This window comes from Mytilus californianus, unplaced genomic scaffold (assembly GCF_021869535.1).
Source record: "Mytilus californianus isolate M0D057914Y unplaced genomic scaffold, xbMytCali1.0.p SCAF_28, whole genome shotgun sequence".
In the NCBI taxonomy this organism is placed as follows: Eukaryota; Metazoa; Mollusca; class Bivalvia; order Mytilida; family Mytilidae; genus Mytilus; species Mytilus californianus.
In genome coordinates this window covers 2,402,132-2,474,220 of record NW_026262677.1, presented here as the reverse complement: position 1 = coordinate 2,474,220, position 72,089 = coordinate 2,402,132, and the positions used below count along the sequence as shown (strand labels likewise).

General features: G+C 33.8%; 1 protein-coding gene across 1 annotated transcript; it reads left to right on the top strand.

The window, feature by feature from the left end:
- Positions 1-53,059: 53,059 nt before the first annotated feature.
- LOC127732795 (N-lysine methyltransferase KMT5A-like) lies at positions 53,060-70,141 on the top strand. The gene is made up of 6 exons (XM_052241971.1): positions 53,060-53,232; positions 59,608-59,833; positions 61,111-61,177; positions 65,578-65,640; positions 69,618-69,689; positions 70,056-70,141. The coding sequence occupies exons 1-6, from the start codon at positions 53,060-53,062 to the stop codon at positions 70,139-70,141; spliced, it is 687 nt and encodes a 228-aa protein (XP_052097931.1).
- The last annotated feature ends 1,948 nt before the right edge of the window (positions 70,142-72,089 follow it).

Here is a 72,089-nt window from a genome sequence, read left to right as displayed (position 1 = left end):
AAATTGTTCTGTTTCTTACCATTTCCTCAGCCTTTACTATCTCAGTTTTTTTTTTAGAATTGTACTAAATGGTAGGGTTCTGCTATACCTCGATAAACGAACAATGTATTTAGTTTGATTCAATACCGATAATTCTTATACACACAGTAGAATATTACGCTGGTAATTTCCCGTTTGAGGATGCTAGAGTAATGATGCAAACTTTAGACAAACTATGTACAATGTAGGCCGTAACGAACTATTATGATATCCTAGTAAACAAAAACACCATTAATTTGGCTGAAAAGGCCCCAGTTGCGGGTATTTGCATTATCCATAAGACCAATAAGACTGATCACGAGTGTTCTCAGTGCAAACCGAAAACACAACAATAGCGGCAAAGGGCATCTTTTGAGACGACGGAATAACTTCTTTAACCATAAGTTTGACAATTTTCTTTTAATTCCTCCAATATCCCTAAAACTCATTATTGAATTATAAATGTTTTAACTAATTGTTCAAGCTTTTCAGGGGAGACATGTGAAGTATCACACTATCTTAACCCTTTAAACATGCCAATTGTATATATATATATACATTGTATAAATGTTATTGTCTATAAAGCAAACAAAAAAAACCGGTTTATTAAAAGGCTTCCACCGGGATAAAGTATATAGGGGTTGATGGATAGGTGCTTATAGTCCAATGACAAATATTACATCCTGAATTTCTGGTATGATTTTCCATTAAAAGACAAAGATGTACAATACTCAGTAGTAAGCTTTAAAGTGTCTCGATTTTCAAACTGTTAAATAATTCAAAATGGAAATCAAGGCTTTATCTTTACTATAATAAAATATGAAAACAAGAATATGTGTCGATAGAACACGATGCCCCGCACCCACATCCATTTTCAATAGTCAATTAACCTAATTTGGCATTTAATTTGGAAATACTTCACCGTATGGTTTCAAATTTATGTGACTACAACTTCATCATAAACTACCCTCACCAAAAACTTTAACCTGATCGGTGATGGACGGACAGAGGACGGACTCAAAAACTACCGTTAAAAAGGGGGGATGGGGACATTGACATAAATGTAGCTAAACAACAACGGAATTACTGTGATGCACATTTAGTAAGAGCACGCTTCTAGCTTAAGACATACATGATGCGATGGGGTTACATTTGTTTTTTAGTGATGATCCCCCCCCCCCCCCCCTTTCCGATCGGCACTGAGCATAAATTTGGACTAATTCAAACAAGAACAATTAAAGAGCCGGTGTCACAGAGTATTAATTGACATATTAGCTTTTAAGTATGCCTCCATAGATTTCGAGTGAACTTATGTTGTGCAAGCTGCAAACCAACACTGACTCTGAGACTTTTTTATAAGGTGCTAGTTCAGAAGGTAACACACACTCCGTGGGAAGATATGTCACTCTACCCGGACTCGTTATTCTGACCCCCTAAATCAACCAGTTTTTGCTCTTACTCCGTTAATCTACACATGTGGTTGATAAATAAGTAGCATTACAACTGTTCGTTTTTTTAACTCGTGAATCGAGGTCAGAACATTCGGCCCCGTCGGCGATTTCAAAACGCTATACTATCAACGAGACGGTCCGGTTAAAGGGGGAACTGTGGACAATATGAAGGCAGTAATCAAGACAACGACGCAAAATCACAAATCTAAAAAAGGCCGTCAGACGTCATAGTAATCTCGAACTAACAGAACATGGATCCCTGCTTATCATACGGGAGTCTGAATTCAAGCGAGTTCAGCATGGAAGCCTGTTAATAGAGATTGGTGCCCAATGAGTCGATACTGGAGCCACGATATCATAACTGGAGCAATTGATTGGTGCCTGAAACCCATCACTTAAATCTTTATGGTGCCCAGAGCTCCTGTTATGACCAAATTCTCTGAACTTCCAACCAAACAGAAATTCAGGTTCACGAATTGCATTTCTTTTTTAAAGAAAGCAACTTGTTCTACAATGAACGTTTTAATCAAAATAATATTAATTAGACTCGGAGAGTAATCAAGACAACGACGCAACAAAATTAATGGTTTATTCTGGCTATTCCTACATTTTGAATTTTATAGGTAAAATAGTTAAATTTTATGTTGGAATTCCCAGAATTTGTATGTAAACAAAGGGATTATGTAGGATTATGTTGTAACAATACTTAACTAATGAACTAAGGTAAATCCAGGTAAATATTGTGGAAAATAAAGAAAAAGTATAGTTTCTATTACAATATTTTATCTAATGATTTTTTGCACATTTTGTGTAAATAATATTCAAAAACACAAAATGAATTTATAGGCACAATGTTATTCACAAGCAATTGAAATAATTTCGGTGAAATTTCAAAACATTAATAAACACAAGTAAATGAAATTAATTGAAATATAAATATATTAAAAATGTAGTAATTTTTGTTTGAAACTAGGCACTAAATTTTGAAATACACTACATATTCATTGAAACAAAGCACCAAAAAGTACACTAAATTGTCATTAAAACAAACCAAATAACACAGAAATTAACAACTATAGGTCATCGTACGGCCTTCAACAATGAGCAAGCCCATACCGCAAAGTCAGCTTAAAAGGGCCCCGAAATGACAAATGTAAAACAATTCAAACGAGAAAACTAATTTATGTGCCAAATAATGAACAAAAAACAAAAATGTTACACAGCAACAAACGGCAACCACTGAATTGGGACAAGCACATGCAGAATGTGGTGGTGTAAAACTCATTTGATCCAATCCTACCCTTACCTGGGACAGTGTCGTAACAGTACAACATAGTACAACATAAGAACAAACTATAAAAATCAGTTGAAAAATGCTTAACTCATCAGATGGATACACAAAGAAATACATCTGACAAAAACACAGAGTAGACGTGGACGGGTACTTATACATCCCCACAACAAAATGACTCCAAGTACAGATCTGAGAGTACTCGCAGTTACTGACAGCTAGTTCAAATCCAATAACAACTAATAAAAAAATCTTGCATCTAAGACTAAAATATCAATCCGTACACATCCAACATACTCATGGATTTAGTAAAGACGTTATAAAGTCTGTCATCTATTTCCCTGTATTTTCTCTTTCTTGGAACACGTTTCCCAACTGCTCTGTATTGATAAGTGCGAGAGCATGGAAGGCTTCTTCTTGTCTCAACAACTTGATCATGCTGAAGATGTTTGGGTGAGGTGCATAGACCAACCTTCTAGATGATTTGTTGTTTTAGGACTTTCTGCCAGTTTTTGTTTAAAAAATCATAATTTATTCAAATAATGAAATTTATTAAATCTTTGAAGCTGAAGTTGAAAGTGTTGGTTACTATTAGATGTTTTAACTGCCTTTTCTTTTAAACAGTTTTTTCCAGACTTTTAAATACTTTTTCTATTTTATTCTTTAAAAAAAATCATTTTCCAGATAACTGATTGCTTTTACTACCCTGCCTTTTTAATGATTTTATTTTCAAGAAATTCCACTTAAATATAATATTTAATACATGTTTTCAAACAACAACAAAAAACACATTTTTTTACATAAATTTCATATAAATAATTATTTTTATTTAATATCCACAGATAAAGTTACATGTGACATAATTAGACTCTAATGACTAAAACAGCATATTTTGCAATAACAACATCTATTGTTCATCCCATAATCTCCCATGTAGGAATAGCCAGAATAGTAAAATACAAAATGTAGGAATAGCCAGAAGACACCAAATTAATAGCTACAAACTATTAAACTTGTAGTTGAGACAGCGTTGAGGTTTTTACTTTAAATGTTGCAGAATTTTCCATTAGTGATCCTTTGGTATTTTTCCCACAAAGATAAAGCTATTATCTTCTTTTTAGTTAAAAGAGGACAGTCAAAACCATCACCAAAGTCATTTTATTTGTATTTTAGTAAATCAGACACGCGAGAGGAAAAAAATCTATGTAAAGTTCTTTTGGAATAAAATGGCTAAAATGAGTATGCTCCATTATATCAGCGGAAACAGTTACTGTTGATTTTGTAATAAAAAAAGATCTGTTGGTTGTTCGTTTGTGTCTGTCTCCTCATTTCACAGAAACAAATACAAAAGAATTTCAAACATGTATACGGGTTTGCCATGGGTTTGTATTTGTTAGTTTAGAGCAGTATGATACACAAAATTAAGATTTGAATTCGAATATAAAATAATGAATTAAGGAAAATGTAAAATGTTAAAACTGGGTAAAGTATTTTTTTTGTATTTAATTATTTGAATGACTTTTTAACAAATTTAAAATTAGTATTTTTTTCGAATAAAGAACAAATATAATTAGATACATAAAATATAACTTTCAAATATAAAAGTTCTTATGTGTGGCTTCAATGCATAGATGTTAGCGGCGATCGATTTCTATCAAAATTACTTACTGCACTTTTCTTGTATCCCTGGTGCTTTCGACTGGAGAACCGTCACACACAAGCATCGCCAAAGTTGGCACTCCTCGGCGGGCGGGGAGCAAGAAGATGAACTGCGGTTTATTTATATAAATATTACCACTTATGTCGACGCTAGGGGCCGTCTTGACCTTGTTGTAGGGTATGCATGATTTGTTCATTGTTGAAGACCCTCCATGCAGCGACTGTCAAGATGAAGAACAGGAATAAAAGCCATGTTCATTGATAATGTATTGTGTGTGATTTTGTCCCATGCATATTTACTCCATATCCCTTTATTTTCCACTAAAACAGTTAAACCTGGGTTTCTTTTTTTATCTTAAATCGAAGAAATAATATTTTGATTTAAACTTTGAATTTCCTAACATAAATTTGTAATTGAATACAAAATTTATACTTTCAGTTTATAGAATTACCAAAACAATTTGAAAGTAAGTCATGAATTTATTAAGATATACTCCGTTCTTATATTTCATATTTATTGAATTTGTATGGAAATATTTTTCGATAGATAAAGGGTGTGACTATATTCACACAAATCTATGGCTATAATAACTACATATATACACGTTTCTTTAGACTTGCTACAATTCCCTTTCTGTAATTCTTTCTTACTAATTTTCAATATGTTTACTGAAAACTGTCATGAATGGCAAACTCTTAGTTGTAGCAGTAAAATTGTTAAAGGGGTAAAATTGAAAAACAAAAAAACAAAAAAGGTAGGGCATGTAGCAAGTCTAACGTTAATTAATTGTTGAGCTTAATTGTATATAAAAACGAATGCCGGGGTAAACTATATACGACACTGTTATTGTTAAATTTGCACTGATAAGAGTTAGAAAACTTTAAAATTTTAGTAAAAAAAAAAGGAAAAATAAGTTGTCATATAAAAAAAGAAGAAAGGGGGTTCACATCACAAGCGCCTGTGTTTTGATTTGCTTGGTTTGCGGAATTTACGTTCGCAAGGTTAAAACACTTTAACCAAATTTTATAGTTATCTTAGGAAAGTCACATAAAAATTATCATAGCATATAGACATGTACGTATGCTTGATTTTTAAAAATCACCGTAGTGGTAATCCGACAGTTCAATAGCCCGATGGTTCGATGTTCCGACGGTTCAATGGTCCAACGTTTCGATAGTCCGACGATTCAGGAGTATGTTTGCTTCATTTGTATCGAGGGTTTCTGTTATCCGTTTATTTATAAATAAAATGCACCACTAACTACAACTTTTTTGTGAATTATACCATTTACCCTAACAGTAATGCAAATATTACAATAATCCCGTTTGAACTCATTTGAAAGAAAGTTTGTGCACGGATCGACATCGTTTTTTTCTGAGAATAAAATTGAATTTTAATGTAAATCAGCAATATTTGCATTACTGTTAGGGTATACCAATGCAACTACATGTATTCTAAGCAACATTAACACATTTTGAATAATATCACGCCTGTTTTCTATTGCGATTTTGTTTATAGCAGTTTATCATGTACGATTTTATGATATACCAAATTATAATACAATGAACACACAAAATAAACTCCATTTCACTCATTCATTACAATCAGACCTTGTTTCGTTAAGCTTTAAAATGTTATGATAAACTATAATGCAGCACTGTACTGTGGTTAAGTTAAATAAACTCCATTTCACTCAGACCTTCTGTTGTTAAGTTTTAAAATTGTCGGATTGTCGAGCGAACCCCGTCAAACTTTATCCCTGAAATTGTGGGCAATTTTCAAATTATGATAAGAACATTTAAAAAAAATGCTGGCTTTAAGCTTATGGTAGAAAGAAAATTCGTTGGATATCTGCCAAATTGGATTGGGGGTACTAATGTCAACAAATGAAATAAATAGCATGTGTAATTGTGCACACATAGTCTTTTATTATAGGTTTAAACGTCTTTTTAATAGAATTTATTTGTGTGTAAACTGGTCCAATTGACTCACAAATTAATAAAAGTCAGAAGGACTATTATGATATGTTTGTTAGTGACTTTGTCCAGTTTATAAAACCAATAAATTCCTTTAAAAAACGTTTAATCCCTTAGTAATAATTCTTTGAAATTAGCAATGCAGAATTTAAGTGAAAATGATTTATTATTTAACGTCGAGCCGGTTTTGTTTTATCGCTGTCATCTTGTTTAAATTGGTAACAAAAGTAATTCCGCCAACGTCGCCTATCGCTTACTCACAAACTTTACATAAATGTCACTTTCTTTACACCCGAATTCAATTCATGTGTAGCGCATGAATACATTTCAACGTTATGTTTCCATAGGCAACGTAAGTAGTTTCGGCAACATAGTTTATCGAAGTGTAAACCTAGGAAGGAAACTCTGACGGACCAATCACATTCAAGTATTTGTTGATATGTAATTCATATAAGAGTTATACATCAATAACCTCTAGAAAAAATTAGTTTAATCTTATAATAAATTCCGTTAAGAGCCACGACCAGAAGCCCTCTCGACCAATCATTTGAACGTATTCCGTAATATGCAAAATCATATAAAAGAATTATTTTGTGCTTATTTTGTGCACTTTCAGATGCATGGTTAAATATATAATCAGGGAAATTTTGCATACATGTAGTTGGTCTTTTAAGTGGTAACAACACTATCAGGAACTAGATTGTGAAACTATTACACGGGGAATATGAAAACCCTTACAAAGCCAAAACTTCAGAGAAAATTGATTGATCCGTATACTCAGTCCGTATGAGGTTTCAAGTTCATGTGATATAATCTGCATTGTACACTGGGGGAGGGGACACTTACTACAGGGGCGGATCCAGAACCTTGATGTCTGGGAAGAGGGGGGGGGGCACCACGAAATCAAAATTTAATATGTATTTAGAAATGTATATATGCGAATGTGGATGGTAATGGTGGGGCCTCAGATCATTGTTTCTATAGTTCTATATCTTTTATTTTTTTTATTTTACCATTTCACTCTATTCTTTATTCTTCTGTCAATTGGTCTCTATTATAATTGTCCTAAGCATGCATATAATATTTGCCATTGGACGTTAGGCAACCAACAAATAATATTTCATCACCTCTTTATTCTGTTATTTATATTTGTTCTCTGTTCTGTAAACACCATTTATATCCTCATAAATGGCGACCCCATGAATGTACATGGTAATTGAAACAGGAAAAATATACTGTCATATATAACTGTATGCTTGGACTAATAGATAAACTTATTAGTTCCTGATTATATTATAAAGTATGTCTTTATAACATACAATTGTGTTTTATTAACGATTATATATTAGACAATGACAATCCAATCCTTTTTTGTGGAAGAGGGTTAGGAAGTTTTTTTTAAAAACAAATTATTGATTTCCTTTGAAAATAGGAAGGGATAAAAATCTTGTATGATCAAGTCTGTTGTTGAATAAAGTCACAAAAAAGACAGTTTTGAAGGAAAAAAAAATTCAGAAGAAATGGTAATGTGAGGATTTTTTTATGAAGACGTATCCCATACATCTATGCTAACGGCATACTGTAAAACATGGTATGGTACGATGGTATGGTATGTGTTATGGTATGGTGGTATGGTACGAATACCACAATACCATGGTATGCATGAATGGTACCATGGTATGGTATGGTACAAATTACTATACCATGGTATAATTTGATGGTATGAAGCATGGTATGGTTTTTTGAAAAGTTAATTAAGGTAATTTGAAACATGACTTTTTTTTAATTTGCTGACATTATGTATCTGGTTTATTTTTATATTACGAAAAAAAAGAATGTGAATGTAGACAAAACAGATCACTTACATAAAGTTGTGAACAGAAAACAAGAAAAAACTCAATTTTAACATCTCAGATAACCATAAAGTTAAGATAAGATAAATAGTATGTCCCAGCCTGGCACATTGAAAATTTCTGTCAATTATTCTTTGAAATTTTGGGAAGTGCTGCATATCTTATGATTATAATCTAGATAATGTAGTTAAAGTTTTATTGCTTAACCTTCTGTCAATGACCAACTTTTATATTGTTTTGAAATATGACACTTTCAACGGTTGCATATTCTGTCTGCATGTATGCCCAAGAAAACACATTTAATAAAAGAACAGAGTTCCAATGTCCCCCGCATTGCACATATTTTATCTATCCAAGGTACAAGGGCAATAATTGAAAAAGCACTTTTTTGTTCTATAAAACTTTTTATTAATATCTTAAGAGAAATGAAGGCTTCAGAGAAAATGCAATGTGATTACCATTATAGTTTATATTTCCAAGGGGCATAACTCTTTTAATTATTTGATCAGAACTTATTTTAGAAAGTGTCAAAGACTTTGCTGATATAAACCTATGATATAAGTTTCATAAAATTCTGGCAAGAATTGAACACATAAGAGCGATAGCATTGCAATTTTCAATTTAATCAATATTTACAAGGGGCATAACTCTTTTAAAAATAATTGATCGGCACTGATTTTTGAACTCTTCAAGTACATTGATGATATAACCCTATAATATAAATTTCATAAAAATCTGGCAAGAATTGTACACATTAGAGCGCTCATTTTCCATATAATTTATATTTCCGAGGGGCCCAACTCTTTTAAAATTTATTGATCAGCACTGATTTTCAAATTTGTCCAAGACATTGCTAATATAAACCTATGATTTGAGTTTCATAAAATTCTGGCAAAAATTGTACATATGAGAGCGCTAACAATGCAATTCTCCATATAATTCATATTTCCAAGGGGCATAACCGGTAACTCTTTTAAAAATAATTCATCGGCACTGATTTTCAAACTCTTCCAAGACATTGCTAATATAAACCTATGATATAAGTTTCATAAAATTCTGGCAAGAAATGTACACATTAGAGCGCTAACAATGCAATTTTCCATAAAATTAATGTTTCCAAGGGACATGACTCTTTAAAAAAATACTTGATCGGTACTGATTTTCGAACTCGTCCGAGACATTGCTGATATAAACTTATGATGTAACTTTCATAAAAATCTGGCAAGAATTGTACACGTTAGAGCGCTAACAAGACCGGACGGACGGACGGACGGACGGACGGACGGACGGACGGACGGACGCCTGGTATTTCCATGTCCCCCGCAAAGCGTTGCGCGGAGGACAAAACATGTAAATAAAAAGTGAATGCATCTCCTGCATCAATTAGAAAACATTCCAGTTTTGCAATTAATTAAAAAAAATTGAAATAAAGTTGTTTTAAAAATCACACATAATAAAAGAAGACACATTCCTTGATTGATATTGTGTATTAACTATTCCTTCATGCAACAATTTTCACATATAAAAACATGTGGTATCTATCAACTAATATTGTATTATATGAATGACAGTTTAATTTGAAAGTATGTTGTTTTCTAATTGATGCAGGAGATGCATTCACTTTTTATTCACATTTATTAAATGTGATTTCTTGGGCATATATGTAGACAGAATATGCAACTGTTGAAAGTGTCATATTTCAAAACAATATAAAAGTTGGTAATCGATAGAAGGTTAAGCAATAAAACTTTAACTACAGTATTTAGATTATAATCATAAGATGTCTGTTTTATCTACGTCCACTTTCTTTTTTTAGTAATATTTTCTTTTCAAAAATAAACCAGATACATAATGTCAGCAAATTAAAAAAATCATGTTTCAAATTACCTTAATTAACTTTTCAAAATTTCCTAGTTCAAAAAACCATACCATGATTCATACCATCAAATTATACCATGGTATAGTAATTTGTACCATACCGTCATACCATACCACCATACCTTAACACATACCATACCATCGTACCATACCATGTTTTACAGTATGCCCTATGCTAACATTCTTGGCACTAAATGTTTTTTTTTTGTTTGTTCATATTTGTTTAAAACACAGATTTTGGTTAGTAATTTCTTTCCTGATCAGAAGATTTCACCTGTTAATCGGTGTCAAAACCCAATAAAAATATGCGTTCTTTTCCAATGTACAAAGTTTACGTAAAGAGACATTGCACACAGATGTCAATATTTACACAGCCACGGATAAGTTGTCATTAATCACGCATGTTGAAGCTGGGGTTAATTAACGACCAGTTAAGAAGTCAAATCAAGCTGTGATTAATTTCCGCTCTAGATAAGAAGATTCAGTAACGATAAAATTATGTTAAAAAATTTTGGTGACCTGGACTGGGGCGGGGGGGGGGGGGGGGGGTGGGGGGGGGGGGGGGGGGGTGGGGGGCACGTTCCCCCCTATGCCTTCGGTAAATTCGCCACTGTACTATGTAATGAGTGGTAGAGATAAGCTACTCCAATAGATTACTATTTCATGCTCTATCAGTGGCCGATCCAGTGTTTCCGAATACAAGGTTTTAGTTAAGAATCTACATGTTTTAGTTAAGAATCTATGATCAGTGCTTGCAAAATTAAAATGCAAACATACAAGAGTTTCTTTCGTGAAGTCTACATAATGGGTCAAATACCATCATATGTTGATTTATTAAACAATTAAGATGATAAAGCAGCAATATGCAAAATACGCATAAGGTAGAGACACTAGTAGCTAGGGTCGCGCAAAATTTCATAGCTTTTTAAATTAGTATTTAGAGACAGCCTATGTTCCAAAACAGGAACTTTTCCATTGCATTTATTGGAGGTACCCATTTGTCTATATTGGGGCTAAGCATTTTGTATCCGCAACTCCTCGGCCTAGACCGTTTGTCATAATTTAATGAAACTTCCTCAGATTATCAATCATATAATGTCATTGTGCACCTCTTATTTTGTTTTTAGATTTAATCTTCTTTTTTTTCCAAACCAGGGACTTTTCCATTGCATAAATGGGGGTACCCATTTGTCTATATTAGGGGGTATCCATTTTATATCCGCAACTCCTCCTAGACCGTTTGTAATAATTCAATGAAACGTCCTGAGATTATCAAGCAAACAACGCCATTGTACACCTATTTTGTTTTTTTGATTTAATTACTTTGTTAAAAATCATTTTTGGGGTTTGTTATACCAAAATATGGTCATTGCATTTGCTTTATATATGGCGGTACCCATTTTTTATCCGCAACGCGACGCCTAATACAACACTTATTATAATTTAATAGTTCTTAATATATGATTTGCATATCAACAAATACTTGAATGTCTTTGGTCAATTAGAGTTGCTTTCCTAAGTTTACACTTCGATAAACCATATTGCCGAAACTACTTGCGTTGCCTGTGGAACATAACGCTGGAGTGTATTCATACGCGACACATGCATGACATTTCCGTTCGTTCTTCCGTCCGCTACAATAAGTAAAACCTTTGTATTAACAACTCCTCCTCAACCAATTATCATAGTGAAATAAACTCGCGTAAATTCTTACCCATGCAATGCAATTGTGCACCTTTTATTATACTCCCGCTTTTTAAAATAGTGACGGGGAAGTCCGTCCTTCCGTCCGTCCGTCCTTTCGCAATATGTTTCACTTTGTATCAGAACTCCTCCCTAACTATTTATCAGAATGAAATGAAACTTTCTCAGATTCTTTATTATATCATACCATTATGCACCTCCTATTTTGTGTTTTGTTCAATTCATTTCTGGGGTATCTTATACAAAAACATGGACTTTGCCATTACCTTATGATGGGTGTTCAAAAGGGGGAGTGGTACCCATGCATTTAGTACCCGCAACTCCTCCTTAACTGCGTATCAGAATGAAATGAAACTTTTTCAGATTCTCAATCATATAATGCAATTGTGCACCTCCTATTTTGTTTTTGTTCAAAATCATTTCTGGGTTTCTATTTCAAAAACATGGACTTTGCCATTGCCTTATAATGGGTGTTTGGGGTACCTGTTTTCTATCCGCAACTCCTCCTTAACTGCTTATCAGAATGACATGAAACTTTTTCAGATTTTTAATCATATAATGCCATTGAGCACCTTTTATTTTATTTTATTTTTTAAATCATTTCTTGATCTTTTATTTTAAAAACATTGACTGTATCATTGCCTTAAAATTGTTAGGGGTGGCATTTTGTATCCGCAACTCCTCCTAAACCACTTATCAGAATGAAATGAAACTTTCTCAGAATTTTATTCATATAATGCAATTATGCACCTCTTATTTTGCTTTTGTTCAAAATCATTTCTGGGGTTTCTATTTCAAAAAAATGAACTTTGCCATTGCCTTAAAATGGGTGCAGTACCCATTTTTTATCCGCATTTCCTCCTTAACCACTTATCATATTAAAATGAAACTTTCTCAGATTCTTAATCGTATAATTCTATTATGCACCTTTTACGTTTTTGTTCAAAATTATTTCTGGGGTTTCTATATCAAAAACATGGACTTATAGTCATTGTTTTATAATGGGTCTTGGGAGGGCTGTATATGGCAGCAGTCCTTTTGCGCCAATTACTCTGTTTCAGGGGTATCAATTGCGCCAATTTTTTTTTCAAATGTATCAATTGCGCCAATATTCGGAACTCATTTGCGCCAATTTACCTTAACACATATTGATCGTACATATTAAAGATTAATATTAATTTATTCTTATTTTTGTCTTATAAATTTGTATTCGTGAAATAATTGTTACTCTTGTTGGTGAAAGGTGAATATAAATAATAGGATTAACATTATACTAAAGGTATGTATATAAACCAACAGGTGAACACTAATTATAAAAAGTGTTCAGTGACGAAAAATCAGTTTAAGAGAAGTCTTTGCTTGGACAACATGGATATTACTATAAAGAAATTAGAATCGAATCGAGGGAAGCCAGTTGTTGTTTAAGATGGCCATAACTTTCGTCAGGCTTTTATTAAAAAAAGTGGAGAAATAAGATGGCGATATACTAACAAAAACTGCAGTGCTACAGCTTATACCGATGAGCAATGTATAGCTGTTTTGAGTGGAAACCTTGCACATATACATGAGACAGACCCACAAAAGTTAGAGCGTCAAATACTACGCACGGCATGCAAAAGAAAAGCAACAGAAAATATATCCGAAAGACCAGCATTGATCATATGTTCGGAGCTATTTCATCTTGAAGAGGAACATCTGCAGAAAAATGACTTAAAGTGCATTAGACAGTCCATGTACAGAGAGAGAAGAAAACTGTACCCTGCCCAACCAAAAAGTTCAGTAGATTTTCAAGAAATTTTAAGTGGAATAGGAGTAATCACAAATAAGGAAGAAGTCTTTAGAGTTTGTTTTAGTAAATGATATTGGAAGTGGCATTGTTATTCTCGGTTGTGAAGCTAACTTGAAATTTCTGTGTATGCAGGCAGAAGATGTTTTTGCTGATGGAACATTTAAGTGTTGTCCGAAGTATTTCCAGCAATTGTATACAATACATGGATTCAGGAATGGACATTATATTCCACTTTTATATTGCCTTTTGCCTTCCAAATCAGGAGACTGTTATTGAAAAATGTTTTCTTTGCTTAAGGAATGTTGTGAAAGGTTTAATCTTCAAATGAATTTTGCATCTATGCATGTAGATTTTGAGGAGAGAATGCACGTTGTCGTGTGTTAAAGAGTTTTTCCCAGGAATTATCATCAAGGCATGTCGTTTTCATCTTGGCCAATCATGGTGGCGTAAAATACAAAATCTTGGACTAGCAAAAGAGTAAAAAAAAGTTAGAAGTGATAGTAGCAAGTGGTTACATATGTTGATGACAGTGCTTTGTTCCCACCATCCATATGGGCCGAAACCCCATCTACCGCAAGACGTACTAATAATTGAGCAGAGGCATTCCGCAAGAATTATAATGAACTCTTTTATTCATCCCATCCTTCCATGTTTGTGTTTTTGGACAATATAGTAAAGTGTCAAGCTACAACATACATTAAATTGCGAAGTACGCATGCACCAGCAGTTAGAACAAATTCCAGCCTTTAACTTCTTAATCAAATATATATGATGTCCGACTGTACATAGTTTTATGTTTTAAAGTATTCCATTAAATGACTTAAAATGACTTTAACTCCGCCAGTGAAAACTGCCGGTCCCAAGCCCGGATAAAGGAGGAGGGAAGTCATTTTTCTTTTAATTGGCGCAATCGTATATTTTATTTTTGGCGCAAATGAAACTATGTAATTTTAAAACAGGTGGCGCAAACGTGGCATTGGTTAAAAAAAGTTGTGGCACAAAAGGACGCATTTTTGGCGCAAACGGATCTCTCCCCTTGGGAGGTGGTACCAATTTTGTGTCCGCAACTCCTTCTTAACCACTTATAAGAATGAAATGAAACTTTCTCCGATTTTTTATCATAAAATGCCATTGTGCACCATGTGTTTTGTTTTTGTTCAAAATCCTTGCTAGGGTATCTTTTTTTTAAAACATGAACGTTACTATTGCCTTATAATTGGTGGTGATGGTGGTGCGAGGGGGGGTTCCGCAACTTCTCCTTACCCTCTTATCAAAATGAAATGAAACTTTCTCAGATTCTTAATCATATAATGTCATTGTGCACCTTCTATTTTGTTTTTGTTCGAAATCATTTCTGGGGTTTCTATTTCAAAAACATGGACTTTGCCATTGCCTGTTAATGTGTGTGGAATACCTATTTTGTATCCGCAATTTCTGCTTAACCTGCGATTATAATTTGATGAAACTTCCTCAGATTCTTTATCATATAAGGCCATTGTGTACATTCTATTTGTTGTTTTAATCAAACTCATTTTTGGGATTTCTTTTTTCTAAAACATGGACAATGATCTGTTCACGAGATGTTCTATTCAAAACAAACACAGCTACTGAAACAAATTGATTTGCTTTTGCAACTGAACAAGAGATCTTGCTTTTCATATATTGCGTAGGTAAAAATGTAACCTTTTCCCTTATTGTTTGGGTTTCATGTGGTGTGTAATGTAAGAGTGGAATACCAAAGTGCCAAAAGAGAAAACTTGGTTGATAAAAACACAGACGGGAACACCAAGAAAGATGACAGACGAAAAAATTATGGAACTTTATGACCTTATCATATACTTTGGATAATTTTCCCGACCTATTCACATATTTTCAAGCTTGAAAAGGTGACCCCCCGAGGTGCAGCTACTAAAATTTGACAAAAAGGCCGGGTTCAGATAGTTTACTATTTCATGTACCAGTTTGAAGCAAATTTCATCATGTGTAGTTTTGATTTAGCCTGTCTGAAACCACACTTTTTAAGTGTGCTGCAGAGATGAAAAGAAATGAACAGAAAGAACATGATGAACACCTGTATCAAGAGACGTGATAGCATAGGCGAAGTTGCCTCAGTAAAATAAATTTAAAAAAAATCCTTTTTAATCTTTTAAACGATTTCAACCTAATGCTATATAAACGCAAATATACCGACTTGTATCGTCTGGTTGCCGTTATTGATTCATACCCTTTGCGAGTTCAAGACTTATGGAAACATTTCCCTCCCCTAGTTGGAAATCCCCTTTGCGGTAGTTTTCGGTAAAAAGGAGTTTTAAAAAATCGACACAATTGAAGCCGACAGATTTATTTAATCCTACCCAATTGCAAGTAAAATCAGTAGAATAGATGATGATCCAACTCCAGGCGCGTAGCTGCCTTTACGCAAAAAATCATTTGCTTGCACATTATTTTCACAAAAAAAATTATTCTGAAATTGAATTACGAATGAGTAGTAAGACAGGTCAACCGGGCTAACTATCCAGCTGACACTCCAAGTCAGTATTGGAAGCGAGCCTTGGATTTCTCCTTTCTTGACTATTTCATTGAAGAACTCACAGGACGTTTACTGGATAACTCTGAACCTTACTTTATACCTGCATGTTTGGAATCTTTGACAGCAGAGTGTATAGACAAACTATACGAAACATTTAGACACGACTTGACGGACAATCAAGAAACATTCAGCTCTGAGGTAAAGAGATGGCAGAGACGCTGGTCAGGTCCAGATGTTATAGAGAAGCCCAAATCTCTGATGTCGTCTCTAGCAGTGACTAATAAGGAACTATATCCTTCAATATTTGCAATCGTGTCAATTCTATAGTTACAATGCCAGTAAATTCATCAACTACTGAATGGTCATTTAGTGCATTACGGCGACTAAAAAAAAGAGGGGCGAAAGATACCAGAGGGACAGTCAAACTCATATATCGAAAACAAACTGACAACGTCATGGCCAAAAATAAAAAGACAAACAGACAAATAATAGTACAGATGACACAACATAGAAAACTAAAGACTAAGCAACACGAACCCCACCAAAAACTGGGGGTGATCTCAGGTGCTCCGGAAGGGTAAGCAGATCCTGCTCCACATGTGGCACCCGTCGTGTTGCTTATGTTATTACAAATCCGGTAAATAGTCTAATTCGGTAAGTCACATTCGTGAAAAGGGAAGGGTATTGTAGTTACGACATGAGGAACATATCCGATATCATCTGTGAAACGGTTATTCCATAACGGTCAACCAACTCGTGATGGCGTCCGTAAAATTTACGAAGGGATGACTTCAACTTCACCATTTGAAACTCTTGGTTTAATAGCTTCCTTGTGAGCAGCAATCCTCTATCAAGGAAATCATGATAGGAAACACAAGCCCGGGAATATCGTATCAATTGGGAGATATATACTCCGTATGCAGGCGCTACTGGAATGTTGCTACATAGAAATGGAAAGTTCACAATTGGGAAGCTGAAATCATCTCTTTTGTCGTAAAGTTTTGTTTTCAACCGACCCTCATTGTCAATTTCTAGATGTAAGTCAAGATATGAGGCAGACTTAACTGTATCTGTAGTATCCTTCATCTCTAGTTCGATGGGATAGATTCGTTCATCAGAGAACATCATCTATATAGCGGAACGTAGAGTTAAAGGATATTGCTAACTTCTTATCTCTCTTCCTAAGAAGCTCCTGTATGAAGTCAGCCTCATAATAATAAAGAAACAAGTCGGCAAGAAGAGGGGGCACAATTGGTTCCCATTGGAATTCCGACAGTCTGTTGAAAAACACGTCCTCCAAACGTAACAAATATGTTGTCAATCAAAAAATCAAGCATCTTGATAATGTCAGTTTCAGAGAATTTTTTGTTTGAATCAGAGTGATTCTTTACAAAGTAGGATTTATCCCTCCCCAAGACAAGATACTTGTATCTACGTTCGCCATTCTTTTTAATGAAACAAAGTAATACCAACTCTTTCAATTTGTCCTTTAGTTTGGAATTGGGAATACTTGTGTAAAGTGTAGAAAAGTCAAATGTTTTAATACTATTACAAGATGAGAGAGTCTTAGATTGTATGTACTCTAAAAGATCTTTGGAATTTTTTAGTATCCACATCTGATTCACGCCACCTCTAGAATAGGCAGTTTCACAATAACTTTGGAGCCCGGCTTTGATTGCTGATAAAATAGATGTTAATAATTTAGAAAGAGGTTTCGTGGAGCACTTGGAAGACCCAGCAATATACCGTTGTTTGTAAGGACACTTATGTAGTTTAGGTATCCAATACAGTGATGGAAGATCCAGTTCTTCGTCTTTGGTTGAAATTCCAAAGGAACATAGAACAGACCTATGATTATCTAGGATTTCCTCCTTGGTAAGTGTCGTGAGGGTATATGTTGAGTTTCCAAGTGAATTGTCAATACCTAATTCATTTATCAAGCAGTTTATGTGATGATATTTACACACAAAAACGATGTTGTTTGGGGCTTTATCTGCGGGGACAACAACATATTTGTCATGGAGGTAGGACAAGTGTTTTGCAACATTTGGGTCTTTAAAAATTGATGTAGCGTGGGTATTGATATGCCCATTTAGTTTCTTAATTCGGATTTGTATCAACGACCTCACAGCCTTAATCCATTCGGAAAGAGTATCTGCGTCTTCTTTCTCGCGTTTAGCCCCTTGCCTGGCATAAAAACTTATCTCCGTTCAACCATGGTACAGGACAGACTATCTTCGTTGGCGCTCATACATGTTCACAGAGAAATGAATATCGACACTGAGAGAGCTCTGCAATCATTTGCCTTGGCAAAAAATAGGTGTATGGACTTTGGATATTAACTATACTATAAGTCTTACATGCAGTATTAACATTTAATAATACAGGCTCAATACATGCAATAACCTTGCAAACATCTTAGATTTATATCCCTCACTTATAAGTCAAGACTTAAAAGTCGCCGTTTGATTTCGTATTTCCATTGTCCGTTCGTCTAAAAGACTAAAAATACACCTTGGGTATAACCGGTATCTGTGTCTCAAGTGACCTTCTACCGTTGTCGTAGAAACCCCTCCCTCGATTCGAAAATGATCGTAGTGATAAACGCTACGGTCGGGTGTCTTGCAAGAAGCCGGACCTGCTCACCCTTCCGGAACACTGGAGGTCGCCACATTTTTTTTCAGGGCTCGTGTTTTTTATCTGTATTTAGGTTTCAATATTGAATGTTTTTGTTTGTTCTTTTGTGTCTTATCTGTTCCCGAGTTGGTCATGTGTCCATTGATTGCACTTCTATTGATAAACGCCTCGGTGGACTTGTCGACTGATCTTCCCGTTATATAAAATTTATTTTATATTTGAAAACAACCATGTTAATAAGGAGTAATGTGAATTTCATAAGCATGGCATACCTGGAAAATGATCGAAAAATGATAATTTTCTGCATAAAAAGGTCCCAAAATTTTTCGCTCCGCTCGGCGATACAATTCTTATGCTTGCACTTTATTTTAGGCCAGCTACGCCCCTGAACTCACAAGTCTTCCCCGATCGAATCACTTGCGTGAGAATAATTTCTAGTATATGAGGTTTATAGAAAACAGAAAAAATGACCTGAAATTAATTCTAAAGAATAGAGATTTAAAATGGTGCTAATTTAAATATAAAAGAAATGAAAATCAAATTATGGGCGAAAAGAATAAAAAATAAATATTTGAAGACCCCATTCAAACCCTATATAACCGGTAACGTCTAAAATTGAACTTGTGACATCGTTGTGTGTTGACATTTTCCCCTACGTGTAGTACTTCAAATACACAGTTTCATTGACTTTTTACCAATCAAAATAAAATAAAAATCAATCAACATGCACAGAAAATAACTTATATGTTGCGGTTCTCGAGTTTTTTTCTCGCTATTTTAAATTTATAATTTTTCACTTACAGTTCATACATAATGTCAGTTTATATATAAAAATGTCAACCAAATACTGTTTTCATTTATCATGAAGACTTCAGAATAACGTAAATGGTTGTCATTTTCACAATGGGAAAAAGTTCTAAACCATTTAAGAATTTGAAGACCTTCCAAAAAATACCAGGACGAAACACAACCAATACAAGTGCCGTGGTGCACTTTACATGTAACATGTGTTTATTTCCTAGTTTATCAAGAAATTCTGCTGTTCAATCCGTCCGTCGTTTTGAGATGATTATCTATTCGTTGATTCGTGACCCACGACCAAGTGAGTAAATGATCATCACAAAAATTATTTTGAATCAACCTTAATCGTTGCGTTTGTTTGTCTGCATTGAAAATTCTGTACAAGTTTCTTCTGGCCATCGAGCAAGGTCCTGTTTTCCTTCTGATATAACGTTGAATCTTATGTCACAGTGAGGTACAGCCACCTATATTAGAGTGTACGACGGCTTGGAAATATATCGGGAGATTATGCATTTGAGCTGGCTTTCAGTTACTGCTAGCAAGTCAGGAAACTTGTCAGTGGTTGTCTTCACGTTTTTTAAAATTATTATAACTTTTGAGTTGACCGTAGATTAGATTGTATCGGTTTAAATCATACACAACTTTATACTTTATATAGACTCAGTCAGGACAATTTTGAACTTGACATATCCATCTCCTTTATTCGTAAAGAATTTAAAATCTGGGAAGTTCACTGAAAGAATTCGATTTAAAAAAGTGGTAAATGCTTTTGAGAAGATTTATGTATTCATCTGAACATTGCAGGTACCAGTAATCAACTTATAAACTGGTAGTTTAACTTAGTTTAAAGCATATTTAATTTAACATTATTTTGATGAAATAAATTAAACAACAGCTATCATTTTTAATAGATTCTTCTTGTTCAAATTGTAAAAACATATTTAGCTTCTGGGGGCGAAGCCCCCCTCCCTCCTCCCCCCCCCCCCCCCCCCCCCCCCCCGACCCCCTGCCTCGGTAATAACAGAAAGCAAGCTAAGCCACTAGATAATTGATCGTCCTCTAATTCGTTTTATAGCAAAACGGTTTATCCTCCACTGTTACATGAAAGATTATTCGTGTGCAATATCTTTATGGAAACAATAGAGGTCTTTACATTCAGTCATCCAGAAAAAAACAACAGAAGAACAAACATTTAAAACTATTTTGAAATAGGTTTATATCATCAGACATGTACCATGTAACATAAGTAAGCAGCCAACGAATAAATATGTATGATAACACAGTTAAACATAAAAGCTATCAAGTATGAATTTCCAATATGAGAACAGAGGCGTGACATATACAAGATTGTGGGCCAAAACAATCAAAATAGATGAAAACGTAGTTAAGCATGGATCAAACTGGCAGGCAAAATATACCGAGAAAACCGTTTAACCTTGTAAAACTCACAGTGTCAAATCCAATCCCATGTAAGTAAAAAAAAATGTCGTTGTTAGATTATTTGTTAAAGAAGACCAAATATGAAATAAATTCGATACAATCATGAAAGAAGATTGATAAACAACAAAGGTCATATTGAGAAAACACCTATGGGACGTATAACAAACTGACAATAAGATAACATACTAGCTGGAAAAATATAGAATTTAATGTAAACTGTCAAATAATTTGTCATGATAATATGCTTGTTTGTTTGCCGCAAAACTCATGAACTTTTTTCAGTCCGGAGAAGATTGTCCCTCTATTATCTGGAATTCCTTCGTAGCAGCTGATTTGATGCACTGTTCCATATCATATCGGTCAAATACGTCAACAATGGAACTGACACTGGAAAACACGATAACAGAGAATAAACAACACTTGTTGTCAAATCTGTTGACACACTTTTACATTCATTGACTGCAATAATACCACACTATGATTATTTATGTATGCTGTATGCTGTTCTAATACTACAAACGGGTCGGTCATTCCCTCATTAAGGTGATCAATGAGCAGTTTCAGATGCTCTTCGACTCTTTTCATGGATGCCTTTTATGCTCCCCCGTGAGAGTCTCGTCATTTAAAGAAGCAGGATACTGTGATATCATTTCAGAAGTCTGCCAATACGTGCCCAGTAAAAAGTAAAATCACAAAAATACTGAACTCCGAGGAAAATTCAAAAAGGAAAGCCCTAAATCAAATGGCAAAATCAAAAAAACAAACACATCAAACGAATGGATAACAACTGTCATATTCCTGACTTGGTACAGGCATTTTCTTATGTAGAAAATGGTGGATTGAACCTTGTTTTATAGCTAGCTAGCCTAAACCTCTCACTTGTATGACAGTCGCATCAAATTCCATTATATTGACAACGATGCGTGAACAAAACAAACAGACACAATAGGTAAAAGACTACCTCAAAAGAGAAGACTTTTTCCTTATCATGCCTTTTGGGTCTCTTATGACAGTTTTCAAAAACGCCATTTTACTCCAAATCTCACTGAACGCACTATGCTATTGGCTAATGGCAAACTCTCCTGACTCAAAGGCTTCTTTGTTATCTTAGGGACGACTTAACTTATCAAGGATGCATACCTGAAGACATCTCGAATAATTTCTTTTTTTGTGATGGAAAGATATGGAAGCATAGTAACTTAGCAAAGGTGCCTTTCAATTTGACGTTATAATTTCTAAATTCTCTCTTTCAAATTTAGTGGCCATGCAGCGTCATAGTTAATATCATGAAAACTTGTGGTATCAAGTTTGCCACTCCCCGATCGTTTCATGAATGTTTCATGTCTCAACTTGTTTGAAACATAGTCAATAGTTTGCAAAAATTAGGACTGACCTAAAGCTTAAGACATTTATGGTATAGTGAAAACTGTTGCCATGTCACTTGGTTTGGCATCAACGGCGTAAACGATTTTAATCTATTTATACTTATAGCATCTGAAACAGAGTATCAAATTTATGTGTATACAAAGCATTTTTTGAGGAAACAATTGCGCTTGTTTTGCGTATCTGTTAGTATGATTGATATGAAACTTTGCATGAATTGTTGGATTAACATAACGTTGCGTTACAAATTGTCAAAATGCACGGAAAACGCAAAACAATTTCTACAAGTGAAAATTCTTATTGTGTACCAAAAAAAGGGGGAGGGGGGTATTTATAGAGGTTAGTTTTATTAAATCAAACGTGAATTTTCTCTACCTTATCTTCATTCGTTGACACAACTAAATGTTTGTTTGATTAAGTAGGCTTTGTTTTGTTTTTATCGATAAACAATAAATTATTATAGATATGAAATTTTATTTTCAACTAACCAACTATGTATATACATTATAGGTACCTTCGGAAAACCGAAAATTTCAAGAAAGTTGTCTTATTATAAATTGTTTACGACCCACTTTAATTGAAAATATAGATATTTTTCAATCGAGTGAGCATACTTTTATCCATATTATTGCGGTACATTAAACTCCGAATTTATGCATCTTTTTAGACATCATCTACTCTACTATAGAGACACAATCCGCTTTGACGTAAAACTCTCATATTACTGCAGTGGTGTTCGCATAACACGTGATATTTGTAATATTCTATAATTGCAAAGCTGCGTTGTTTTGAACATACGACAGTTTTATATAGTGATACTTAGTATTAATATTCGCTTTTTTGTGAGTCTATTATTCGGATAGCTATAAGTTCCGAGTATTTCTGCAATTTGTGAGAAAGTTAGAAGAATAAGGTTTTGTGAATATCCAAAATGTGAGTATATATTAATTTACCTATCCATTGTTCATTACTTTTCATTGGTTGCATCGTACACGATAAAACTATTTCACGAAATTGGTGAACCAATGCACCCTCATAGTTCATACTGTATCACTTTTAGGCATATTATTCTCTTTTGAATTTATTTTTCACTTAGACAATTTAGAGATGTTGTTTTGATTTTTAGTTTTCAAGATATTTAGACCTACATGTATACATATATATCAAATATATGTTTTCGGCTAGTTAAAAACGATTCCTGCCTTTTAAAAGGTAATTATTGGGTGAATTCTAAGAACGGTTAGAAAATCATTTATTCAACATTTTAACAAAAGAGACAGATACCTTAGTGAAACAAGAAAGGTGTGTTCTGTTGATACATGTAGTTGTTCTTAGTAGTATAATATAATGCGCAGAAGCCTTAAAAGCTAGACACAGGACGCTGACACCACACCTTAGAGTTGTATAAACCACCCTCCAAGGGTGACAAAGAGACGCCAAACCTTAGTGTTGGACCATTCTACCCTCCAAGATGGACACGACGAGGACGCGACTAGTGACGGCCAAAGGTAGTCGCGAATAGTCACGTCATATCCTATTGCTGGAACATCCAAGATGGATGGACGACATACCTTTGAAAACGGACGTGAACCCTTCTCAGCTAAATGTTAACCCATTAACTTAACACTTTTATACCCCCTGAAGTCTGTGGTAATTCTGAAAAGGAATAGTTTGTAATGCACAACAAATAAGATTCTTTTTGAAAGGTTTAGGGGCCCTTAAAAGGACCGTTGTGAAATTCCCATCTAAGATGGGAAAATCGTAGAAATTGTAACATGGTAACCGACTATCTCCACATAGCAGGTTATTTGGTTGGTCGAAATCCAGCTACGATCTCTATACGTGACACCAACCAAGTCATGGAATTTACATAGCAGCTTCCTGGATTCATGAACTCCCTGACAAGTTTCCATACTCATCAGCTCTTTAGTCACTCTCTTGAGACACATTTCCATGGTGTCCTCGTCCCAAAACAAAGATTTATACGGAAACACTTCAGAGTGGACTTCAACATGGCGATTGAAAATGTGGTTCCTAACAATATACAACTGCATTTTGGAATTGCGTAACTTTAGTTTAAAAAAAAATCTAAATTTTGAAATATAGTTGGAGTTATAAATCTCCTACCCACTCAAAGCTTCCATTTAAATACAGAGAAGGCGTGGCTTGATTTTTCTAAACCGATTTTATGTTGAGAACATGTTAAAGCATCTCAAAGATCTTTTTTTCGTTTATGATATCTTAAATCTGGGAACAGTATGTCAATATATATGTTCCTGCTTAAATTTACGCTAATAAGAGACCAGCCATTAAGCTCTTTAAAAGACGACTATGTAAACAAAAAATAATACGCTTAATTCTTTTATGGCTAAAACATGCATTTTTAAAAAAAAATTAGTAAATTGATTTTGACATATTGCGATTCTTGAAATAGTCTTTACACTTTTTCTTGCTACAAAGTTCATTTCTTACTTATTTATGTGTTCTCTGTCTGTAAAGTATTAAAACACCTGCTATTATGAAACTATAATTAAATATGTTCATTCTACAGATACGGATCGATGCAATCATTGAATTAAGGCAACTCTCTTATTACAATTATTTAATAAAATGTGTATATATATATATATGAATGGAAAAATAAAATTGAAAATTAAATATAAGGGTATTGTATCAAATCAATCTGTACACCAATACTGTTGACATTTCTATCGAAGTGTAGCAAATGTATTCCAAACATTTCAATTTAGAATTTACTAGTATAATAATACTCGGAGAAGCACGCCAATTTTACAAGAAAAAATGCATGTAACACTGCAACACAAATCATTAAAGTGTGTTATATAAAGATGGGAAGAGGATTCCTATAACCGATTAATAAATAAATAAATAAATGAATGAAATGCAGAGAATGATTAGCAGTAAATGAAAGCAGGTGTGTTGCAAAACAAATTACAGTGAATAAAAATTGTCTATAAGCTTTCACCTGATGTATCTATATTACTATTAAAATGAATAGAGTTGAAATTGGGTGTCGCGTTTTCTTCTTTCACATAAAATCCACGAATATTGTTTTATACCACAAATTGGTAATGACCAGCCTAGTTTATTATGTGTTCATTTCAAGATCTTTTTTTGGGGGGGGGGGGGGGGGGGGGGGGGTCTTTTGGGGTTAAAATAGGAAAAAAGCCAGTTCGGATCGACCGTCCTTCACGACGTTCGGCTCCGAAATTTACGTGCCGTCACCATTTCCGTCATTGCACGTCTGCCGGCAAAATTAAATTTTATTTCGTAGCAGATACGGTAAATATTGACCTTACACTGAAACACTTTGTGATACACATTCCCTTGACGCTCTCAGCAATTAAAAACAGATTTTTACACGTCAATAGCTTTTCCTTCCGGGGAACCTCATGGGGTGGTGGGGGGTTACTTCAGTTTTCGGTTAAAAATGGGTACCGAAGTGTTAAAATTGTGATTAAATTTTCGGAAAATCAAGATTTCATACTCCATCTGTATATTTAAGGTAGCTAGATCTATATAGGTATATATTTCCTCAGATAGAATTTTTTTATACTTTGCCAAAATAAAGATTTTTCTATGCTTTTTCCAAAAATATAATAAAAAGTATGGATCACGGTGCTATTTTTCAAGCTATGGGTCGTACGAAATTGCACAAATTTGCTTAGATTGTTCATGAAAAAACACATTTTTGTGCATAAAAAGAAATCTATGAGATAGAATTTGAAATAAAATATGAGAAGAAAGATTTTATAATATGCTTTAAGAAAATAAAAAGAAAAAATGGTGTCACCGAACTTGTTTTCTTGCTACAAGTAAAAAATTAAAATTTCCCTATCAGTCCAGTATCATTTTTTTTACTAAGAGTTATCTCCCCTTAAATGGCCAAGTTGAAAAAATGAGTCTAAAAACACAATTATTTGGTATTTATTTAAACATTTTGAATAATGCATTAAATATTCAAGTTTTCTTTCATTAAATAAACAGTCTAACCTATAAATTGCCTATCTGTCTCCAAATTTGCAGATTTGGGCAAAGATCTAGACCGATTGTGTACTGCGATTGTACAATCCAAGATGGTGGTATACCATGAATCTACCTTAATACATTATAGGTTTGACAGCAATAAACCAAATACCAAATAACTTTGTAATTTGTAAGAAAGTATATAATATAGATAAAAGGCAAGTTTTATGACAATCAAAGTTGATTTGACATAGTTATTTTGTCTGTAACACGCTTCAAGAAGATTCAAGATCTTAATATCGCCTCACACCAAAACAATATCTTCAAATTATGAACCATAGTATATTTCCCAGGTATTTCCTAGTATATATATATATATTTTGCATGTATTTTTTTTTTAGATTTAATCCATCATTTTAAAATGTTTATTGTTGTTGAAGTTTTAGGTGCACCAAAAGGAATGTTTAAATATGACAATCAAAGTTGATTTGACATTTTAGTAAGAATAAGAATAAGAGAATAAGAATATATTTATTTGTCAATCAAGACGCCCATGAAGAGCAGAATAATTGATACAAATTGTGATATTATACAATTATAGCCTTTGTATGAGGTTGATACGAGGTTATATCGACCTGAGAGAAGCATATGGACTGAGGACGAAGTCCGAGGTCGATATGCTTCTCTGGGTCGATATAACCTCGTATTGACCTCAACCAAAGGCTACAATTGTTATATTATTAATCAACAACTATAGCATGAACAATGTAAAATTGGGGATTTCTAGAATCTATTTTTAGTAACATGCTGTATGCTCTGTGCAATATGCTGTTTTTGACCTACGAAAAGCTAAACACAACAGTATTGGCGTGCAAACTGAGAAAATACAAATGTACATGTGATCAAGTTTTAACGAATCACAAATCCTTAAAAATATTCGATTAATAATATATATATGTATATGATTAACATTGATTTTATTGATTACAGTGATGAAAAAAATAAAACAAAAAAAAACAAAAACATTTGTTATGGTCTATAAAGGACTTGAAATCATATACAATGTCCATTGTCAGTGACCTAATTTATGGATATGTATGCACAACCCAGTCTTCTTTGTTGTTATAGACTGAATAATTTATATCTAATAAAAATAACATACATTATAATAGTTTTAAAGAATTTGACATCTAATTACAACCAGAGATGTCTGGAGTCAGTATAGTTTTTTTCTCACATTCTAAATCAAAAATTAGATTATGTATTTTCTTAAGAACATATTTATCTTCACATGACATAAACCAAATAAATTTTGACTTCAAATCAAGGTTTTTTAAGTTGACATATTTTTTTTCAAGTTCTAAAATTATATCTTTTCTTTTGTTTTCTAAAATTGGGCACTGTAATAAAAAATGTATTTCATCTTCTATATCTCTTTACATAATTAAGTCTAAATTGAAAACAACTTTCAAACCTATGATTGCGTTGGATAAAAACCGCAATTTTTATACGTGTGCATGCAAAACAAATTTCTTGGTAGAGGGGTCTAAATACAGCACAAACAACATTTTCCAAAAGACCAAAAAAGTGAAAAAGTATATTTTAACAAAACGCATTTGACTAGCAGGTCGAACAACGGATGTTCTTAAACCCTGCTGACTGCCATTGGCGATTGCCAAATAAACGAATCACCAGATGTAACAAAATGGATCTTAACTATTAATTTAATACCAAACAGAAAACAATAAACTTGCGGAAAAGATGGTATACAGCAAATAAAAGGTGCAAAAATTAGTACACCATATCTGGATTTTGACAATTAATGTCTCTTCAGTGATGTTAGGAATCGAAACAGTATTTGGAAGGCCATATAATTTACCTCAATTTAGGATAGAATTTTGAAGAGGCAAAATAGGATGAACGGATCATATAAACCAGAAGGCAAATATAATAGAAGCCCAAACGAAAAAATATAAACAAGTCTAAATTGAAAACAACGTTCAAACCTATGATTGCGTTCTTAAACCCTGCTGACTGCCATTGGCGATTGCCAAATAAACGGATCACCAGATGTAGCAAAATGGATCTTAACTATTAATTTAATACTTTTACATAATTGACATATTCTCTCTTGTACCTGAAGCCCCTTATAGCATCCAATTTCTATTTCTAATTTATGAGCACTAATTCTGAATTTTGTTAACAATTGTCTTTGATTAAAATTTTCACATAAAAGATAACTCTCAAATGTTCCTGTAAATATACTTTTAAATAACCTACATGTTCTCAATTTGTTTCCATGTTGCTGATTTACTCTATCATCAAATATATCATTTTTCCATATTTTATTGTACTTTAACTTGAACTTATTAAAAAGAAAAAGTCCCGGGTATTGTTGTTGAAGTTTTAGGTGCACAAAAAGGAAATATTCTAATGCTTTCCATTTGTTATAACAATGATTTTAATTGGTCATTTTGAGGGGGTGAATTTCACGTTCTACCGTTCTGCAACTAAGGAAAATCACCATTTTGAAATTGGAATATTTTTGGCATATAATTTCTCAAAATATAAACAAAATAGTTACATTTTATACCTCAAAATATCAACTTTATCAATATTTAAACCATTCTGAAGCGTACAAAAAGTCTAAAATCGTCTGGTTTTAATTTTTGAAGCTGCGAGTGTACCTATGACGTAACATTGCAGGGGCGGATCCAGGATTTTTGAAAGGGGGCATAGAATCGAAACTTTCTCCGAGCAGAGTGAGGCGAAACAATTCTTGACCTTTTTTGGCTAAAAAACATAAAATAAGTGTAAAATGCACTTAATTTAACGGTTCCTGACGTGTGGCATGTATATTTTAGTCTGATTAATCATTTTAAACTCTTAATTAGAAAAAAAAGAAAAAAAAAATCAAAGTAAAGGAGGGGGGGGGGGGGGGGGGTACGCCTTCTACGCCCCCTCTGGATCCACCCCTGCATTGTTTTGATACCAAAGATGATGGCAATATTTCGCGGAGATATCTCTTTTTCTCTTTTTGAAGCCAACACAATTGTTTAAGTTGAATTTCCGACTACAATAAAAAATCTTATTCAAAAGCTAGGTCACAGTACGGCCTTCATCACGGAGCCTTGGCTCACACCAACAATAAGCTATATAGGGCCCCAAAATGGCAAGTGTAAAACAATTCAATTAGAAAAAGCAACGGTCTAATTTATATAGAAAACTAGAAACGAAAAACACCTATGAACTGCATCAACAAACGATAACCACTGAACAACAGGCTCCTGACTTAGGACAGGTGCATATATAATGCAGCGGGTTTAAAGGTTTTAAAACGTGCCAACCTTTTTCCTGACCTGAAACGGTGGTGTAGCAATACGACATAAAAGACACAATATAAAAAATAATTAAAGAAGGCATAACTCAACAAACATGCACAATATATACAGAAACAACAACGTATACACTGAACAGATAAGGTTGATTCATGACACAAGTGCATATAAAACATGGAAGTTACACGTAATTATAAAAGTAGACCTTGAGTGTCAATGAAACAACAAAATTTCGCGAAATAAAACATGACGAAGAAAGTACGGCAAAAATATTAATAGACACATTTTACAGGTAGACTTAATGAATTTTTTATTCAGAGTGCAGAAAGTAGTTAAAACAATTTATTGAAGCTAATGTAATTTAGAGGTTTTGGCATTAAAGAAGGTGTCAACTTTGGCCATTTTCTGCTGGGATATGGGTGACTATTTTGCAGAAAAACTAAAAAACATGGGGTCTCACGTGCTGGTATCAGTATAAAACTATATTATTCTACATTATAAAACCTGTCAACACTGGTTTTCTAATCTTAATGTTCAAGGAGGGTATAGAAATCTGAATAACTAAACATATTTTTTGTGGACAATTTGTTTTTCGTAAATGAAAGGTATTTTTTCGACAGATCGTCATTATTGTTCTAGCAATTTTCATGAAATTGCTTGAAATTATTAATGAAAGATCCCTTTTAATCATTTTGACTCTAAAATGGTTAATTTTTCTTTTTTTTAAGTACAAATAAGGGGAGGGGGTATAATTCATCAGTGTTATCAGCATTTCCAATCAATCATATTAAATTATCTGATGCATAAAGATGAGATGAAAGGAAGACAGGGTAAATTATCATGTGCTCATGGTATAACTCTTTATGTTGGCATACTGACCATTAATCATGTATACGAACATGTGCCTATATATAGTATTAAGCCTATTTATTAAATTTGTAGAATATGATAACTTATTGATTTAATATTCCAGGGAAAGAAGAAGTACAAGATTAAGTAACAAAGCAAATGAGAATACTGTAAGTTTGATCATTTCACAATTTCTTTTCTAACTTTGTGCCAATTCTTAAATTGGTTTTTAGCACACTTCCAGCTGACATTCAAGATTATCTTGGAATGAGTTTTTTGTATCTGTTTCTGGATAAAAAGTAATAGTTAAGTTCATTTTTTTCTGCCTTTCTTTTCTATTTCGGGTAATTAAGAATTGATTTAAAAAGCTAAAAATAGTCCAGTAAATTTAAGATAATGCTTTCCCAAATATATTTACATATGTGCAAAAGTAAATTTACATGTGGACCCGACTAAGTGCAAATGCATATTGTGCAAATTACACACATATGGGCAAATCGGTCAGTCAGAACAGGGTCGCTGTAATTTTTATTATAGATTAGACAATGTTAGATGCAAGCCAATGCAACTGGCAAGTTTCCTGTAAGTTAAGTTTATATCTTTTATACACTCTACAACCAAAATGTTGATCACTTGTGTATGTTTGTACGTATAGATTCCTCCAATTAAGGAGCACCCCTTAAAAGCTGCGAGGGTATAGAGGAATCCGTGTACACACCCTAACAGGATTAATGAAAATGTGTCACTAACTATGTGCAAACCACCACCAGGACAATCCCCAAAACACTGAAGGGAGTGTTACGACACCAGGAGGTTTGTTATTAGCCGAAGTACTTGGAGAGAATCGCAGCCCCAGGCTGCTCGGTTGGAACAAACAAACCAAAGACATATCTGAAGATTGATCTGGTGGAGACAGCTTGTGCACTTCGACCAACAGAGGCTTCTGAAATACTCATTTTAGTTTAAACTTTGGTGTGATATTTGGTACCCGTGACACTAACTTGTACTTCTTCCAACTCGTACCCATTTTTTGTCTATAATTAGGCATGATAATTTTACTTGTAAAAATCTTTGTTTATATAAGTAATTCAAAATAATTAAAGGCATGTTGGTAATTTTACAAAAATTGCACAAAAATGGTAATTTCATAACATAAGATAGATAAAAATGCACATCACAATCAAATATTTCAGTTGACAAAAATTTACAGAGGCATTTTGTTTTAGTTTTCGTAGTGGCTACACTTATGTTGAAATGTTACAATAAAAAAAAGTTATTGTTGCATTGGTCACTAATTGCGGAGTGCTTGGTTGGGATAGGAATCGAATAATTAAGGACTAAAGGTTTACAAATATTGTCAAAAATCTGATGTATATCATTAATAAAACAATTAAAAATAGTAGGGCTTAAATTATCCCCTTGCTTAACACCTCTTTCCAATGTGAAGGATTTAGAAATTTTATTACCAATTTTAATAGAAGATTCTGTTATTAAAGTTATACATAATTACCTCATATAATTTTTCCCTAAACCATTATTTATGAGTTTACATCGTAACCCATTATGCCACAAAGTGTCAAATGCTCTGGGTAAATCAGCAATACAGGCAAATATATCTTTTCCTTCTTTTTATACGACCGCTAAAAAATTTTTGTGGTCGTATATTGGTATGACGTTGGCGTCGTCGTCGTCGTCCGAAGACACATTAGTTTTCGCACTCTAACTTTAGTTTAAGTGAATGGATCTCAATGAAATTTTACCATAAGGTTCAATACCACAAAAGGAAGGTGGGGGATTGATTTTGGGGGTTATGGTACCAAGAGTTAAGGAATTAGGGGCCAAAAAGGGGCCAAAAATAAGCATTTTTGTAACTTCCAGACATAACTTGTGTGTAAGTGTATGGATCTCTCTGACATTGTATCACAAGGTTCCATATCACAAAGGGAATGCTGGGATTGATTTTGGGGGTAATTGCCTCCAAATTTTAGGAATTAGGGGCCAAAAAGGGGAAAAAAACAAGCATTTTTCTAGTTTCATGACAATTACTTTTGTGTAAGTGTATGGATCTTTATGAAATTGTACTACAAGGTTCCATATCACAAAGGGAAAGCTGTAATTGAGTTTGGGGGTAATTGTCCAAAAAGTGTAGGAATAAGGGGCCAAAAAAGGGGCCAAAAATAAGCATTTTTCTAGTTTCCAGACAATAACTTGTGTTCAAATGTATGGATCTCTCTGAAATTGTACTGCAAGGTACCATACCACAAAGGGAAGGCTGGGATTGATTTTGGGGGTAATTGCCTCAAAATTTTAGTAATTAGGGGCCATAAAAGGGGCAAAAAAACAAGCATTTTTCTAGTTTCAGGACAATAACTTGTGTGTAAGTGTATGGATCTTTATGAAATTGTACTGCAAGGTTCCATATCACAAAGGGAAAGCTGGGAATGAGTTTGGGGGTAATTGCCCTAAAGGTTTAGGAATTTGGGCCCAAAAAGGGGCCTAAAAACAAGCATTTTTCTAGTTCCAGACAGTAACTTGTGTTCAAGTGTATGGATCTCTCTGAAATTGTACTGCAAGGTACCATACCACAAAGGGAAAGCTGGGATTGAGTTTGGGGGTGATGAATCATAAGGGGATTCAAAAAATTGGGGGGGGGGGGATTTTTTTTTCCTTTTTTTTTCTTTAAAATTTTCCATTTTAAATTGGTTATTTCTGATTTATATATTAAAGCAAATAATAATGATATGGTTTGAATAGGTAAATTAAAAATTTTTAAGTTCTTAGACCACTTAGACCACTTTCATTCTGTGTGAGAAACCTATGCTGTGTCAAATATTTAATTACAATCCAAATCCAGCGGAGCATTTTATTATTTACATATTTTGAAATTAAAGATTTTAGTATAAACAAAATATCTGTGGTTCTATGATTGACTCTAAATCCAAACTGTTGATTTGCAAAAATGTTTTCATAATGTAATGTTAAAAAAGGAAAAAAGAAAAAGGGTGAAGGTTTGGTACCATTAAAACGTTTAAACCCGCTGCATTTGTTTGCACCTGTCCTAAGTCAGGAATCTGATGTTCAGTAGTTGTTGTTTGTTGATGTGGTTCATAAGTGTTTCTCGTTTCTCGTTTTTTATATAGATTAGACCGTTGGTTTTCCCGTTTGAATGGTTTTACACTAGTAATTTTTTGTGGCCCTTTATAGCTTACTGTTCGGTGTGAGCCAAGGCTCTGTGTTGAAGACCGTACTGTGACCTATAATGGTTAACTTTTATATATTTTGACTTGGATGGAGAGTTGTCTCATTGGCACTCATACCGCATCTTCTTATATCTAATTAATCTATTATTTAATGCAGAGCTAAAGAGTTTGGCAACACAATTTTGGAGAGATATACCCCTATAATCATTAAGATCAGCACAGTTTCCAGATTTAAAAATCAATATTGTGGACGACTTTCTCCATTGAATTGGATATTTACCTGTTTCTAAAATTAGATTAAAAAGTTTAGTTATCGATTTACATTTAACATAACTGCTATATTTAATGACTTCATTTGCAATTCTATCTGGTCCTGCACTTTCCCCATTTTTTTTATTTGTTTGTTACACCTTTTAACTTCCGTTATAGTGAAAGGTGCATCTGTCAATTCATCCTCCTTTGATATATTTTTATAATCTTTAACATATGCATCTACTCTATACATAAAAGGTACATTTAAATGTTCAGGCTTCCCCTGGGACTGAAAATGTTGACTTTATATATTTCCCATAACAAGCTTACTTAAACAAACACAATATAAATACAAATTGGGTATGAGGTGGTCAGGTACGAGTTAGCGAAAGTACGAGTTGAGATGGATTCCCAGAGATCTATGAATGTGAGAGGGTGAAAATCCCCATTCTAATGAAAATTCCAGCATTTGAGAAACGAACTTGTGTGAGCAATTTGAACAGTCGAACCCATGGAAATATGCATGCACAATATAATTTATAGTACTGCAACCAGAGTGATACTTTAATGTACCTGAGGAACACACACCTGTATTGCAGATCATTTGAAAGAGGACTTCATTTTTCGAGAGGGGGCCTTGGTGGCCGAGTGGTCTAAGTAGTTACTACTGTAATCACTAGCCAGTCAACACTGAGGTTGTGAGTTCTAACCACGCTGGAGCGGGTGCACTGGACTCCAATCTTAATTGACCAGGATTGTCAGTTTTCCTATCGAAGGTCGTGGTTTTCTCCGGGCACTCCGGCTTCCTCCACCAATAAAAACTGGCCGCCACTAAATAGCCCAAAAGTGGTGCTTAAAAGTGGCGTTAAAACACCAAAAATCAAAAAATCAAATCATTTTTCGAGATTATCCGTATTCCCTTTCCGATTTGATTTTACACACAAAAGTCACGTGATATCACTGATAAGGTCAGAAATATATATATGATGGTTCAAATCAATAAAACATCGTCTGCATGAAAATTTAATAATAGGGATCCCAATCTAAATAATAGGACAATGTCTACTAAAGAAAAGGTTTGAACTGTAGCAATAGAAAAGTGTGATATACCTTTAAACCGGAAATCTTGGTAATTGGCCGTTTCAGAAACTAAAGGCCTGTGGGTAAAGTAATTCTTCTGGAAATTTTGGTGTAAGAACAATGGATTTTTGACCAATGATTACGTTATATCGTTCCTTAACCAATCAATATATTTTGTTGTATGTTTTACCCACAACCATTAGATTCTGAAATGGTGAATTTCCTCATGTGAATTATTAGAATGATGCATATATAGAAAAATTGGCACATGGTACAACTTTCAACCTCCAAATTGAAACAGAATCAATCTTGAAAATGACGTATAAGAAAATCTTTGTCCTAGAAACCCACTTTGGTCACATTTTTGTAAACATTGCATTTGTAGAAATGGCAACTTAATTTAGAGTCTTCTGATTTGTATCAATTTATGACATAGAATACTGTAACCATGACCTTGCCCTTTCCCCATTTATCACCTTTCACAATGGTAATGATTTTTCAGTACAAAATACTGTGGATTCATTTTTATTCGTGGTATACCAATTTTTGTGGATCTCGTAGGTAAAGTTGAATCACGAATTTAAATGTCCAACGAAATACAAATTTTGTATAGGCTTGAATGCAGACATTAATACATGACTTTCGAATTCCTGCACTTTCCCGGACATTTCCTATGTTACAATGCTTATGTTATTATGTCACAGTAAGGACTGATTGTACATTGACGTCTTTTACGCCGATTGACCCAAGGTCAACCGGTGCATTTCATTCATAAAAAACAATTAGGGTACATAGATCCACGAAATCAAATGTCCACAAAAATACCATTTGTCATCAATCGACGAAAATTGGTACCCACCAAAAACAAATTAAATGAATCCACAGTACAGTGTTCTCCCCAGGCCGTTTTAGCGTCGCGGTACCGCGACGCTATATTTTATCCCGTGATGCTATAATAATTTCCGCGACGCTATAATTATTTTGAGGATGCTATTTTTCTTGTTTCTATATCGTAAATCCATGTCCTAAATTTTGAACTTTCATCTAATTACCGCGTATGATCATAAAAATTATATCAACTTTAAGTGTAATCCCTTCAAATCGGACAATAGAGGCATTTAAGAGTGATTAAATAGGTGTTAATTGCCCTTTGGGTGATAACTGTTTGGATACGAATACCCCAAGCTGACACTTGTGACATGATTAATACCACCAGAGACACACTGTATTATATGTCTCTGATACCACGTGGTCTGTCTGCAATCGCAAATTAAGACATGGAAAAAATGTAATCATAAAACAATTCGAAATCTACGTTTTGCATTACGGAAATTCAAAGATACAAACGATTTTTCTCTTTAAAATGAGGTTTGGTCGTTTATTTTTACAACTTTCATAAAATTACTTTCTTTCTCTTCCGCCGGTACTACTTGTTAATCGAGAGCGAACATATCGGTTTTGGGCTAAATAAGTTGGCTTAAGTTTATGTTTCATCCATTTAATACATCAAAAGCGTCACATTCGTTCCCAATCTCTTGTCAAACATTGTTTATTTTCGTTAATTTTTCTTCGGCCGCCAATGACTACTTTTGAGTAAACTACCGATCGGAACCGGACCAGATATGACAAAAATCCGCATTTTTACGATAATAACTACAGATGCACAAATGGCACAGCAGACAGAAAAAAATATACCAAAAAGAGAAAACTATGCATTAACAGACTATTTGTTAGATAACTTTGTTAAAAATATCTATCACCTTGATATACAGAAACAACTGGGACTAATTCATTGAGTACCATGAAACAATGAATTTTTAGACATGGAAATTTTTTTTTAATTGAAATTTTTTGGCACAGTATAACAAAAATTATGTTTAAGCTGTTACCTGACCTGAACCCAGCCGTAGACTTAGTTTAACATAGGACCCTTTGGGAAATACATACAAATGTCTTCTTTTAGAGAACCACTGAATGGAGTGAAACCAAAAATGGTATGAATGTTCCTTATTAGGTGCTGACCAAGTGTTGTTACTTTGTAGCTGATCCATCATCCAAGATGACTGCCAGCTGTGGACTTAGTTAAATACAAATCTTTAAACCAATTTCAATAGGATTTATTTAAAGTCTTTTATTGTTGGGGCTTCTAACCTTGTATTACTGTTTTGGATATTTGGCTCCATTTTCAAATTGGTCTACATTGAGGTCCAAAGGGTCCAAAATTAAAGTTTGTTTGATTTCATCAAAAACTGAAGTATTGCGGTTCTATGATATGCTGAATCTTATTGTGCATTTAGATTTTTATTTTGGGCCCTGTTTTTGAATTAGTCTACATTGAGGTCCAAAGGGTCCAAAATTAAACTTTGATTTCATCAAAAACTGAATTATTGCGATTCTATGATATGCTGAATCTTATTGTGCATTTAGATTTTTATTTTGGGCCCTGTTTTCAAATGAGTCCATATTAAGGTTTGAAAGGTCCAAAATTAAACTTTGTTTGATTTCAACTACAATTAAATTCTTGGTGTCTTTTTGCTGAATCTAACCATGTTTTTAGATTTTAGATATCAGACAATACTAGGTAAATTAAATGTCCCATTTCAAATTTTTAAGATCTTTGACCACACTTATTCTGTATCAGAAACCTATAATTTATTAGACAAAAATTTGATCACATTCCAAATTCACACCCTATCAAGCTTGAATATGGTGTCCAAACTTGCCATAAATGTTCAGTGTTCAACCTTTGCAGTTGCATCAGGCTGCCCTGGGCTAAGCATTTTATTGTTGATAGTTTTGTACATAAATAAGGCTGTTTGTTTTCCTTGTTATAGGGTTTTTTTACAATTGTTTTTTTGAACTAATAACTTACTATGGGATGTGTGTTTGCTCCACGCTGAAGGCCTATATGAGCGTTATTTTGTCTCTGGCAGAGAGTTGTTTCATAAAGGCAATCTTACCACATCTTGTTATTTCTATGATTTATTCCTTTTTTCAACCTGGGTGCATGGGCAATATTTTTGATTTTTTATTAAATGATGTGTTCATTCAAATCTCACTGAACCCTGTCTGTCCAAATTTTGAAGAAGAAAAAAAAGAATTTTCGGCTTTCCTTTGAGACCATTTGCGAGTATGGTCTTGAGAAATGATGCTAGTCCATTGGATGTGGAAGATAAATGGCTGACCCTTGTTAAGAGAGAGCAATATATCTTGCATGTAAAAGAACTATGATAGATTTCGAAGAAAGGAGGCTAATGCGGCTATAATGCAGCACTGGCACCGTAAAGTGGAGAGGGATTGTTGTTGTAATAACTTGTTTCCAAATCCATTATAAATAAATATATTTAATCTAAATTCATACCATATCCATGATATCTGTTGATGTTTATATAAACTGTTCTATTAAAAGAATCATTATCATGATTATAGGGGTTTCTGATCCAAATATTACAGATGATCCTTTCTTTTATATTCATAAATTCTGGTTTTTCTAGAAAGTTAAGCGAAGGAAAGATGAAGTTGAATATGACTTTTATTGAAAAGTTCAATTTGTTTTGAAATGTTGCAGACTTATTCACATGTGCTTGTGGAGTATAGACACCCTTGTTTTATTATTTGTCCATTAAATTTTGGTTAAAGATATTTCAACTAATTGCAGTCATTCAAGTGTTATAATTTTAAGTTAAATTAAGTATTATAAGAATTAAACATAAAAAATGAAAAAAACAAGGTGCAGACTCCAGCTGTGCATGCTGACTGAGTACACAAGAAAGAATGTTGTTAATCATATAATGAAGCTTTTTATGTCTTAGAACAACAACAAAAAGTTTGTAAAACCTATAATTGATCTGTTGTTTGTGATTGCATTTTCCAAACATATTTGTTGTAAGTGATTGTATCATCTGCTTTATGAATTGCCATAATATTTTGATTGACCAAATTGAATCCTGTCTAAAACATTTATTTAAAATAAAAAAATCTTCTCCTTTTGCTATAAAGCCGTTTATGTCCTCAGTTAATTTACAGAAACCAAAATTATGACTTAGTATGAGTACACTTTACAGTATTTAAATAGGAATGGTGTATCACAGGTGTGCTTGTCAATGAGAAAACTTTTATCAGTGACAGAGAGATTTAAACAAGTATAGCATGTATAGGTAACTTCAAAGGGTCAGGAACAACAACTGCAAAGCAATTTAAACATGAATCTAACAGCCTGATCAATTATACATTTTTTCACAATAAACAAAATTCATTTTGAACAAGGGCATCCTCTGAATGACAGCGTCATGAATTGGAACAATTTGTGGGCGGCAGTAAAATCTCCCCTTAACCTGGGACGGGTTGCAACAGCAAAACATAAGAGCAAGCATTTAAAATAATGAACCTCAGCAGATCTTACTACCAAAACTATTCATTTTCCAGGAAAAAAGACATATGCCAATAATATTAGGATTCAGTTAAACTAGTATATATAACAATAAAGTTTCAAACAATAAAAAAATCACTAATGTATTGAAAATAAAACCAAAATGCAATTAAAATAATTCACACATATCCAGTCATACACAGATAATGTACAAAATAACATTGCTTAATAAAAATTCATTTACACTAATAATTTTTGGGGCCATTTATAGCTTACATTATGTTGTGAATCAAGGCTCCACACCGAAGGCTGCACTGTGACCTATAATTGCTTATGTTCACTTCTTTGGGTCTTGAATGGAGAGTAATTGTCTCATTGGCAATTATAGCACATCTTTTTGTGTTTATATTGTTTACAAAAGTGGCCTGATTATTGAACTAGATAAACATTACTATAAATAGTGAAGCTGTGACAGATATCAAATATCTGTAATGAAAAAATAGGTATGATTGGTGTACTTATTTTTAGCTCACCTGACCTAAAATGTCAAGTGAGCTTTTCTCATCTTTTGGCTTCCGTCGTCCATCCTATCATCTGTCGTCTGTTGTCCGTTGTCCGTTAACTGTTTACATTTTGAACTTCTTCTAGAGAACCAATGAATGAAATGAAACAAAACATGGCATGAATGTTCCTTATGAGGTGCTGACCAAGTGTTGTTACTTTGTAGCTGATCCATCATCCAAGATGGCTGCCAGCAAGGGAGTTAGTTTAACATAGGACCCTATGGGAAATACATACAATTTCTTCTTCTAGAGAACCACTGAATGGAACAAAATCAAACATGGCATGAATTTTCCTTATGATGTGTTGACCAAGTGTTGTTACTTTGTAGCCGATCCCTTATCCAAGATGGCTACAAGTAGGGGACTTAGTTTATGATAGAACCCTATGGGAAATACATGCAAATGTCTTAAAATAAACATGGTTTATATGTTCATTATGATGTGCTGGAAAAGAATTGTGACTACGCTGCTTATCTGTCATCCAAGATGGCTGCAGAAAGGGGGCTTAGTGTATAACCCTATAACTAAGTTTAGATAGGTACCAATGCATTCCGCTAGAGAACTGATAAATAGATTGAAATCAGTTATGGTATGAATGTTCCTTATGAGGTGTTGACCAAGTTTTGTACTAGTAAATATTGAGGCTACAATGTACCTGGACATTTTGCATTTTATATGTTAGAATAATCTAATTAAAGACAGGTGAGCAATTCAGGCTCTCATGAGCCTCTAGTTGGATTTATATGAAAACTATTCAGATTTAATCCATGAAAATAAGAAATATATTTCAGGATCATGTTTTTGAATCACACCTTTTATCCCATTCAACGAAAAATGAGTTAGAATTCGTGCTTTTGCGAACCCAACTTTTAAGTTTTATTATTTTGTAGTGGGAAAGGTATTTCACTTCTTAAGGTTTATAACATATAAATGATCCTTTATGATATATGCACGGGAAAAAAATACGAACAATGTTCAAAGTTGACTACCTAAAACCATGATTTGAAGGGTACCCCATAAATGGGCGTAAAAACAAAAATGTGACCATAGTAACTTTTTATGACAAGAAGATAATGAAATATAGATATCATTCTACCATTTTAAACAATTGCCAGCCATGTGTTATTCTAGTACATTAAACCTGTTAATTAAGAGTCTTTTTCGTGTCATTCCAGTTTATGTTTTTTTTACACAGGATGTATTTATTTTTGTTACGGTTGAATGCTGCACAGAATACAAATATTTAGGTACATTATTCAAGCCATCATTCAGGAATTTTCACTGATGATGTGAATCTCCTTTGTAAAAAAGCTTTAATTTAAAGTCACTGTTTTGTATTAAAAAAATGCTTTATTCAGATAAGATGGATGTTTTTTCCCATTTGAAACTTTTTATTTCTTGTGTTAGCCCAATATTACTGTATTGTAGTGAGATATGGTCACTAAATATTGTGAAGAACAACAAAACTCTTGAGTCCCAATATTTATCAATGGAATCAGTAAAACTCCAAATCAAATTTGCAAAAAATCTTCTTGGAGTAAATTCAAAGACAGTAAATACAGCTGTATTGGTTGAATTGCAATTGGGAATGTACCCAGTCCAGGTATACAAACCCTAAAGTCTTCTGTAGGATTTTGGTTGCATATTTTAAACTCAAATGAAAAAGAGTCTTTATTATATAATGTTTAATTATAGTAAATTAAAATGCTACCATCTAAATTGAATTTCCATTATGTTTGGGGAACTCAATTTACCTTCTCTGAAAAACGATTACTTTCTGCCCTAACTAAGAAGCTCAATGAAGATTACAATATATTTTCTTTAATGATGATAATTTAATGAATGGAAATAAGCTTAGAACCTACAGAAAATTTAAAGTAAAGTATCAACTTGAAAAGTAACTTTTATTGAATTAAGATTAAAATATTACAAAAAAATATGCATAAAATTAAAATAAGAATAAGCAATAGTATGCTAGCTTTTGAACATGGTCGATACAGTAAAACAGCCTTAGAAAATCGAATTTGTCCCTTGTGCCATAAAGAGGTGGAGGATGAATTTCATTTTATCATTACATGTACAGAACTTGATAAATCTAGGATAAAATGTTTAATGAAATTTCTAATATTGGTCCCTGTTTTAATTCAATGAGTGCAATGAAAACAAATTTGATTTTATATTTTCTTGTGAAGAATGTGATATACTAATTATCATTGTTAACAGAATAAGTGAAATGTACAATGAGAGAAACAGCTATAATGTTAATACATGAACTGTGTAAGTTTCACAAAATAATACATTGTATTATAATATATATATATATAACAAATCAAAATATCTGAAATGATAAGTTTTATAGAGGAGGCATGCTGTTAATGTCAAATAATATTGTCTGATTATAATAACATTATTTTCAATGCTACATGTTTGTATTGTTTTCTGTATATCGTTTTGTTTAATTCTGTTTGTTTGTTTGTTTGTTTGTTTGTTATTTTCTGTAGTAACAATCCTATTGTTTGGATTTCAGACTTATAAAAATTTTTCTTATCTTATACGGTTGAATAGAGATATTATTTGGTTTGACAAATATATATAATGCCATTTATGTAAAACTGTTCTCTGACATATTATCATTAGGTCAGAGAGCGACTCCTTCAGTTTTATATAAATGGAAAACTGATGAAAAGTTACATTGCTATCCCATCTTTACTTGAAAGATCACTGACACTATATGGAATTTCTGTTGATAATTGTTATCATGTAATCTTTTTAATGTAAAATTAGGTGCAAATGTCAAAAATAATTGTATTTATAGCATCTATAACTAGTATCAGTGGAAATACCACATTGGAAAATGAATAGAGAGATTAATTGGTTTGACAAATGTGTGCCTTTCTAAAGGTGGTTTAACTGCATTAAAAATTAATACTGACATCTGATAAGTTTCAGATACTTATGATAAAATCAAGCAAGTGATAATCTCAATTTCTCACCCTTTTCATACATTGCTACATCACCTATTTGCTTTGGACTCATTAGTTGACTCTGCCTTACATATCATTACTTTAAACAAGTATTAGTTATAATAAAAGAAAAGTAAAATTAATTGTCCATTGTAACTGTATAAAATATGTTTTTATGTTCTCAAATACCATGTGGATACATAATAATAAATTTTATAAATACATTTTTGTGGAACCTGTGACTTTTGTCCCAAAAGTGAGACATAGCGTTCTGGACAATAACTTTAGTTTTCCTTAATGGATCTCTATGAAATTTTACCAGAAGGTTCAATACCACAACAGGAAGGTTGGGATTGATTATTAGGGTTATAGTCCCAAAAGTTTTGGAGTTAAGTGCCAAAAAGGGGCCAAAACGCACATTTTTAGCTCACCCTGTGAGCTATTGCATCACCTGGTGTCCGTCATCATCTGTTGTTATTGTCGTCTGTTGTCGTCGTCGTTATTAACAATTTTTCAAACATCTTCTCCTCTGAAACTACTGAATGGATTTGGACGAAACTTTGCATGATTGTTCCTTAGGGTATTCTGCACAAAGTTTGTTCTTCAATTTTGATCCGTCGATCATTAGTTATTTCTAATCTATATAAAAAAAAACAAATAGTGATATGGCAGGAGATATACACCAAACAGGGTGTGTAAAATGTTATATATAACAGGTTTACTAAGTATTGTGCAATAGCACAGTATAGCCATGATAGCACAATACACAAGAAATCTTCAATTGAAAAACAGATACTAATCTATTAATCAATTTCAATGGGATTGATTTATTTAAAGTCTTTAATTTTGGGGGTTCTAACAGTGTATTACCATTTTGGATATTGGGCTCCATTTTTAAATTGGTCTACATTGAGGTCCAAAGGGTCCAAAATTAAACTTGTTTTGATTTCATCAAAAACTGAATTATTGAATATGATATGCTGAATCTTATTGTGCATTTAGATTTTTATATTTTGGGCCCTGTTTTGAAAATAGTCCATATCAAGGTTTGAAGAGTTCAAAATTAAACTTTGTTTGATTTCAACTAAATTTAGTTCTTATTTATTTTTAGCTCACCTAGCCTAAAGGGCCAAGTGAGCTTTTCTCATCACTTGGTGTCCGTCATCCGTCATCGTCGTCGTTGTCTTTAACTTTTTACATTTTGAACTTCTTCTAGAGAACCACTGAATGGAATAAAACCAAACATGGCATGAATGTTCCTTATGAGGTGCTGACCAAGTGTTGTTACTTTGTAGCCGATCCATCATCCAAGATGGCCACCAGCGGGGGGCTTCGTTTAACATAGGACCCTATGGACAATACATACAAATGTCTTCTTTTAGAGAACCACTGAATGGAATGAAACCAAACATGACATGAATGTTCCTTATGAGGTGCTGACTAAGTGTTGTTACTTTGTAACCGATCCATCATCCAAGATGGCCGCCAGCAGGGGGACCTCTTTTAACATGGGACCCTATGGACAATACATACAAATGTCTTCTTTTAGAGAACCACTGAATGGAATGAAACCAAACATGGTATGAATGTTCCTTATGAGGAGCTGACCAAGTGTTGTTACTTTGTAGCCGATCCATCATCCAAGATGGCCACCAGCCGGGGACTTCGTTTAACATAGGACCCTATGGACAATACATACAAATGTCTTCTCTTAGAGAACCACTGAATGGAATAAAACCAAACATGGCATGAGTGTTCCTTATGAGGTACTGACCAAGTGTTGTTACTTTGAAGCCGATCCATCATCCAAGATGGCCGCCAGCAGGGGACTTAGTTTAACATAGGAAGGACCCTATGAACAATACATACAAATGTCTTCTTTTAGAGAACCACTGAATGGATTGAAACTAAACATGGCATGAATGTTCCTTATGAGGTGCTGACCAAGTGATGTTACTTTGAAGCCTATCCATCATCCAAGATGGCCGTCAGCAGGGGACTTTGTTTAAGAAAGGACCCTAAGGGAAATATATACAAATGTCTTCTTTAGAAGAACCACTGAATGGAATGAAACCAAGCATGGCATGAATGTTCCTTATGAGGTGCTGACCAAGTGTTGTTACTTTGTGGCCAAACCATCATCCAAGATGGCCGCCAGCGGGGGACTTCGTTTAACATAGGACCCTATGAACAATACATACAAATGTCTTCTTTTAGAGAACCACTGAATGGAATAAAACCAAACATGGCATGAATGTTCTTTATGAGGTGCTGACCAAGTGTTGTTACTTTGTAGCGGATCCATCATCCAAGATGGCCACCAGCAGGGGACCTTGTTTAACATGGGACCCTATGGACAATACATACAAATGTCTTCTTTTAGAGAACCACTGAATGGAATAAAACCAAACATGGCATGAATGTTCCTTATGAGGTGTTGACCAAGTGTTGTTACTTTGAAGCCGATCCATCATCCAAGATGGCCACCAGCGGGGGACTTCATTTAACATAGGATCCTATGGACAATACATACAAATGTCTTCTTTAAGAGAACCACTGAATGGAATGAAACCAAACATGGCATGAATGTTACTTATGAGGTGCTGACTAAGTGTTGTTACTTCGTAGTCGATCCGTAATCCAAGATGGCCGCCAGCCGGGGACTTCGTTTAACATAGGACCCTATGGACAATACATACAAACGTCTTCTCTTAGAGAACCACTGAATGGAATAAAACCAAACATGGCATGAATGTTCCTTATGAGGTACTGACCAAGTGTTGTAACTTTGAAGACGATCCATCATCCAAGATGGCCATCAGCAAGGGACTTCGTTTAACATAGGAAGGACCCTATGAACAATACATACAAATGTATTCTTTTAGAGAACCACTGAATGGATTGAAACTAAACATGGCATGAATGTTCCTTATGAGGTGTAGACCAAGTGATGTTACTTTGAAGCCTATCCATCATCAAAGATGGCCGCCAGCAGGGGACTTTGTTTAACAAAGGACCCTATGGGAAATATATACAAATGTCTTCTTTAGAAGAACCACTGAATGGAATGAAACCAAACATGGCATGAATGTTCCTTATGAGGTGCTGACCAAGTGTTGTTACTTTGTGGCCAAACCATCATCCAAGATGGCCGCCAGCGGGGGACTTCGTTTAACATAGGACCCTATGAACAATACATACAAATGTCTTCTTTTAGAGAACCACTGAATGGAATAAAACCAAACATGGCATGAATGTTCCTTATGAGGTGCTGACCAAGTGTTGTTACTTTGTAGCGGATCCATCATCCAAGATGGCCACCAGCAGGGGACCTTGTTTAACATGGGACCCTATGGACAATACATACAAATGTCTTCTTTTAGAGAACCACTGAATGGAATAAAACCAAACATGGCATGAATGTTCCTTATGAGGTGTTGACCAAGTGTTGTTACTTTGAAGCCGATCCATCATCCAAGATGGCCACCAGCGGGGGACTTCATTTAACATAGGATCCTATGGACAATACATACAAATGTCTTCTTTAAGAGAACCACTGAATGGAATGAAACCAAACATGGCATGAATGTTACTTATGAGGTGCTGACTAAGTGTTGTTACTTTGTAGTCGATCCGTAATCCAAGATGGCCGCCAGCCGGGGACTTCCTTTAACATAGGACCCTATGGACAATACATACAAACGTCTTCTTTTAGAGAACCACTGAATGGAATGAAACCAAACATGGTATGAATGTTCCTTATGAGGTGCTGACCAAGTGTTGTTACTTTGTAGCGGATCCATCATCCAAGATGGCCGCCAGCGGGGGACTTAGTTTAACATAGGACCCTATGGGAAATACATACAAATGTCTTCTTTTAGAGAACAACTGAATGGAATGAAACCAAACATGACATGAATGTTTCTTATGAGGTGCTGACCGAGTGTTGTTACTTTGAAGCCGATCCATAATCCAAGATGGCCGCCAGCGGGGGACTTAGTTTAACATAGGACCCTATGGGAAATACATACAAATGTCTTCTTTTAGAGAACCACTGAATGGAATGAAACCAAACATGGTATGAATGTTCCTTATGAGGTGCTGACCGAGTGTTGTTACTTTGAAGCCGATCCATAATCCAAGATGGCCGCCAGCGGGGGACTTAGTTTAACATGGGACCCTATGGGAAATACATACAAATGTCTTCTTTTAGAGAACCACTGAATGGAATGAAACCAAACATGGCATGAATGTTCCTTATGAGGTGCTGACCAAGTGTTGTTACTTTGAAGCCGATCCATAATCCAAGATGGCCGCCAGCGGGGGACTTAGTTTAACATGGGACCCTATGGGAAATACATACAAATGTCTTCTTTTAGAGAACCACTGAATGGAATGAAACCAAACATGACATGAATGTTTCTTATGAGGTGCTGACCAAGTGTTGTTACTTTGAAGCGGATCCATAATCCAAGATGGCTGCCTGCGGGGGACTTAGTTTAACATAGGACCCTATGGGAAATACATACAAATGTCTTCTTTTAGAGAACCACTGAATGAAATGAAACCAAACATGGTATGAATGTTCCTCATGAGGTGCTGACCAAGCGTTGTTACTTTGAAGCCGATCCATCATCTAAGAAGGCCGCCATCGGGGGACTTATTTTAACATAGGACCCTATGGGAAATACATACAAATGTCTTCCTTTAGAGAACCACTGAATGGAATGAAACCAAACATGGTATGAATGTTCCTTATGAGGTGTTGACCAAGTGTTGTTACTTTGAAGCCGATCCATCATCCAAAATGGCTGCCTGCGGGGGGACTTAGTTTAACATAGGACCCTTAGGGAAATACATACAAATGTCTTCTTTTAGAGAACCACTGTATGGAATGAAACCAAACATGGCATGAATGTTCCTTATGAGGAGCTGACCAAGTGTTGTTACTTTGAAGCTGATTCATCATCCAAGATGGCCGCCTGTGGGGGACTTAGTTTAACATAGGACCCTATGCAAAATATTTACAAATGTTTTCTTTTAGAGAACCACTGAATGGAATGAAACCAAACATGGCATGAATATTCCTTATGAAGGGCTGACCAAGTGTTGTTACTTTGAAGCCGATCCATCATCCAAGATGGCCACCAGCTGGGGACAGTTTTTAACAAAGGACCCTACGGACAATACATACAAATGTCTTCTTTTACAGAACCACTGAATGGATTGAAACCAATCATGGCATGAATGTTCCTTATAAGGTGCTGACTAAGTGTTGTTACTTTGAAGCTGATCCTTCATCCATGATGGCTGCCAGCGGGGGAACTTCCTTTAACATAAGACCATATTGGAAATACATACAAATGCTTCTTCTAGAGGTGCACTGAATGGAATGAAACCAAACATGGCATAAATGTTTCTTATGAGGTGCTGATGAAGTGTTGCTACTTTGTTACTGATTTACTGTTCAAGATGGCCACCAGGATTTTTAATTAACTTACAGGGCCAATATTAAACCAAATTTGGCCTCACTCATTATTAGGGTATCTGTTATGATTTTAATCTATTTTAACATGATTTCCAAAACCAAAGTAGAATCAGGTGAGCGACACAGGCTCTTGAGAGCCTCTAGTTTTTATAAAACCATGTTTTAGATTTTGGATATCAGACCATACTAGGTAAATTAAAAGTCATGTTTCAAATTTTAAAGTTTTTTGACCACATTTATTCTGTGTCAGAAACCTATATTATGTCAAAAATTTGATCACAATCCAAATTCAGACCATATCAAGCTTGAATATTGTGTCCAAACCTGTCCCCAACTGTTCAGGGTCGACCTCTGCAGTCTTATGGGGCTGTGCTCCGAGATGCATTTTATTTAACTTGCAAAGAGGAGTGAAAATACAATACATTGTAACATGTACTTATAGCTGACTTAATTATACACATTGATATTGTGCTTTTTATATATTCATCTCTTGTACATTATCAGTCAGGGGAAAAACTTGATGGTCAATCGAATCGGGAAAATGAAAGAGAGAATTTCTGGAAACCATTAAATTCATTTCAAGTGACAGTCTGCCATAAGAATCAGGCAATCATGGCAGTGGTAAAATCATGACCAAAAAAAAAAAAAAACCCCACTCAAGTTTACATTGATTTCAGTTCATAATTTAATGTTATCTTATTTTTCCTAATTTGGTATAAATAGAAGATACAATTTGGTTGAAATGCACTAGAAATTCACATTTAAGGGGAGATAACTCTATAATTTGCTATCATTCTATCCAAATATTATCAGAGTTATTTTGAATTACATACTGAAACAAAAGACATAATATACCTCTAGCTCAGGATGATTGTAACTTCAAAATAGCATGGTTAGGTTCGTGGATTTTTTTCTGACCATGTTTTGTTTTTTATTTAAATTGCCAAAAACAGATTTTTTGTTCTGATAAATTTAGCATCATAATTAGCCACAGGATGTATTTAAAGCTACAATAAAATCAAATCACTAAGTCTATTGATTTATTTGATCTACTTGAATAGGGAATTATTAAAGAAAGGCTGCTCTTACTTGCAATATTTCTGGACAAAATGTTACTTAAATAAATGAATAAGTGAGAAATCAGCATAAGTAATTCCCCTGACTGATAATAACAGTTCTATGAAAAGGGAATGTTATGCCCCCACCACTAGGCGAAAGGTGCATTAAGTTAAATCACTGTTCGTATGTCTGTTTGTCCCAAAATTAGTTTCCGTTCTCTAACTTAAGTTTGCATTAGCAAAATGGTGTGAAACTTGTACACAATTCCTATTACCACAAAAAACAGATCAAGATCTTGAGTGGTATCCCTTTTGCCTTACTGAAGCTATGTCCCTTTATATATGGAAAAATTGCTGAATTTTTTGTTTCTGTTCCTTAACTTAAGTTTGCGGCATTGCCTCAGCCAAATGTTATGAAACATATTCAATATTTATTACCATAAAGCTCTGATCACATTCCAATTTGGGTGGTATTCTGTTATGACCCTTCATATTGGTATGTATATGCAAGTAAGGGCATCATCTCATGGACATATTCTCCATTTTTTTGTTCTTTATCATATAACTATTACAGAAAAATCACTGCATTTTTATAATGGTTTTGGCTAGCATATAATTTAACAAAACTTTTATATTTGACACTTTATAAATATTTTCATTGTAATTCCATAGTCCCTTCCCTTGCATTATATGTAGTGTCCTCAGTTATTTACATTAGGTTTTTAGGCATTCCACTTGATTTAAACAACCTTTAATTATTGCCTGAAAACAAATATGTACATTGTACAAAGTTTTCACAATTTAATTTAATGGTGTTTTCAGATGGTTTTCATGTGACATCTATTATTTTGACCTGTCACCTGATTTTTAACAGGTTTTTTTCACAGGGCCTTTACAAATAATTTTTACTGTGTACCCTTATTTATTGAGGAAAATGCTGTAAGTATCACCAATCACTTTACACGAGTTTTCATGACAAATGAACAGCTGTTTTTCACAGTAGTGCATTTTATGGTCTTTTCATAACAAGCACATAATTCATCATAACAACCCTTTCACCATGTTCACTGCAAATTTCCATGGGTTTCTACAGTATTATTTCACGGTCTTTTCAACCAAGTTTCCAGGTGGTTACACTCTGCAATCTTTTCACAGCATCAGTCATTCTTCAGCATTGTCACGGAACAAGTTTCATGGCACCCTGTGATTTAACCGTGACAAACACTTTGAAAATCACCAGCTTTTTTTATGCCCCATTAATGGGCATTATGTTTTCTGGTCTGTTCGTCCGTTCGTCTGTCCGTCTGTCTGTCTGTCCGTCTGTCCCACTTCAGGTTAAAGTTTTTGGTCGAGGTAGTATTGATGAAGTTGAAGTCCAATCAACTTCAAACTTAGGTCACATGTTCCCTATGATATGATCTTTCTAATTTTAATGAAATATTAGAGTTTTTACCCCATTTTCATGGTCCACTGAACATAGAAAATGATAGTGCGGATGGGGCATCCCTGTACTGTGGACACATTCTTGTTACAGACTTTTTCACAGCTAATTTAAGGTATATTTTCCAAAAAGTGAACATGGTAAATGAGCACATATGCACATTACTTGGAATTTTCAAAAACTGAGTTCTTCTAATGCTTTAATTTTAAAGTACAATATATGTTTTTATTTCAGGCTGAGGAACAGCTTTGAAGAAGTTTCTATTTCTAAATTATCTGATGAATAAAGAGCTTTTAATTCTCTATCTCTTTATAGGAAACATTTCCTGAAAAACAGGCTGAACAGTATATCAGGTTGAAGAAAGACAAAGACGGTTTTGTTGTAAGATATATAGATGATACAATTGGTAAGGATATATATTTTCATTGGTTGTAGTTATTAGCTCACCTTTCTTGAAAGGACATGTGAGCTTTTGCCATCACTTGGTGTCCGTTGCCGTCGTCCATCGTCCGTCCAGTGTTTACTATTTAAAAGACTTTCTCCTTTGAAACTACTGAACCAATTTCAACCAAACTTAACTGTTTCGTCAAAAAGCATGGCAGTTATGGCTAAAAATAGAAGATAGGGATAAAATGCAGTTAGAGCAAATTTGAGGGATTTTAGTGTTCATCAGGACAAAATCTACCTGCTCTAAAATTTTCAGACAAGTTTGGACAACTGATTTTTTGGGTTATTGCCCCTGACTTGATGATTTTAGGAAAGTTTTGCAGTTTATGGTTATTATCTTGAATATTATTATAGATAAAGATAAACTGTAAACACCAAAAAATGTTCAGCAAAGTAAGATCTACAAATAAGTCAATATGAAACAAAATTGTTGATTGACCCTTGAAGGAGTTATTGCACTTTTAGGACAATTTTTCTCAATTTGAATATATGATGAAGGATAAAGAAAATTACATGTGAGCAATTCAGGCTCTTGAGAGCCTCTTGTTTTGATTTTACTGTAAGGATGGTTGAGATTTTTTATATGACCGCAAACAAATTTTGCTGTCGTATATTGGTATGACGTTCGCGTCGTCGTCGTCATCGTCGCCTTTTCCGAAGACACATTGGTTTTCGCACTCTAACATTAGTTAAAGTGAATGGATCTCTCTGAAATTTTACCATAAGGTTCAATACCACAAAAGGAAGGTTGGGATTGGTTTTGGGGGTTATGGTACCAACAGTTAAGGAATTAGGGGCCAAAAAGGGGCCAAAAATAAGCATTTTTGTAACTTCCAGACATAAACTTGTGTGTTAGTGTATGGATCTCTCTGACATTGTACCACAAGGTTCCATATCACAAAGGGAATGCTTGGATTGATTTTGGGGGTAATTGCCTCAAAATTTTAGGAATTAGGGGTCAAAAAAGGGGCAAAAAACAAGCATTTTTCTAGTTTCATGACAATAACTTGTGTGTTAGTCTATGGATCTTTCTGAAATTGAACCACAAAGGGAAGGCTGGGATTGAGTTTGGGGGTGATGAATCATAAGGGGTTCAAAAAAGGGGGGGGGGGATTTTTTTTTTTTCCTTTTTTTTTCTTTAAAATTTTCCATTTTAAATTGGTTATTTCTGATTTATATATAAAAGCAAAAGTTCTTAGAAAACATTCATTCTGTGTCAGAAACCTATGCTGTGTCAAATATTTAATCACAATCCAAATTCAGTGCTGTATCAAGCTTGAATGTTGTGTCCATACTGGCCCAACTGTTCAGGGTTTCGACCTCTGCGGTCGTATCAAGCTGCGCCCAGCGGAGCATTTTATTTCAGAAAGCTATAAATTTTTGATTAAAGCTTGCTTAGTTCTATGACCACCTTTATCTTGTTTATCCTGTGTCAGAAATCTATGCTGTGTAAAATATTTAATCAAATTCTATATTCAGAGATATATCAAGCTTGGACATAGTGTCTGTAGTTTTTCCATTTGTTCAGTTATACCTCTAATGTTGAATAATGAAGGAACCTTTTTTGATTTCTGTTTCATTTAGAATTTTTTCTTTAACGCCTTTTCAATTCTATGGTAACAGGAAAAGGGGTGTTTGCTGAAAGATCTTTTAACAAAGGTGAATTTCTTCTGGAGTATGATGGGGATCTTGTTTCTAACAAAGAGGGAAGTAAGAGATTGGAGGTACACAGCAACACCTTAGGCTGCTATGTGTTTTTTTTCAAGTATGGAGGCAAAAGTTTAAGGTAGGTGTTTAGCCTTTTTAACTCACCTTTCCTGAAAGGAAATGTGAGCTTTTGCCATCACTTAGCTTCAATCCTGATCACTACAATGGTCATAGCCTACAAGCATTTCGGGGACAAATTTGATCAAAATTATTCAGAAAAGATTTGAGACTACAAACAAATTACAATATGAGACAATTATACAGACTAACTACATACAACAATTTTGAATAAATATTTGACTTATATGTAATATAAGTTTTGTTTATACAAACAAGCATATAATTAATATATGGTGAAAGATGCTGACATCATTGATACATTTAACATCATTCACCACCTGTTTTAGCTTGAGAATAATTTCTATGGTATTTGACACTTTGAGGTTATGTAGTCTCACCAGGACAAACATTAATCTTTAATTTCCTAATCAGATTCATGTCAAAAACAATTACTCTTGGTGAGGAAATGCAGATTATGATAACAGATCTTATAAAATTTATTGCACAGCAATTAGTATATCATTCTGAAGGCCAAGTGAGGTCAGTCTCCTCCCATGGTATGATTGATGTACCCAATCTGTGTGTGAAGCCATATATGCATAGTCTTTGTATAATAACTTTCTATGTTCATAGCAGTCTGACTAGTTGATATAGTTTACAGTGCTATTATTCAATTTACCACCCACCATCCATCTTCCTAACACCTTCAATAATGTTTCATGACAAGGGAAACATTTCAGCAATTTTACTAGTGATATATATTATTTTTCTTTTCATATTATATTTCCTTGATGGAATTTTATCACGAGTAATTTCTAAAATTTCATTCTTCCCCAAGCATTTCGGGGACAAATTTGATCAAAATTATTCCAGGGCCAGTTTGATAGACCCTGCTACTTACTACTTGTAATAGCACCACATGGGCTATCCCCTGATGCAGACCTTGCACAACCCGGCTGCATGAGATGTCTATTCTCATCCTCTCTGTGGAGACACTCCACTTCCTGGCTAGCGCATTGTCGGGCAGGCAGGTTCTTCCTCACACTGAAGGTTGCAAGCTGACTTGCTCAGGCAGGAACTCAAACTTTTATTTTGTATGCTGAGTGTTTCTCAAGGGCCAAAACTGAATAAAATTATTATTCTTACATATCTTCCTGTTTAAAGCCAGTGTGACTTGCAAGGATTATGTTTTGGTTAACACACAGATATCCCTTATGTTAAATTTGGTTTAGTTGTGTTTGGAGTTGGTCATTGGTGTAAAATGCTCAAATATGTGGGTTGCTGTCTTGACTTTAATTGAGATTTGCTATATCAGGAGTGTTTACTTGAACTAAATATTGAACTTCAGGACTTCTCATCAATACACACAGAACATAATTTACCTAAATTACAGCTATATAATACAGGTTGATGTGATCATTAAACTTTTCATTTCATCAATGGAAGGCTTACATTATGAAACTTTGCTCTTTAGGATAGGTAAATAAATATAACTCAAAATATTGAGTATGCCTGCCATTGGCGACCTACAATGTTTTGTTCACTGACACTATACATTTATAAACGGAAGTTTTTGCATACCACTCGACGACAACAAAATAATAAACAACCACCTTCTTAAACTACAGGAAATATTTACACCTATGAGATTTCCGAAAAGATTAGAGACTACAAGAAAATTACAATATGAGACAATTATACAGACTAACTACATACAATAAGTTTGAATAAAAAATGTATAAAAATTGATTTGAAGAGGTTGTAAAACAGTGACTGGCAGCACAAGTCTTTGATAACAATCCCTTATTTTCAGTTTCTCTCTAAAAAACTGAACATCAAGTATTCAAATTGTATATACTTTCACTTTTGTGTTTTTATACGCCCGTTTACGGGACGTATTATGGTATACTGTTGTCAGTCTGTCCGTCTGTCCATCTGTCCGTTGTCAACATGTCGGACAATAACTCAAAAACACTTTAACCAATTTGTATATAACTTTGCTGAATTGTTTACAGCTATTGACGTGAGCTCCCTTTTGATTTTTATAAATTTCAGAATTTACGTTTCCGAGTTCTGGGGTTTTATTCATTAAAAAAGGGGGGATTTCCCAGTTTTCATACAATAACTCCAAAATGCTTTCAGCAGTTTTCATGAAACTTTGCTGAATTGTTTATATCTATTGACATAAGCTCACTTTCAATTTTTTTTTAAATTTTAGACTTTATGTTTGTGAGTTATGATTAAAAAAAAAGGGGGGGATTTTCCAGTTTTCAAATTTCATCAACATGTCGGGCAATAACTCAAAAACGCTTTAACCAGTTTGTATTAAACTATGCTGAATTGTTTATTTCTATTGACGTGAGCTCCCTTTCGATTTTTATAAATTTCAGCTTTTACGTTTCCGAGTTATGAGGTTTTATTCTTTAAAAAATGGGGGATTTCCCTGTTTTCGGACAATAACTCAAAAATGCTTTGAGCAGTTTTCATAAAACTTTGCTGAATTGTTTATATCTATTGACGTAAGCTCTCTTTCAATTTTTACAAATTTTTGACTTTATATTTCTGAGTTATGATTAAAAAAAAAGAGGGGATTTTTCAGTTTTCAAACTTCTGATATTTTGTTTAGAAAACAGGGGGGGGATTTCCCAGTTGTCGGACAATAAAACACTTAGAGCAGTATTTCTAGTTGATCTTATTAATCTATTTAAAGCATAAAGACCAACTAAAAGGGTGGCGAGCTGATCATGCGCTCATGGCACAGCTCTTTATTCTTTTTGGTAAAAGGATTATTTAGTTCTATCCTGTTACCAAATTTGACTTTCTGTTACAAATAAGGAGTGCTGCATATTGTGTTGTTAATAAAAAAAATAATATAATTGGGACAATGAAAATACTGTTTCTTTTATATGAGTTAAAATAATCAAATATACCATTTCATGTAAATGAAATTTACAATTATAAACTATTTCAAGAGGTTTCAGATATTGATTGTCTATCCTGTTACTTAAACAATAGAAACAGGATAGACAGTAACAAAATGTTAACAGTTTTTCAAACATCTTCTCCTCTGAAACTACTGAATGGATTTGGATGAAACTTAGCATTATTGTTCATTAGGGTATCCTGCACAAAGTTTATGCTTCGATTTTTGATCCTTCGAAAAACATGGCCACCGATACTAAAAATTGAACATAGGGGTCAAACAACAGTTTTTCGCAAATATCTCAAAAATCATTAGGTTTAGGCAAATTCTGGTAGGTTGAAAGTGTTCAGCATGATGAGAGCTGCCTGTGTGCTGATTTTCCTGAAAATCTGTCAACTGATGTTTGAGTTATTGCCCTTTTTGACATTTTTGGCTATTTTTGATTTTATTATTTCAAAAATCTAGTCTTCTCTGAAACTACTATTCAAAATCAATTGAAATTTGATAAGATTGTTCCTTATTGTGTACTGCAAAAAGTTGGTGCTTGGATTTAGGATTGGTTGAAAAACATGCCGCCCTTACTAGAAATAGAACATTGTGGTCAAAATGCTGTTTTTGCTATTATTTCCTGAATTATATAAATAAAAATGAAGATGAAAGCTACTTTCAAGGTAAACATGGTATCCTTAGTTGAATGGTGATGATGAAAATTTGTTTTGGAGACCTATTTTCCCGCAAATTTTTACACTTGCTCAGATTTCATCGTTTTCTTAGTTGTAATTGTTCTTTAAACACAAATAACATTGTTTTGAATAAAGAATTTGTTGGTAACAGCATAGACAAGAAAAATAGATCACCACATAATTTAATTTTCTACATCACTTCAATTTCGTTTTGCTGCACATTTTTGTGTGAAGTGTATCATTTATAACTAAAAAAACTGAATGAGCTTCTGAACTTATCACAGTTAAATTCTGTATTTATAGGGAGAAAATGGGCCTCGGTGGCCAAGTGGTCTAAGTAATCCTACTACTGTAATCACTAGCCAGTCAACACTGAGATTGTGAGTTTGGACCCCGCTCGTGCGGATACACTCGACTCCAATCTTAATTGACTAGGATTGTCAGTTTTCCTATCGAAGGTCAGTGGTTTTCTCCGGGCACTCCGGCTTCCTCCACCTATAAAAACTGACCGCCACGAAATAGCCCAAATGTGGCGCTAAAAAGTGGCGTTAAAACACCAACAATCAATCAATAGGGAGAAATTATTTCATGGCTGATTTAGTGCCAGTAACAGGATAGACATACTTTTCCTGTATGCCAACTTAATTTAATTTGTATAAAGAATATTTCATTAGATATTAAAGAAATAGTGTTTTCCCGTTAGGTTTGTTATTTAGCTACCAATTTATTACAACATGCAGTGATCATGGCAATCAGAAAACATAAAAAAAACAGTATTTGAATAACAATACTCGGACACTTTATGCATGATAGCAGTAAAAATGAGATTGAAATTATCACAATTTTACCCAAACTGATGTCAATCATGTATATTTTGATGCAATGAATCATAAATCATACAAGCCTTCGTTAAAGCACTAAAGATACAATTTTTTCCAAAAAATAAAAAAAAAATATAGTAGAGGTGTACTGAAAAGTTTACGTTTTTTGAAAATGACCCATACAGATGAAAGATTTGGGGATCAGTAGATCAAAGTTCAAGGTCACACTTACTTAAATAGATATATTTTTTAGTTAAAAATTGGTTTTTATACGACCGTATAATGGTATGATGTTGTTGTCGTCTGCATCTGCATCGTCGTCATCTGCGTCGTTGTCCGAAGACACATTTGGTTTCCGTACATTAACTTTAGTTTAAGTGAATGGATCTCTATGAAATATTTTAAGAAGGTTCAATACCACCAAAGGAAGGTTGGGATTCATTTTGGGGATGATGGTCCCAACCGTTTAGGAATTAGGGGCCCAAAAGAGGCCCAAAACAAGTATTTTTCTAGTTTCAGGATAATAACTTGTGTATAATTATTTTGATTGCTCTGAAATTGTACCACAATGTTTAATACCACAAGTAGAAGGTTGGGATTTATTTTAGGGGTTATGGTGCCAACAGTTTAGGAATTAAGGGCCAAAAATGGGCCAAAAACAAGCATTTTTGTAGTTTCCAGACAATAACTTGTGTGTGAGTGTATGGATCTCTCTGACATTGTACAACAAGGTTCCATATCACAAAGGAAAGTCTGGGAATGAGTTTGGGGGTAATTGCCCCAAACATGCAGGAAAAAGGGACCAAAAAAGGGCCAAAAACAAGCATTTTTCTAGTTTCAAGGCAATAACTTGTGTTTAAGTAAATAGATCTCTCTAAAATTGTACTACAAGGTTCCATACTACAAAAGAAAGGCTGGGATTGAGTTTTGGGGTAATTGCTCCAAGGAGGGATTCAAAAATATTTTTTCCAATTTTTTAAGGGGTTCCTATTTTTTTTTCAAAATTTTTCAAATTTCAAATTTTTGAAAAGTTTCAAGAAGACAGAAGAAACCATCAGTTGCACAGTATTGCACAATAGATTTGTAAGATCTTTGACCACATTTATTTTGTGTCAGAAACCTATATTATGTCAAAAATTTGATCACAATCCAAATTCAGACAGTATCAAGCTTAAATATTGTGTCTAAATTTGCCCCAACTGTTCAGGGTTCGACCTCTGCGGTCGTATCAGGCTGCGTTCAGCGAAGCATTTTATTAATGTTTAACTTCTGTAAGCCTTCATGGATATAAATAAAAGGTATACAAGTGATATCTTTAGGAGTAGTGAAGACACCTATATTTGACTTTATTTTTGGGGTCAGCAGGTCAAATGGTCAAGGTCACACTTACTGGATGAAATACAATTTTTCTTCTGAAAATTGGTTTCTGATGCATAAGTTCTTTAAGCATTTGTTACAGGCAAAATTGTTCTTTAATATTATGACATAAAGAAAACATCCCACTCACAATCATTCATCTTCTATAATGTTCATAATAGTTCTCTTATTATATCACTCATCAAACTGTCAATGACTTTGGGAAAGTCCAAGTAAAATAGTATGATTTGCTCTGAAATCTTGTATTCTTTTTACTAGTCATTTAAGTTCATTCTCTTTTACTAGTCATTTAAGGTCATTCTCTTCATTAAAATGTTCTGCAGTCATAAATTTTTCCTTATCTTAATAGAAATGATATTAGATACTAAAGTAAAATATTGTCAAATTTTCAGTTCTAACAGCCTTCATGGTTAATAATGAAACTTACACAGGTGAAGACTTTTTGGGTAAGGAAGACGACTGTTGATTTTTGGTGTCAGTAGCTATATATAGGTCAAAGGTCAATCTCGCACATTCTTACATTCAAGTAGTCAGCTGAAAATTTATACTTTTACCATGAAACAAACATTGTATCTCAATCATTATTTTAGCATAGATGCTACTTTTTCTAAACAAAAGGGAAGGTTTGTCAATGATGGAGTTGGAGCAGATGAGAATGCTGTAATGAAAAAAATTGTTGTGGATAGGAGCCCACATTTAGTTTTATTTGCCATAAGAGATATAAATTCAGGAGATGAAGTCAGGTATGACTATGGTGATGCAAGTCGAAACCTTCCATGGAGAAAGAAACCATTTAAAGGGGAAAAAAAAAATATGGTAAGTTCAATGAGATATGATAAAACATGTTTCTGTTGTGATGAATGATGAAGTCAATCCAAAAAATACAGGTGAGCTATTAAGACTCTTGAGACCGTCTTGTTTTTGTACTAGTCTAAAACTTGCTAAGAAATATTTCATTCAGATAGATATATTTTCAAAAGATAGCCTTTTCAAAGCTTTATTACATGATAGAGTACTAGTGGTATACATCAACACATTGTGTGCTTAAGTAATTACTTTATTAATTAAAGTAAAAAAGAAAATCACAGACTTTTAACTGTTTGTCAAAATTGTTAAAAAAAATATAACTGCCTTTTCAAAACTGCATTAATTTGTTGAAATCAATATCACTGCCTTGTCACAGATTTTAATATTTTACAGTCTTTTCAAGGGCTGTTGTTACATTAGTGATATACGACTTTTAATTTATGCCCAACTTGTAAGAAGGTGGGGTGTATCTAGCAACCACCTTCCATTTGTTGATAAACAATTTGGGTTAAATTATATCCCCACTCTATAGAGTAGGGGCTATATTGCAATGACCTTGTCCATCCGTTTGTCTGTCCATTCGTTCGTTCGTCCGACTTCAAAATTCTTTGTCAAACACTTCTTCAATATGAATGCGTGGAATGACTTCATACTTGGCCACCAGCGTAACAGTGATGAGTTCTAAGGTATGAACACTTTTCAGATTTTTCAGATACCAACTTCCTGTTTGCCGATACTTTGAAAAAATTTCAATATGTAAAATGAACTTCAAAATTTTTTGTCAAACACTTCTCCAATATGAATGAGCGGAATGACTGCATACTTGGCCACCAGCTTAACAGTGATGAGTTTTAACGTGTGAGCACTTTTCAGATTTTTCAGATACCAACTTCCTGTTTGCCGATACTTTGAAAAATTTTCAATATGTAAAATGAACTTCAAAATTTTTCGTCAAACACTTCTTAAATATGAATGTGCATTAAGCAACCATCCATCCATCCATCTCTGCATCCGCTGTGTGGCAGAGTGATTTCATATGTAGTGCAAAGTTACAAAAGTAAGACATAGTTCTTTACTTATACTTTCAGTTCTGCACTGGTTACAGGATTCAGAAAATGCTTGCTGACATTTTATCACTTTCCTATATGTATCATTCTCATGCCAGCTGTTTTTTCAAAGTGTACAGGTATTCACTTGTATGAATTGTGTTATATCCCAACAAACGATACTTTGTTGAAATTTACTCATTGTGTGAACTTTGTAAAAATTAAATGTATATCTTACAGATATTGAAAGAATGTTGTGTTTCAATAAGAAGACTGGAGATTAAAGATAATAGTCATCAAGTGGCATGTATGTTATATGAATTTGTATAGAAGTTCTGAGCTTAAGATTACTTAGGTGAAATTTTAAAAATCTAGAATATAGAATTGATACTATAAAACAGAAGAGCATTAAACAAGGAACAAAATAAGCTAAATGTATTGATAGGTTATGGAACTTCTATTCAAGATATTTTATGCTAAAAAAAATAGCAAGAAAAGGCTTTTTCTGACTTTTACCTTATATTTAGAATTAGCATTATTTGGGTCTCTAATTGTGAGAAAAGAAATCTAGAGTTGGGGGGTACTAGCTCGTACAGTCAAACCTCGTGTCGAAAACTCGGATGAGTCGAGGTAATTTCTCGGTCCTGGTAAAATTCCTGTTTGCTCAATGCATTATCATTATCATAGATAAAGATAAACTGTAAAACGCAAAAATGTTCAGCAAAGAAAGATCTTCAAATAAGTCAATATGACTAAAACTGTTGATTGACCCCATAAGGAATTATTGACCTTTAAAGAAAATTTTACACATTTTGTTCATCAAGTTTGTTAACTTTTAAAAATCTTCTCCTCTGAAACTACTAAACTAATTTCAACCACACTTAAACTGAATGATCCTTTGCGTATCTAGAATAAAATTTTAAATTGTTTGGTAAAACAAAAATGGCCGCCCCGGCTGTAAATAGAACAGGGGTAAAATGAAGTTTTTGGCTTATATCTCAAAAACTAAAGCATTTAGTGCAAATCTGACAGGTAGTAAAAGTGTTCATTAGGTCAAGATCTACCTGCCAGGAAATTTTTAGACAAGTTGGACAACCAATTTTGGGGAAATCCCCCTTAATTGATAATTTTAAGGAAATTTTGCTGTTTTGGTTATTATCTTGAATAATATGATAGATAAAGATAAACTGTAAACAGTAAAAATATTCAGCAAAGTAAGATCTACATATAAGTCAAGTGACTAAAATTGTTTATTGACCCCTTAAGTAGATATTACCCTTTTAAAATATTTTTTTATGCCCCAGCCGTAGCAGTGGGGGCATTAAGTTTTACCCTTGTCCGTCTGTACGTACGTCCCAAAATTGGTTTCCGTTCTCTAACTTGAGTTTGCCTCAACCAAATGTTATGAAACTTATAAACAATGCTTATTACCACAAAACACAGATCAAGTTTGAATTTTGGTGGCGTCACTTTAACCTTTCTAGAGTTATATCCCTTTATAAATGGAAAAAGTGCAAAATTTTTAGTTTCCGTTCTCTAACTTAAGTTTGCCTCAACCAAATGTTATGAAACTTATACACAATGCTTATTACCACAAAACACAGATCAAGTTTGAATTTTGGTGGCGCCGCTTTAACCGTTCTAGAGTTATGCCCTTTATAAATGGAAAAATTGCAAAATTTTTATTTTCTTTTAAATATCAAGTAATTTTTAAAATTGGAGTTATCTTCCTTTGTCCATGATTATCAACTACAATCAATGCTTTATACAATGCAATGTTTAATTTTGACTTCCACTGATAAAACACAGATCAAGTTGAATTTGGGTATTGTCACTTTAACCATTATTGAGTTATGCCCCTTTATAAATCGAAAGATTGCAAAATTTTTAGTTTTCATTCTGTAACTTAAGTTTGCCCAAACCAAATGGGTACCACGATTTCCAGAGGATTGCAAGAACAAATTTAATATCCCGAGGACAAATTGATTTGTCCCGAAAACATGATTTTACATGGTGTTATACTGCTTAAATTAGTGTAACAGCATACAATTATATTGTTTAAGACGTTTAAGGTGTTTATACTCAATAAAAGTACAAGTTATCTTCAGAAAATCGATTTGTATGTCTTGTATGCAAATTCCTTGTTGAAAACAATATGGCGGACGTAATTATTCATAAGGTAGATAACTCGACTTGAAAGCAAAGTACTGTAATTTGGCAAGCTTAAATACCCGAAAGAAGTTATGATAACTGTATTAACTTTTCATAATTTCAGGTTTTTTAAAGAATCTATTCTTTCAGTACTTTTAATACTATTATTTTTTTTATGTTGTCTACCTTTTGAATAATTATGTCCGCCATATTGTTTTCAACAAGGAATTTGCATACAAGACCTACTAATCGATTTCTTGAAGTGAAATTGCACTTTTATTGAGTAAAAACGAATAATATCTTAAAATTATATTCTTTAATATTGTTTAAAGTAATATAACACCATGTAAAATCATGTTTTCGGGACAAATCAATTTGTCCTTGGGATATTCATTTGTTCTTGCAATCCTCGGGAAACTGTGGTATCGCAACCAAACATTATGAAACCTATACACAATATTCATTACCACAAAACTAAGATCAAGTACAAATTTTTCTTAATTTGTTCATCATGTTTGTTAATTTTCATAAAAAATTATGAAAGATAAAAAAAATCAGGAGAGCAATTCAGGCTCTCAAGAGCCTCTTGTTTTATATGCACCTGTTCTAAGTCAGGAGCCTGTTGCTAAGTGGTTATCATTTGTTGATGTAGTTCATAGGTGATTTTCATTTCTCATTTTGTATATAAATTAGACTGTTGGTTTTCCTGTTTGAAGCTTGTACATATGTTGAAGTTGTGCACCTGCTTTTTTAGAATCATTTGAATTTTTTTCCCCCGTTTTCCAGACTTGGGAACTTAAGAGGGTACAAGTTTGGTGTAATCAGCACCTCCTTCAGTTTTCAAACCAGATCCCTGAAATTTTACAGGAAGCTTGTACATATGATAAAGTTGTGCACCTGCTGTTATGGAATTGTTTGAAGGATTTATTTCTGTTCAGGTCATTTAAAACTATTAGGGCCAATGTTACAAAATATATTTACTGGGCAATAAAATCAACTTTTGGTGCTATTCTATATGCTTCTTAGGCAGCTTTCATATTACATTCAGCTGAGTGATCCAGTTTCCAAGGAATGTCAAGTTTACTTATAAAACTTTTAAGCACCAACTCCTTGTGCACAATGGTAATTCACTTGGTAATTTTCCATTTATTTCCATATCTTAACACTATTTTTCAAAAAATTCTTTGAAGGTGTTTCTCGACTCATTTAAAAAAGAGAATTTTTACCAGTTTTCCTATAAATTATCAGTGACATTTAAAAACAGAACCGTGTAGCTTTTTGTCAAAAATATATAAATATCAAATATATTGATCTTAATTATGTTTTTTAACTTTTATAATAACATAAACGGTACCTAATTTATTGCACCAGATGCGCATTTCAACAAATAATGCTTGAGGCCAAAATATTTGAAAACCAAAGCACTTATGCAAATGTTGAAGAGCAAATCAAATAATAAAGGACCAAAAGAATGACCAAAATCAGAACAATGAATCACAGCTTTGCATGAGGGAGATATTTTCCTTAAGGCTGTTCGCTTGTCACATTTTTGAATTTTTGTCAGATATTAAGAATTCTCTGGTTTAATCCATGTTAATACCTTACAAAATTTTGCTGACTTATAATTTTTAAACCCCCATTTTTCTTTTTATAAATTTTTTACATGTATAATTATATGACATATTTAAAAGTCTTATAAAATCTTTGTTATTTTTTAATAGTTTTTGAGTACTTAAACTTGGCAATGATAAAGCTATGAAAAATCAAGAGAGAACATTTTCCCGCCAAAATGTCAATGGCTAATATCTCGAAAACGAGCACACAGACCTATATTTTTTGTTGGCACTTTTGGTTCCTTTATTAATCCCCTATCAATATATACTAGTGTTATGAAAAACTTGTTATTTTGAAACTGAGTAGCGAACTTCCTTAATTTGTATAATTTCCAAAATTTATAACAGAAAATTTCAATATAACAATATCCATAATTTCATGCCAGAACCGAAGTACTGGCTACTGGGCTGGTGATAAATATTGATAAATATTAAATTATAACATACAAGTTTGATTAATGCCATATCTAAAAATCAATGAGTTACAGATAACACATATTTTGCACATATTATTATACCCCCACTTTAAAAAAGTGGGGGTATACTGTTTTACCTCTGTCTGTCCATCCGTCAGTCCATCCATCCATCCGTCAGTCCGTTCGTCAGTCCATCTGTCCCATGAATACTTTCATCGCATTTTTCTCAGGAACTACTTGACAAGGATTTCTGAAATTTGGTTTCAGGGTTAATGTAAGTAAGTTACTCCGTGTGATGCATTTTCAGATTCATCACTCAATAACTTCCTGTTTACTGAAATATTTCGGCAGGGGTATTATCAGTGAGCAGTTGCTCACAGTTTTACTTGTTTATTTTGTTCTTAAGAAAACTTTTGGGTTAGGTTAAATTGATATGTTGAGTAACACAGCATACATATATTGTTTATTGCTGATTCTTTTTGCCTGACTTTTGCAGAAAATTCTTTCATAATCTCAATTATTCATAGGCAATAGAGAAACATATACTGACAGTGATAGTGATATTGAGAACTTGACAAGGAAACGTAGAGGTATGTCTATTAATAGCACATTCCTTTTGAAATTGTATGCAATATCAATTTGGTCTTGGACTTAGTTAGAAGCATAGTAATTATATGCCCCACTGATAGTTATTTAGTTGTAACCTATTGTATTTGTACACACAACACTGAATATTTATAGAATAATTAATCCAAGAATTAAAATAAAGAAAAAAGTTCAATGTGTGACCAAACAACACATTAATACATGAATGTGCATACCACATGAGTTAGAGTTTTTCAGTCATGATTTTAATATTTTTCAATATTTTAATTCTTGGAGTAGTTATATTTTTTATTACATACATTGGCCAGGTTTGACGAAGTCAAAATCCAGTCTATAGTATGGTGATGTCAGGCAGGCAGATGGGTGGTACACAATTTGTGTAATCAACTCCTCTTACAGTTCCCAAGTTGAGGTCACCAAAAAAAATTTCTAACACAAAATTTTATTAAAATGAGCTGCCAGGTGTGCGGAAATGACAAATATACTCACAGCTTGACCTTACTTCCAGACTGGACCATTAATTATCAAAAGCTTCGATACGGGTGATTTATGATTTATTAACTGATCAGTTGTGGATCTGTGTGTATAAATATTGACAGTGTCTATTTCCTAAAATGTGTGTATAATTCATGCTGGGTGGTGACATTTTTTACATGTTAACAAGGAATTGAATATCTAATTTAGTAATATATAATTCCTTGATGGTTCTTAGTTTCAAACACCTACCGGGTTTGTTGAATACTATATGGATATTGATAAAATTGAGAATGGAAATGGGGAATATGTCAAAGAGACAACAACCGGACCAAAGAGCAGACAACAGCCGAAGGCCACCAATGGGTCTTCAACGCAGCGATAAAAAATCCGGCACCCTGAGGTGGTCCTCAGCTGGCCCCTAAATAAAATTGTGTACTAGTTCAGTGAAAATGGATGTCACACTAAACTCCAAAAACATATAAATGAACTAAAATTAAAAAACATACAAGACTAACAAAGGCCAGAGGCTCCTGACTTGGGACAGGCGCAAAAATGCAGCGGGGTTAAACATGTTTTGTGAGATCTCAACCCTCCCCCTATACCTCTAGCCAATGTAGAATAAAGAAACACATAGCAATACGCACAGTAAAACTCAGTTTAAAAGAATCCTGAGTCCAATGTCAGAATAGGTAACAAAAGAACTAAGCAAAATGACAATGATACATAAAAGAACAAAGGACTACTAGCAGTTACTGACATGCCAGCTCCAGAATTCAATTAAACTGATTGAAAGATTATGTCTTCATCATATGAAAATCAAGTACAATCCCTCCCGTTGGGGGTTTAGTATCATACCATCATAAAATATATGAGAAGAACATAACCCCTATCATGCCAACAATTGGTTTTAGAATAAATGTGTTTATTTCCGATGCAAAGACCCTATGAGTGAATCAATATTAATACCAAAATATGCAATCCTTAATGACTTGACAACAGTATTGTAACTATATCCTTTCCGAATAAGTCTGTTTAAAGGTTTGGTTAGCTTTTGAGGTGAATGCCGACATTTTTGTGCTTTGTAAAGAATATTACCATAAAATATTGGATGTGAAATACCTGAACGTATAAGATGTCTGCATGTTGATTTATATTTACGAATGATGTCCTTGTACTGATGATAAAATTTAGTAAATGTTTTGACTAGTTTGTGATATCGAAAACCCTGGTGTAATAATTTTTCAGTAATACAGAAATTTCTTTCGTTGAAATCAAATACGTTGTTACATACACGAGGGAATCGAGCAAGTTGAGATATATAAACACCATAAGATGGCGACAAGGGAACGTCACCATCTAAAAATGGATAATTAACAATAGGAAATGAAAAATCATCTCTTTTATCATAAATTTTGGTATTAAGCTTCCCGTTAAAGATAAAGATATCAAAATCCAGGAAGGGCAGTGTCCATTGTTAGTATTAGCTTTATTTAAAGTCAGTTCGGCAGGATAAATCTCTTTAGTGTACATACTGAAGTCGTCATTATTGAGAGTCAATATATCATCTAAATATCTCAAAGTGTTATTAAATTTTTGAATCAGACGTTGTTTCTATGGGTCTTTGCTGATTTTAGTCATAAATTGTAACTCGTAACAATACAGAAACAGGTCCGCAATAAGTGGTGCTCAGTTAGTCCCCATGGGAATTCCGATAACATGGCGATATACGGAATCTCCATAGCGAACAAAAATGTTATATAGTAAAAATTCAAGGGCAGTTATAGTATCAAAGCAGGTTCCAATTGACATAGTTCTTTTGTTTGTTGTTACTGAAAAATGACCTAAAAGAGTTTGAACATATATATTCGCATTCCGACTTTTTAAATGCCCATTTATAAAGGTGTGTGAATTTTTTCTTAATAAGATTATGATGCAACGTGGTATATAGGGTAGAAAAATCAAAACTTTGAACAGATTGGAAATCACCAATATAAGCATGCAATTTATCAAGTACTTCGAACGAATTTTTGACACTCCAAAAGTAATTAATTCCGCTATTTTCAAAGGCCTTATTTGAACAATTTATTACCAGGTTTTTGATTGTACCAAGTGTACTAGTAAGTAGAATAGATAGTTTAGTAGTGGAACAATGGCTTGAAGACGAAATAAATCTATATTTGGAAGGAGTTTTGTGCAGCTTTGGAAGCCAGTACATAGTTGGAACTTTCATTGTATTTGGTTCTGCTTGTAAAGAGGTAGCTAAAAGTTTATGTTTGTTACAGATGTCATTTTCCGAAAATGGAGTCAGTTGGAATGTTGGTGAATTCGTGATTTCCTTTTGTAGAACATCAATGTAAAATTTACGTAGAGGAAAACGATCTTAAGTTGAATTAAGAAATTAAAATACCAGACAGTAATTATATATATATAATTCATAGGTTTTATTTTGAATTTTTTGGAAAAAAGGGGGGGGGGGGAGTTCTACCAAACGACAGAGGGTGAGTAAATTGATTCAACAAGAAAAGGAGACTATTCAAGTCGTATACAAATGAAAATTACATCATATCTAATTTTAGAGAACTATTAATCATATCTGATGTTTTTTTCATCATGCTTATAAGATATTGATTGATAATTGGTATATATATAGTTTTATCATGACAAGTTACAGATCAAGTTCAAATTTTTGTTTCGGTCTAATAATTTTGTGCAGAGTTATGGTCCTTGGACTTGAAAAATTTTACGCATATAATCAGTTTTCCACACTGTTTTTAGTCATGCTTGAAGATATTGACATGATATTTACTTTTTGTTTACACCATGACAAGTTATAGAACAAGTTAGCATTTTGTTCCAGTATAATGAATTTTTATCCGGTAGGAGACTATGTATTGCCATGCAATACTCTCAGAATGCTTGTTCATACACTTTTGGGGGTTATGTGCCCCCCCAGTTAAGGAAGTTTTTGATCCGCCCCTGTTTGCCTACAGTTTTTTTGTTGTAGCTTGGACAATTTATCATTCATATGGGTACCACTCAAAACAACCTGAATATTCTCAACTTCTACAGTTAAAATCTCCAGGTGGCAATTGAGATTAATTTTTCAGATAATTTGAAAATATTGAGATAGCAAATGAAATATTGTCTTCCACAATGCTAAAAGATTCAAGAAACTCTACCAACTACTTGACTTATCAAAAGTTTTTCATGGCCAGCAAGTTCATTCAATTTTAAACACTTAAGATTTAAATCACCTCTATCAAGTGAAAATGTTACAAAATATAAAACAGTAACCTTAAAAGGAATAAATTTTCTTACATTCTTCATGTGAAAAGCATATCAAAAGATTGGAATGAAGCTTTGACATTGTGATGTCTCCTATTTTCAAGCTGCCAGACCCCAAATTCATTTTTGATTAGTTAGTAAGATTTTAATTTTGAGGGTAAACCCTTAGCAGAACATTGCATACAATCTTGTTTTTTAGTTTTGAAAATACCATCTGATGATGAAGATGAGGAGAACCAGGAATTTGACAAAAGTAATGAGGTTGAACAAGGTAACTTTAAATAAGTTTATCCATACATCTTTCCTACATGCATCAATTAATTTGCTAAATCTGGAGAACTTTTCATAGAATGATTAGAGAATTTGTTTGAGGCAGTGGCATGATTCGTTGTATCCTGTGTGAGATGTTTTACTATCCCATATCTATACATGTACTTCCTGTTTATTGAGTGTAAAGTTTGAATTTTTGTATTCTTTTTTGTATAATTTTCAATCATCTGCATCCTAAAAACCAATATTGGGACTGATTTGTGTGGCATCATTGTCCAAGGCCACTTTTCTTCTAAATTCAGTTTTATATTTGAATCTGGAGTCATGATTTATCATATGTCATTAAATTTTTCCTGTTTTATTTTAGTTTTGATACAACCATTAGAAGATAAGGAAGTTGGCAGTAATATTGAGGTTGAAGAAGGTAATGTGAACTTAATATATCTTACCTGAAAACTGTTGTTCAGGTATATTTCCAATTGCCTATGGTTTTCATACATTAATATAGTCCAATAAAAAGCAGAGCTTTGTCCTTAGTATAAATTTGCTTGGTTGTATTTACTGTTTTTTTATGCCATCGCCCTTAGCGGAGGGGCATTAAGTTTTACCCTTGTCCGTCTGTACGTCCGTCCGTACTTCCGTACGTCCCAAAATTGGTTTCTGTTCTCTAACTTGAGTTTGCATCAACCAAATGTTATGAAACTTATACACAATACTTATTACCACAAAACACAGATCAAGTTTGAATTTTGGTGGCGTCACTTTAACTATTCAAGAGTTATGCCCCTTTATAAATGGAAAAATTGCAAAATTTTTAGTTTCCGTTCTCTAACTTAAGTTTGCCTCAACCAAATGTTATGAGACTTATACATAATGCTTATTACCACAAAACACAGATCAAGTTTGAATTTTGGTTTTCGCACTCTAACTTAGTTTAAATGAATGGATCTTTATGAAATTTTACCATACGGTTCAATACCACAAAAGGAAGGTTGGGATTGATTTTGGGGGTTATGGTACCAACAGTTAAGGAATTAGGGGCCAAAATTGGCCAAAAATAAGCATTTTTGTAACTTCCAGACATAACTTGTGTGTTAGTGTATGGATCGCTCTGACATTGTACCACAAGGTTCCAAATCACGAAGGGAAAGCTGGGATTGATTTTGGGGGTAATTGCCACCAAATTTTAGGAATGAGGGGCCAAAAAAGGGGCAAAAAACAAGCATTTTTCTAGTTTCATGACAATAACTTGTGTGTAAGTGTATGGATCTTTATGAAATTGTACTACAAGGTTCCATATCACAAAGGGAAAGCTGGAATTTAGTTTGGGTGTAATTGCCCAAAACGTTTAGGAATAAGGGGCCAAAAAGGGGCCAAAAATAAGCATTTTTCTAGTTTCCAGACAATAACTTGTGTTCAAGTATATGGATCTCTCTGAAATTGTACTGCAAGGTACCATATCATAAAGGGAAGGCTGGGATTGATTTTGGGGGTAATTGCCTCAAAATTTTAGGAATTAGGGACCAAAAAGGGGCAAAAAAACAAGCATTTTTCTAGTTTCAGGACAATAACTTGTGTGTAAGTGTATGGATCTTTATGAAATTGTACTACAAGGTTTCATATCACAAAGGGAAAGCTGGAATTTAGTTTGGGTGTAATTGCCCAAAACGTTTAGGAATAAGGGGCCAAAAAGGGGCCAAAAATAAGCATTTTTCTAGTTTCCAGACAATAACTTGTGTTCAAGTATATGGATCTCTCTGAAATTGTACTGCAAGGTACCATATCATAAAGGGAAGGCTGGGATTGATTTTGGGGGTAATTGTCTCCAAATTTTAAGAATTAGGGGCCAAAAAGGAAAAAAAAAAAGCATTTTTCTAGTTTCAGGACAATAACTTGTGTGTAAGTGTATGGATCTTTATGAAATTGTACTACAAGGTTCCATATCACAAATGGAAAGCTGGGTTTGAGTTTGGGGTAATTGCCCTAAACGTTTAGGAATTTGGGGCTAAAAAGGGGCCAAAAAACAAGCATTTTTCTAGTTTCCAGACAATAACTTGTGTTCAAGTGTATGGATCTCTCTGAAATTGTACTGCAAGGTACCATACCACTAAGGGAAGGCAAGGATTGAGTTTGGGGTGATGAATCATAAGGGGGTTTAAAAAATTTGGGTAGGGGATTTTTTTTCCTTTTTTTTCTTTAATATTTTCCGTTTTAAATTGGTTATTTCTGATTTATATATAAAAGCAAATAATAATGATATGGTTTGAATAGATAAAAATTTTCAGTTCTTAGACCACATTCATTCTGTGTCAGAAACCAATGCTGTGTCAAATATTTAATCACAATCCAAATTCAGTGCTGTATCAAGCTTGAATGTTGTGTCCATACTTGCCCAAACTGT

Excerpts from the sequence above, each read along its gene's own strand:
- LOC127732795 (XM_052241971.1), top strand. The coding sequence starts at position 53,060 with ATGGTAACAGGAAAAGGGGTGTTTGCTGAAAGATCTTTTAACAAAGGT. Across the intron at positions 59,834-61,110 it reads AAGGGGAAAAAAAAAATATG|ATATTGAAAGAATGTTGTGT; the intron begins GTAAGTTCAATG and ends TATATCTTACAG. Across the intron at positions 65,641-69,617 it reads CTTGACAAGGAAACGTAGAG|TTTTGAAAATACCATCTGAT; the intron begins GTATGTCTATTA and ends CTTGTTTTTTAG.